This window comes from Nerophis lumbriciformis, linkage group LG06, assembly GCF_033978685.3.
Source record: "Nerophis lumbriciformis linkage group LG06, RoL_Nlum_v2.1, whole genome shotgun sequence".
In the NCBI taxonomy this organism is placed as follows: Eukaryota; Metazoa; Chordata; class Actinopteri; order Syngnathiformes; family Syngnathidae; genus Nerophis; species Nerophis lumbriciformis.
Window position 1 is genome coordinate 36566717 of NC_084553.2, and position 72089 is coordinate 36638805.

The 72089-nt window shown below is 39.2% G+C and overlaps 2 protein-coding genes across 2 annotated transcripts in view; both read right to left on the reverse strand.

Moving 5' to 3' along the window:
- Nucleotides 1-1685: 1685 nt before the first annotated feature.
- On the reverse strand, nt 1686-56186 carry LOC133608741 (ribosomal protein S6 kinase alpha-2-like). The gene is made up of 22 exons (XM_061964237.2): nt 55937-56186; nt 44766-44882; nt 40910-40991; nt 35495-35575; nt 34762-34841; nt 34489-34595; nt 29599-29636; nt 29362-29504; nt 28480-28550; nt 26413-26501; nt 25554-25618; nt 24027-24129; nt 22158-22300; nt 21954-22076; nt 12391-12480; nt 12118-12276; nt 11857-12018; nt 9582-9658; nt 7935-8052; nt 5550-5606; nt 5353-5433; nt 1686-5176 (listed from the first exon to the last, which is right to left on the reverse strand). Exons 1-22 carry the CDS (start codon nt 56039-56041, stop codon nt 5027-5029), a joined length of 2241 nt encoding a protein of 746 aa, XP_061820221.1. The 5' UTR covers nt 56042-56186; the 3' UTR covers nt 1686-5026.
- An 11782-nt stretch (nt 56187-67968) lies between these two features.
- rnaset2 (ribonuclease T2) overlaps nt 67969-72089 on the reverse strand; it is a 14270-nt gene continuing 10149 nt past the window's right edge. The window contains exons 9-10 of the mRNA XM_061964241.1: nt 70772-70846; nt 67969-70690 (exon numbers count right to left, since the gene is read on the reverse strand). Of these exons, the coding sequence (XP_061820225.1) occupies nt 70514-70690; nt 70772-70846 (252 nt within the window). The 3' untranslated portion in view covers nt 67969-70513. The remainder of the gene's footprint in view (nt 70691-70771; nt 70847-72089) is intronic.

A 72089-nucleotide genomic window follows, 5' to 3' on the forward strand; every position in this document is an offset into this window, starting at 1 on the left:
TTAAGATAACTTAACTTTTGGGTTAATTTCTTTGGAGGGTCGTATGGGACAACATTATATAAATGATTAAATGATTACAAAGGGTTAGGGTTAAGTTAAGGATTAATTATATAAAGATTATATAAATAAATAAATATTTTAATATACAGGATTAATTATTTAAATAAGGGATTCTCAAAATGTGGTACGTGTACCACTAGTGGTACACAGGCTCCATCCAGTGGTACGCCGAAGAATCACTTAATTGAAGTATAGTGTTTTGCTTTCCTATATTCAAACACAGTGTTACTGTTCAAACTGTGTGTAACGTCACAACGGCCCAACATATTAAATATAATTGTTAAATAAAACCTTTACCTTGTTTTTAACGAATACTTAGGCCTACAACGCTATTGTATTTTAATGTTGCTTCATTATGGTGATACTTGGATAACCAAGTGTTTTCTGAGGTGGTACTTAATCAAAAAAGTTTAAGAACCACTGACTTAAATCATTAAATATGTAATTAAATCATGAACTAATTAAATCAATAATGAATTATATTGTGAGCTAATCTATTGCATCATGAAATAAAAAAGTGCAGTATATAATAGATAATGCATGAAATAATGAAATAATTCCTTGATTAAATGCTTAAATGATTTCATGTAATTTACATTAAATAAATTAATGACACATTTAATAGCACATGTATGTATATAATTCCAAATATAATGAATTAACAGCACATTCAAGTAATTATTTGAAGATGTTTTTATTTATCCTGTTTGGCCCTCCATATAGAGCATCATGCACAGGGGTCCGCATTGGGTTAAAAAAATTTGGCCGGGGGCCAGGTTGTATATATATATATATATAAATATATATGTATATATATATATATATATATATATATATATATATATATATATATATATATATATATATATATGTATATATATATATATATATATATATATATATATATATATATATATATATATATATATATATATATATATATATATATACACATTGTCTTTATAATCCGTTTTGTCATTTAACATCAATTAACATTGATGTTCATCAACATTTAACATTGTCACGTTATCGATGGGAAAATTAATTTTTAGACAATGTGATTTGCCTGAGCGGCAAGGAGACACCAAGAGTAACAAGCGGTAGAAAATGGATTAGAAAGGAAAGATTCAAAAAATAAAAATAAAAAATAAAAAATAAAATTAAAATAAAAATAAAAATACAAAAATTTAACTTGGGACTTCCTGTGAGCCGGATTTTGGATGCTGGGGGGCCAGAGTTTGGGTACCCCTGATCATGCATGTCAATGAGAAGAAAAAAAAACAGCCGACATACAGTCACAAATGTTTTATGACAACTATTATTATTATTTCAATGGAGCAATTTACCGTTAGAATATTTTGCAGGAAGTAAAAGACCTTGATCGTGTGAGAGTTCAACACATTGTTTTTTTTACATGTTTCAGCATCATTTCTATTACCGTATTTTCCGGACTATAAGTCGCAGTTTTTTTCATAGTTTATGAAAGTTGCATAATGTTTTTTTCCTTCTTTATTATGCATTTTCGGCAGGTGCGACTTATACTCCGGTGCGACTTATACTCCGAAAAATACGGCACATATATTGTAAACTCTTACAAACAGGAAAAAACACATACTGTAAATAACTCTGTTTCCAATGTTGTCCTTTATTTGTAAAACTTTGGCATATGAACCAACCATGTCAATGATTAGCCAGGTATAGACAGTATATACATCCATAAATTGATGCATGACACAGTGTCCCATCATATGTACAGTCTGCACGCACAATATTTACAGTGAATGCTTTCTCGTAGCTGTACATAATTCACAATCTAACCTCGTTCAGGTGATTTGGCGCCATATTATGTACACTAAATTAATAAATATTCACAGCTTTACCTCAAGCATGAGTTTCACTGACATAACAGGAAATGTGCAGTGCAAATTGACTCATCCAGGTTGGTCACTTTGTGATGGCAACATTAAGTTTGATTCGTATGAACAATCCAATGAAGTAGCCAGCAAGTGTCTGATGTAGCTATTGTTTGTGTACAGCTTTGCTCTGTCACTACTTTTGACTAAAAATGATTGTTGTTCTACTGATACATTGCACAGCAATAAGGTGCTACTTGGGTCTTACCTCGTATTATATGTGGTTGCATATTGTTCACAATCAGTTCTGCAAGAAAATATAGTTAACATACAGTATACACATGTCTGACACAAATTGTCAAAGGTTTTGGCTTTCAAAAGCTACAAGCAAACAGAAGCAGAGATGGAAGCTACAGTAAGTGACTTGACTACACACAAGATTTGATGTGGTTTGCACACAAAGAGCCATGCTGTGTACCCTACTTGTAAGCCACATAACAACTTTTACATGTCGCACAGTGTGAAGCAACATGCTTCAATGTAAATAACTGCAGTGCTAACTTGTCTAATATGGGTGACTGATACCTTTGTAAGAGTCTTACTGCATGGAGGACAACTACTAATACACACTATCAGATGATTTAGCATGTAAGATAAAGTTGACATTTTTACATTTACAACATGCAAGTCTTGCTACAATTCAAAAGACCGATGAGATGAAACACATTGTGATTGACACTGTTGTAGAGATAAGGGCCATTCCACTGAATCAATTGCCATTTGTGTTCCCATGCAGGAAATAAAATGTATAAATATACAATCAAATGCACAGTCCTGGCGCCTAAATGATTTTTTGTGATGTTATTTGAAAAATATTTTTTGGGTTAAGTGACTATAATGCGCTTAATGGCAACATTCTATCCAGTAAATATCATGTGGCTTTTCAGTGGTACCTCAACTTGGGAGTGTTTTGAGATAAGAGCCGTCTCTCGGCTGCTTTAACCTCTAAAGGCCTTAGTGGCCACATGCGTGGACAACACCTTTTAGCTCCTATTTCCAAAATTGTGTACACTACTAAATTGGCCCTTATGTGGACACTTAAACTGTCATCTGGTGGTGTCAGAAGAGTATAACATACAATGGAATTTGGAAAAAAAAGTGAAAAAATAAGAATTAGCATGTCACGAAACATGAACTACACATTTGTTACTTATGGACTAAGTACATCATATAAAAAGATGATTTTTAGTTTTTTATTCTAATTAGGGTCCAATAAGCCCAAATAGCAAAGATAAATAAAAAAAAGCATGTTAACAAACAGCTTGGGCCTTAAGAGGTTAAGTTGCAAGCAACAATTTGAGTTCCAAGCATCTCCGCCATCGGCAAATGTCACACTGAACCCCGTAATAGCTGAACCCAAACATCTGGTCTTACTTGCCAACATTAACTTATAGCTAGAAAAGGACATAGCTTTGTTTTTCTAAACATTGGAAGGACGGTGCTGAGAAAAAGTGGATGTATTAAAGAAACAAATCATCAACAACATGGTGAAGCCGTTTGAGCGTTCAAGGGGGTTCAAATAATTTCTGAACGGCAAAATGTATCCATGAAAATATTGAAAAGCTGCTGATTATTGATGGAAAAAAAGCTCCACTCCACTCTCCAAAGTAAATGATGTAGATTATTATTACATTACTTCATAAAATTACTTTTTATCATACAACAATTCTTATCTAGAAGTTTCTTTTTCTTTGTTGTTTTTTTTAACATTTTACTAATGGCGCTAAAAGCACTATTTAAATTGATTTCAATTAATTTGAACAGGCAAGAGCTCTGTCACAGAACCAATTAAGCTCATGGGTTGAGATACCACTGTACTTCATGTGTTTGATAATTATATGCTATAAACACACCGCTCAAATGAGCCATCTTCAGTTTAGGAGTCGTGTTCAAAATCGGTGTGGCGCGGTGGAGGAGTGGCCGTGCGCAACCCGATGGTCCCTGGTTCAATCCCCACCTAGTACCAACCTCGTCATGTCCGTTGTGTCCTGAGCAAGACACTTCACCCTTGCTCCTGATGGGTGCTGGTTAGCGCCTTGCATGGCAGCTCCCTCCATCAGTGTGTGAATGGGTAAATGTGGAAGTAGTGTCAAAGCGCTTTGAGTACCTTGAAGGTAGAAAAGTGCTATACAAGTACAACCCATTTATCATTTATTTATCATAAAAATGAAATAAAGTTGCCTCAGATGGGCCATTTTGAGGAGTTCAATATGTTTATCAGACTTAGTGTTGCACACTGTAAAACACTTTTTTTTGTAAATTCACAGTAAATGACTCACTCATAATTACATTACTTACTTTTTACAGTCATTTGTCATAAGGTTACAGTACATTTTGATTGACTGTGAAGTAATACTGTTAAATGCTCTGAAATTCTGATCATTTTTTTGCGTGCAAGCAAATGGCACCGATTCGGTGGTAAGATGGGGAGGGTCCATATATATTAGAAAATAAACATGTGTTTAAGTGTGTAAATAACATTTAAGTTGACTATATATATATATTTTTTTTTTACTTATTTCGGCTACCAGATGAATACTTTGTGACGAAGAACATACTGTATTGTGTATTAATGAGTCATATATGACCAAACAATGGTAACATCGTCACAACTGTAAATTCTAACAGAGGTTACCAAAGGTACCTCGAACATGTGCATTTGTATACATTTTTTTCCAATTCAACCATGACTTTAATATTTTGGAAGTAGTTGCTACACTCACCGGATACTTTATTATTTATGAGATCCTGCATCACATGTCTAATATTGTCCCCTCTTGTCCCCTGTAGCTAAGACTAGTTCTAGTTGTGATGTATTGCAATTCAATGTGCACACCACCCTTGAATAATTGTGTTATTATTGTTCAATGAAGACATTTTTAGACAGTGTCAATCCAATGTCAGATGGTACAGTGTCCCTAACAAAGAGTCCTGTGAGTGAACCAGTGGATCTGACAAAGGCCACTGAAATTATTAATAGGAACCAGGATCCCTAATTCCAGAGGCAAGTGTGAAAAATCATTGCAATTATTAACAGTGTTAGTTTCCTTTATCTACCCCTTTTCTTTTAGGTCTGATTCGATGACAACACCACCAACTTTCTTCATTTCTCGACGCTGGGCGAGTACTGAGGACTGCACAGGCTCCAGGACTGGTGCTGGAGCACAGCGCCTTAAAGCGGAATAGGTGGCGGCCAGCGACCCCTAGTGGAAAACACAGGGTATTACATAAACTGTCCTGACGACTAAATAGTTGGCAAACACCACCGCCTACTGGACACAATGAGAAAAACAAGTAGACATAGATGTGGCATGATACATGGTACTACATTACAAAAAAAAAAAATGGGGGGGATTTTGATCACAACTGTTGGTCTGACCTTGACAGTGAGCAGATCTTGTCTGGCGAGGACTTTGTCAGAGAGCTGGTCTCTCTCTACAATCCAGGGATGGCGAAGGATCTTAAACAAACACAACACTGATCATGTATTGCTTTATAAGTTACAGGTGTACCTAATGAAGTATACACTAAACAAATATATAAGGATGATATTTAGGATCCTAGAATTCCTAATACCTGTGGAGCAGTCAGACGCTGGTGAGGGTCCACATGGAGCATCTTAGTCACTATGTCCTGGTAAACATATGGGAGATGATGTTATTGGTGTGGTCATGACCTCTACCCAGGTCATGTCTTGTTTTGCCTTAGTTTGTAGTTTTCCTGAGTTTAAGATTTATTTCTGTATCAGTGGTTACCTCTGGTTGCTCGGGGCGCTGATTGAACACTCCGGCATCTGTTTGTTGAATGGGACTCACACCTGTGCTCAATCGCAATCATGCCCCTATTTAGACTCGTCTCGCCGTCCAGTCGGTGTGTGGGTTAAACGGTCGCTTCACGCGACATTTTATGTTCGAGCACGGCGTTGGTTTTTCGTGTTCCCAGGATACAGAAGAACAAGAGGAAGCACAGTGAAGGTAAGAGAGTATTTCATGTCCAAATGTACACAATCCAAAATAGAGTGAAGCAGGGAAGTGGCCTTGTGGTTAGAGTGTCTGCCCTGAGACTGGGAGGTCGTGAGTTCAAACCCCGGCCGGGTCATACCAAAGACTACAAAAAATGGGACCCATTGCATCCCTGCTTGGCACTCAGCATCAAGGGTTGGAATTGGGGGTTAAATCAACAAATGATTCCCGAGCGTGGCGAACGCTGCTGCTCACTGCTCCCCTCATCACCAAGAGGGTGAAAATGGGGATGGGTCAAATGCAGAGGACACATTTCACCACACCTCGTTTGTGTGTGACAATCATTGGAACTTTAACTTTAATTTTAACAAGCCCAAGCAAAGTAACAGGAAACAGTAGATGCTAACCAAAACGTGAAATGTCAAGTGAAGCAAACATTCAAATCGCGCCAACTGGACGGCGAGACGAGTCTAAATAGGGGCCTGATTGCGATTGGGCACAAGTGCGTGTCCAAATTAACAAATAGAGGCCGGAATGTACAATCAGCGCTCCGAGCAACCAGTGGTAACCACGGAAAGGAAGGCTGATACAGAAATACATCTTAAAGGCCTACTGAAATGCGATTTTCTTATTTAAACGGGAATAGCAGGTCTATTCTATGTGTCATAGTGGATCATTTCGCGATATTGCCATATTTTTGCTGAAAGGATTTAGTAGAGAACATCGACGATAAAGTTCGCAACTTTTGGTCGCTGATAAAAAAGCCTTGCCTGTACCGGAAGTAGCAGACGAGTAGCGTGACATCACAGGTTGTGGAGCTCCTCACATCTGCACATTGTTTACAATCATGGCCACCAGCAGCGACAGCGATTCTGACCGAGAAAGCGACAATTTCCTCATTAATTTGAGCGAGGATGAAAGATTCGTGGATGAGGAAAGTGAGAGTGAAGGACTAGAGGGCAGTGGGAGCGATTCAGGTAGGGAAGATGCTGTGAGAGGCGGGTGGGACCTGATATTCAGCTGGGAATGACTAAAACAGTAAATAAACAAAAGACATATATATACTCTATTAGCCACAACACAACCAGGCTTATATTTAATATGCCACAAATTAATTCCGCATAACAAACACCTCCCCCCTCCCGTCCATATAACCCGCCAATACAACTCAAACACCTGCACAACACACTCAATCCCACAGCCAAAAGTACATATATTTCCCCAAAGTCCCCAAAGTTACGTACGTGACATGCACATAGCAGCACGCACGTACGGGCAAGTGATCAAATGTTTGGAAGCCGCAGCTGCATGTGTATTCACGGTACCGCGTCTGCGCATCCAACTCAAAGTCCTCCTGGTAAGAGTCTCTGTTGTCCCAGTTCTCCACAGGCCAATGGTAAAGCTTGACTGTCATTTTCCGGGAATGTAAACAATGAAACACCGGCTGTGTTATCCGGCACAACAGTCAAGGGGTGCATTCTACGGCGGGGGTGCGTTATCCAGCACAACACCTGCCGCAATACACTGCTTCCCACCTACAGCTTTCTTCTTTGCTGTCTCCGATGTTCATTGAACAAATTGCAAAATATTCACCAACACAGATGTCCAGAATACTGTGGAATTTTGCGATGAAAACAGACGACCTAATAGCTGGCCACCATGCTGTCCCAAAATGTCCTCTACAATCCGTGACGTCACGCGCAGGCGTCATCATACCGAGACGTTTTCAGTAGGATATTTCGTGCGAAATTTAAAATTGCACTTTAGTAAGCTAACCCGGCCGTATTGGCATGTGTTGCAATGTTAAGATTTCATCATTGATATATAAACTATCAGACTGTGTGGTCGGTAGTAGTGGGTTTCAGTAGGCCTTTAAACACAGGAAAATCACATATTAAGGCAAAACAAGACATGACCTGCAGGACACGTCATGACAGGTGACAGATTACAATAAGCAACTATAAGACATATGGTACACTCTGTGTACAGCATATCTAACCTTGGCAGCGTCTGACACCAGATCCCAATTACCGCCACTGATGATGAATTTCCCGCAGCCAATTTGAGCCAAGATTTCCTCTGCTGAGTCATCAGCACTGCTGGCAAATGGACTGAAACTTAAGGTAAATAGAAGAAGAAAATGGTTGAAGGCAGAGACACATTCACAACAATTGTCCACATATTTACAGTGCTAGCACAGTTTAGTTGCACCTTGTATTTAAAGGGAGGAAGGGCAACCCAGAACATGTAAGACTGCACTGTAAGCACGTAAGGCAGTTGAATAAACAAAGTTGTGTGAGCACTAGAAATGGGTACCTTTCACATTTGAATAAAAAAATGGTACTCCATGGTACCAATTTTAGATACTCTTTGTGTGTGTTCAAATGTGTCAATTGTTTGAAGAAACCTCTTTAAAATTCAACCCTAAGCTGTGCTGTCCAGTTATCTTTTTTTCTTTCACTTCGGTGTCTCATTTGCAAGCACTGTACTGTTTTCAAAGAGACTTTGCATGCAGTTGTAATTCCATTATATGGGAGTGGTGTATAAACTACAGCATGTTTCCTTAGCCAGGAAATAGTATTTGTGTGTGTCTTATCTTTTGTTGAGGTCTACAAAGGGTTTATACTGCAAGTATTATACTCATTACACGCCAGCTGTTTTAATGGTAACGTGCATCTTAAGCGTAGTTTTCCATCCATCCATCCATTTTCTACCGCTTGTCCCTTTCGGGGTCCCGGGGGTGGGGGGGTCGCTGGAGCCTATCTCAGCTGCATTCGGGCGGAAGTAGAGGGCTAACACAGATAGACAGACAACATTCACACTCACATTCACACACTAGGGCCAATTTAGTGTTGCCAATCAACCTATCACCACGTGCATGTCTTTGGAGGTGGGAGGAAGCCGGAGTACCCAGAGGGAACCCACGCAGTCACGGGGAGAACATGCAAACTCCACACAGAAAGATCCCGAGCCCGGGATTGAACTCAGGACCTTCGTATTGTGAGACGCACTAACCCCTCTTCCCTTAAGCGTAGTTTTTTATTACCAAATTTGGAGGTGTTGGAAATTCCATGTAAAATCGCTAATGATAATTGGTAGCATGCCTATAGCTAAACCCCAAAACAATTTGCATTGAGCTGGCGCATTTTAAAAAGTGGAGCCTTACTGTACTTTTGAGCGCCTTTTTCTTACTTGAAAATTGTAATATTACATAAAGGCAGTCTGGCTTAGTCCGCTCTGAGTGCTTGACTGCTTGTTTCCTGGGCAAGTGCGTGAGCCGGTGCCAAGGCTGCAGCCTGACGTGACGCCATGTGCAACAAAGGTATCGAAATATGGCTCTTTTTGTTTTTACGTGAATCGGTAGCCAGTAGTAACGAAGGAATTCATCCCTACTGAGCACCATAGTCCGAGCGTTGTTCATCATTTGCAGCACTTTGATAAAGAAGGTGAGAAACACTAAGTCAAAAAAGTTTCTAAAGGAATATTCGTACAATAGTTTTACAAACCATTTCGAACGGATGCATTACAAAAACCAAGGTAGCACTGTAATTTCAAACATGCAGAGGAACCTCGTGATAAAAATGCATTATTGTCAATGTAAACAATCTGCAAGGTGTACAGTTCTGTCATTGATTGTTAATCTAACCCAGCTATCATGGTGTAAAGCAGGATCCCCAGGCTCCAGATGTCACATGCAGCGTCATAACCTTGCTTCTTTAGAACCTGCACACACATAAACACACAAATGGTAAATATTTATATAGCACTTTACTATACCCAAAGTGTTTTACATTATACAGACACTTATCAATAGAAAAGCTTTTGCTTTGAATGGGGGAACTAAAATGTTTTTGTGTGTGTTCTCACCTGATTAGACATTAGGCTACTTTGAGTATAACTTTTACAGCGTAAAAAGCAACTAGATGATTTTTCTTCAGCGTGTTCCCAGGTAACCATACAAATGTTTTCTTTTGAGTATAGCTTTTGCCACAAACTGAACAACTGAATGGTTTTCATCTCGTTTCATTTTGTGTCGAGTCAAACCTAATCTGTTAGAAAGGCTTTTACTACAAACTCAGCAACTAAATGGTCTTTCTCTAGTGTGTTCTCATGTGTTGAGTCAAATTGTCCTTATGAGCAAAGCTTTCTCATGTGTACAGGCAATGCTCTCTTTTGAGAAAAACATTTACCACAAACAGAACAATGACAATTTTTTTCTCCTCTTTGTGTTATGTGTTTAGTCAAAGTGCTATTTTAAAAAAAAGCTTTTACTGCAAACTGAACTATTCAATAGTTTTTTTTCCCTGTACAGGTTCGCATGTGTACTGTCAAATAGCACTGTTGTGTAAAGCTTTTACCACAAAAGTAATTCACTAATATATTTAAGAACTAAATATTTAGTTCTAGGCAGCTGTGATATACAGCAGGGGTCCCCAACCTTTTTTCTACCAGGGACCGGTTTTCTACCAGGGACCGGTTTGTATGCATTATTTTCACGGACCGGATTTCTACGTGTGGCAGATAAAAACAGCAAAAAAATGAGCCTTAGTTAAGTCGGAGAAAATGCGGTAGTTTATAAATTAACTAGATGAGGCAATTCCTGAAGGAATTGCATGTGAATGCTCCAATGCTGACAGAATGAAGTATGAATGTAAGAATCGTTTGAATGTTGGAATGTTTTGAATGTTGAAGCATTTGAATTTCCAGGAAAAACGGAATTTGGTTTGGAACCTGGGAAAAACTTAGTTTGAATGTCCAGGATGAGTGGAATATGTTGAAGGTGGAATGGTTTGAATAGGTTGAAAAATGTTGGAATTGTGAAAAATGTATAATTCATTTGGAATGGGGAAAATGTCCCAAAAAACTGAGAATTCTTGGAAATCCGGGAATTTTTTTACAGTTTTTGAAAGGGAGCACACAATTCTTGAACAGGCTGAATATTTTGAAGTTGGAACGGTTTGAGTGGGAGTTGTGGAGCTTTGAAAAATGTCCCATTCTTTTCAATGGGAACTTCATGGAAATTTGGGGATTTCGGCAAAAGAGAGAATTTTGGGGAAAATGAAAAAAATAATTTAATGTTCTTCATGAGTTGAAATGGTTGGTGTTGGAATTTTTCAAATCGGTCGAGAAATGTTGAAATAGTAACATTTTTAATTGAGAAATGGTATTAAAGAATTCCTGGAATTTCAGGAAAACTGGGAATTTTTCCAGTTCGAAAAACAACTTAGTTTTTTTTCCTGATTAAGAGAAATGTTTTGACGGTAGAACGGTCGAAATGGGTTAAAAATGTGGAAGGAGTACTGGCCAGAATAAAGGGTCAAAAAAGGGTTTGAAAAAACTAGAATTCTGGGCATTCCTGGAATTTTTTTTTAACTTGAAAAAATGATAGTTTCAATGTCCAGAATGAGTGGAGTATGTTGAAGGTAGAATGGTTTGAATCAGTTGAAATATGTGGAAATGGTGGAAGTTTTAAAAATGGCCAATTCATTTTGAATGGGAAAAATGTCCCGGAAAACCTGGAATTCTGGGAAATCTGGGAATTTGGGGAATTTGTCAAGGAAAAGCCCGCAATTGGAATGGTTTGAATCGGATGAAAAAAGTGGAAGGTAGCGCGCGCCAGAATCTGGAGAAGAAAAAGAAGAAGTTGAATAAAACATTTATGAATTTTGGTGTAGAAAACCATATTAATTGTGTGAATACTTTGGAGCATTCACACAATTAATGTTGCTGTGCGGCCCCGTAGCAAATGCGTCACGGACCGGTACCGGTCCGCGGACCGGTGGTTGGGGACCACTGATATACAGTACAGTACTGGGTAAATGTCTTACACCCACAAAGCTAGTGGTGGCCAAATATGGTTGTTTAATATGGCGCCCAACTAAATATATTTACGATACTAAATTAGGCGGCCCGAATCTTACCTCTGGTGCCATGAATGTTGCTGTGTAACATGGAGTCATCAGTAAGCCATTTTCCGCCCTCAGCTGTTTGGCAAAACCAAAATCATATATCCTGAGGCATTCTGAGAGACCTCTGTCATCAGAGTAGCGAATGTTGCTTGGTTTCAGGTCCCGATGCACAACCTAAAAAAAGATTTACACAACTCCTTACTTTATATGGCAATTGCATCATATTTCATCCGCAGTCCAATGAAAACAATGCACTTGTTGGCTCACACTCACCCCTTGGGAGTGTAAATATTCCACAGTCTTGGCGAGTGTGCAAATGATGTCTGATGCATCTTTCTCTATGAAATTTGTCACTGTCAATACTCGGTCCAGCAGCTCGCCTCCTCTCAATAAATCCTGAACCAGGTAAACACAATGGCCGTCGTCAAACACCTGCAGACGGGAGGACAAGCACACATACACAGATAAGTAAATAAACAAATGCAGAAGTTATGTGTGTCAATTTGTGTTCTATCGATACAGAATGTCTCAGTGTGTTTAACTCACATCCTTTAGTGTGATGATATTAGGATGCTGCCCATATCTTAACAGGATCTCAATCTCTTCAGCTGGATCTTTCCTTGCTTTGTCAATGATCTGCATGAATTGGAAACACACAAACACACCCAATGGCGACTTCTAGAGATGCACTGTCAATACAGAACATGTGAACGGTAATGCGTTGCTTGTACAAAGATGACAATTGACAGTTGTGAGCATGCGCAGCATAATACCAAAAGATCGGCTAATATTTTGGTAACCTTGAAAATTTTACAGTATTGGAACTCACAACAACATATATAGTTAAATAAATATCTCTTCCTGCAGGCCCATACCATAATTTACATCGCTTTAATTAAAGTAAGTATTTGGATTGCTTCTGGATCATCTGGTATTGTGCCAAAGAGTGATCATCTGCCAAAAATGCATTGACTCTAGATCAGTGATTCTCAAACTGCAGTAAATGTAGCACTAGTCAAGAGTTGTGTATAGGGAGAGTATGGCCAACTTGGTTTTAGGCGATCTCCTCAATGATTGGTCATAAGACACTCAGGTGACTACAGGGTACCATGACTGCTACAACTTTGGGCTGATCCAATGTGTCTGCGGCGCTTCCTCGTTAGTTTTTCGACATGTAAAAATACCATGATGTGCAGCATGGGGTTGCTCCAACAACGTTCACAACAACCCGAAAAGAAAACAAGTATGGAAAGTTAAAGTTCGCCATCAATAGTAGAGAGTCACCAACTACAATGTCTTGTGCCAGGTAAACACACGACACAACCTCTGCGTTTTGTCCAGGAGAGAACACACAGAAGCTAATCCATATAACAACAGAAGATATTAAATTCAAGAGATGGTTTGACAAAAACAGACTGTCTTTGAATCTCTGTAAAACTAAAATAATACAAATTAGTAACAGTAGAAGAGAAAGTCAAACAAAAATATACAAAGTAGACAATAAAAATAGTAAAATAAACTACATTTTGGGTGTAAAAATAGATGATAATGGATCAATAAAGTTTGTCTAAATCTAAAAGCAAACGCAAAGCACAGTGATTACAAACAATACATTGGAGGCAGCCACCACAGATGACATACTTTACTCAAAAGTCACAATTTATTCGTGATTGTTGGTCCAAATCTATCGAGATTTTGGCAAAATGAGGGAAATAAGTTATTTTTTCGGTTGGTCTGTATATTTTTTTTTACGTTTATTGAGCCGTCTGGTTCGTGTTCGAGTGCCTTCTTGTCACAAAACACGCAGCAGAGTGCATCAAATACGGCCGCAAAATAATACTTTGACGGAAAAAAAAACACGTTTTATTGTAAGTATGTTTAGAACTATATTTACTTATTATTTTGGTGATTTGTCAGAACGACAACAATTGCATGCGACCGGGCACCTCTGGTTTCGTTGGCCATACTGTCTTTATCCACGACTCTGACACTAAAGGTACGCGAGCTACATCTTGAAGTACGATGAAGAATCAATTAATTAAAGTACAGTGTTTTATTTTCTTCTATTCAAACAAAGTGTTAGTGTTCAAACTGTGTAATGTTACAGTGGGCAAAAAACATTAAATATACTTGTTACTTGTTTGTAATGAATACTTAGGCCAACTACGCTACGGTATTTCAATGTTGCCCTTATTGTGGTACTTGGAGAGCCAAGTGTTTTCTGAGGTGGTACTTGGTAAAAAAATGTTTTGAAGGTCACTGCTGTAGCTCAAGGGCCTCAAGCTCAGGGCCCACAGGCCCATATTTTGCGGCCCCAAACTTGACTTCATAGTTTAGTGTGACATCGGCCCATGCACTTTGGACAGCTAATAATTATATTATAGCAATCATGAATCCCACTAGAAATAACAATAATGGTGCATACACAAATTTTAAAGCCCACATTAGACAACACAAAAAGCAATTTTGTGTAAACAACAACAATGTCAAAAATATAAAATGTTTACATTCAATTGTACATTTATAATAACTTGAAAGGGAACTGCACTTGTTTTTTCATCTCGCCTATCATTCACAATATGTATAAGGAACAATGTATTTTTTTAATAAAATAAAAAATAAAAGTAAATACAAGTCAGCTTACAATAGAGTCAATGGAAAAGCCTCTATTTTGCCCATAAAACCAATAAATGAACATCCAAAAAGCACCAACAATACTCCATTTACATTTTGTGACCTGAATATTAACAAGTATTGGCGATATTGTTAAGGACCTATTTTTAGCGGTGCATTGATCAGAGAGAGGTAACTAGCTTATGCAGTTGTATTGAAACCATCAGTTGGTGAGCTAATGCATCGCCTCTTAGCTGGTGAAAGTTAATTGTAGATTATAAATCATGCCTCTCACCTTGATAGTAGAAGCTTATAGCCATAAACTAAGAAGTTAGTCAACTTTGACATTCAACTTAGTGCCCGGAATTGTCGACAAAGACCTGTAAAGCGATCGTTTGCCATATTTTTTTTTACCTTTAACCTTTCGCACGGACTATGAATTATTCTTGATCTACACAGGAAGATATGAACATCCCATCAGTTGTCATCCCAGTGACAGCAGACATTATACAGTAGGTGATTGTTACATTATATGCGTTGTCTCATGAAGTCTGCTTGAGAAGTAATCCGTGTTGTTGAAGGAAAAAGCGAACGTTGCGATACGTCTATGAAACGAATGTGCCGCCGATGCTTAAAATAATCAAAATATGTAAATATGACATGTTATTATTAATATGTTTGTTACTACGTGACATATACAGCATGTATATAAAACAATTTTGGTAAAACGGATATGAATGTTTGAGAGCACTTTATAGACAGAATACAGTGACTCCCATTGGTTCCATTCTTATCTGACTTTTATTTACGTTTATTTACAATTTTGAATGCATACAAAGAGAAAAAATATGTGTGTTTGCTACTACATAAGGATTGTGAATGATGGGCAAAATTTAAAAAAAAAAATGCAGTTCCCCTTTAAGGCCTGCTATAGCTCAGGGTCTCTCATATGAGCAAGTTTTAATGTTGTAAATGTGATGTTTTATGTATTTGTTTACTGTTTTTAATGTAACCTTGCTGCTGCCCTCTTGGCCAGGTCTCCCTTGGAAGAGAGATCTTTGATCTCAATGGGATTTTACCTGGTTAAATAAAGGCTAATAATAATAATAATAGTATAGCTGTAGTCACACGGTTAAAATGTGATTCCAGAGTGAATACTTTTTGTGGCCAAGCTTACTCAGACTCTACCAGCAGCGTGCCCCTATGAAATTGAGTTTAAGACCACTGTCCTAGATCAAGTTTGTTTTTAGGTTGTAAATGCACTGTGAGTTTTGGATCAATCATATTATAGCGCTATAAGTAATTTTAACTTGTTTGGAAATAATGTACATCTTATGTCTTGATTACAATATGGTGCCTGCCAATAGGTGATTTAAAGTAAAAACCTAATGCTGATGTTTTAACTGCTTTTTGTTTTTGGTTTAAAAAAAGACTAATTTGGTTTTGAAAGTCACATATGTGCATATACTGTATGTATGTATGTATATGTATGTATATGTATGTTTTTATGTGTGTATATATATATATATATATATATATATATATTAGGGCTGCGAATCTTTGGGTGTCCCACGATTCGATTCAATATCGATTCTTGGGGTCACGATTCGATTATAAATCCTTTTTTTTTTTCGATTCAACGCGATTCTCGATTCGAAAACGATATTTTCCCGATTCAAAATGATTCTGTATTCATTCAATACATAGGATTTCAGCAGGATCTACCTCAGTCTGTTGACATGCAAGCAGAGTATTAGATTTTTGTAAAAAGCTTTTATAATTGTAAAGGACAATGTTTTATCAACTGATTGCAATAATGTAAATTTGTTTTAACTATTAAATGAACCAAAAATATGAATTATTTTATTCTTGTGAAAATATTGGACACAGTGTGTTGTCAAGCTTATGAGATGGGATGCAAGTGTAAGCCACTGTGACACTATTGTTCTTTTTTTATAAATGTCTAATGATAATGTCAATGAGGGATTTTTAATCACTGCTATGTTGAAATTGTAACTAATATTGATACTGTTGTTGATAATATTCATTTTTGTTTTACTACTTTTGTGTGACGACCGGGGCGCATTGTGATGCGGGGTTCGTTCTCTCAGGAATGCAGACGGGCGTCAGACACAGCGTGCAGGTAAGAAGGTATTTATTTAATAAATAAGTTATACTGGAACAAAGAAAAGGGTGCTCATAGCACATAAGGCAAAAACTAAAAGAGCTAGCATGGGAGCTAGAAGGTAAAAAAGGAGTTTAGCATGGAAGCTAACAGGTACAGAGCCAGAACAAAGTCGTCAACTGTTGCATGAAAACAAACTACGAAGCAAGAACGAATGACAGGGAGGACAAGCTTAAATAATAATGTCAGTGATGGCAAACAGGTGCGTGTCGGGAACAAACGCGGCAGGTGAAAATAATAAGCAGCCATGGCAACAAACTCAGGTGTACAAAACAGGTACTCAAGGAGTCCAAAACTAACCAAAAACACAAGTATCTTGAAAACGTAAACAGAAAATATGATCCGGGCAGCGGATCATAACAGTACCCCCCCCTTAAGGGACAGATTCCAGATGTCCCCTAGAAAAACTAAAACCCCCCCAACTATAACAGAGTTCAAGAGTCAAGGGAGGGTGGAGGGAGGATTTGGCGGAGGGTCGCCAGGTCACATGTTCCCGAATCCACCGGGGACGAGTCAGGTGGCGGCGGCGAATGGAACGCTGCTGCCGGAGGCGAGGCGGGCGACCACGGAAAGGCCACATTTGTGGCTGCCGAGAAGGTGGGCGTGAGTGGCGCCAGAAGTTCAGCAGCCGGAGAGTTCTGCGACTACGTCTCGGGTGTCGCTGCTGTTTGCGCCACTGGCGTCCATACTCTAACCTCCGAGAGCGCCGCTTGCGCCGCCAGACCACCCGAGGTCGCTGAGACGACGAGGAGAGAGCAGACGTCACCGTGGAAGCAGGAGGAAGCGTCGTCGTCGCCGTGGAAACAGGAGGAAGCGTCGTCGTCGCCGTGGAAACAGGAAGCGTCGTCGTCGCCGTGGAAACAGGAAGCGTCGTCGTCGCCGTGGAAACATGAAGCGTCGTCGCCGTGGAAACATGAAGCGTCGTCGTCGCTGTGGAAACGGGAAGCGTCGTCGCCGTGGAAACGGGAAGCGTCGTCGCCGTGGAAACAGGAGGCGTCGTCGCCGTGGAAACAGAAGGCGTCGTCGCCGTGGAAACAGAAGGCGTCGTCGCCGTGGAAACAGAAGGCGTCGTCGCCGTGGAAACAGAAGGCGTCGTCGCCGTGGAAACAGAAGGCGTCGTCTCTGTCGGCGTGGGCGGAGCCAGAGGCGGAGCAGGCGGCTCGTCTGTCGGCGTGGGCGGAGCCAGAGGCGGAGCAGGCGGCTCGTCTGTCGGCGTGGGCGGAGCCAGAGGCGGAACAGGCGGCTCGTCTGCCGGCGTGGGCGGAGCCAGAGGCGGAGCAGGCGGCTCGTCTGTCGGCGTGGGCGGAGCCAGAGGCGGACCAGGCAACGGAGTATCTGCGGGTGGTGGATGTCTCAGCTGGACTGCTGGGTTGGCCGTAGGGGGAATCATCACCTGCAGCGCGGAGAGAATACTTCCCAGCTGTCTCTCCAAAGCGTCAAGGCGGGCGTCTTGGCGTTCCACCATGGCGTTGACGCAAGCCCCAAGAACGCCAAACTGTTCCTCCTGTTGTCCAAGTTGTTTGGCCTCTTGGTGCAATGCCCTTTTTACTTGGTCGGTCACTGCGGGGTCTCATGTGCATTGCAGCGATGGAGGAGGAGGTGGAGAGGATGGCGTTTGCAGGACCACCAGGGTTGATGGTGGCGTCAGAGTGGCAGGCGTCTGGGCTGTCGTTGTCGTTGCCGTGGAAACAGGTGCTGGTGCGGAAACCAGACTTGGAGTCGGTGCTGGTGTGGAAACCAGACTTGGATTCGGTGCTGGTGCGAGAACCAGCCTTGGAGCAGGTGCTGGGCGTGACTTTGGCGGAGGTGGCCTGGCCGGGGGTTGCGGCTTAGCATGCCGAAGGTTTGGTGGCGGAGGCCGGCATGGAGGTTTGGGCTTGGCTGGGCGCAGCTGTGCCCGCCCACTAGCAAAGCACCCAGTACTAGCCCCCCCCTCAAGAAGCGGATCCCAGACGCGTCTTGAGCAGTCTGGAACAGTCTTTAGGGGTGGGAGGGAGGAGGTGAGGAGGTGGGTAGGCTCCTCCCCTTTTGATTGTCCAAATTGTCTATTCTGCTCTTCAATAGTGGACTGTAGGAACGACCAAGAGGGAGAAAACAGAGGAGTGGGCGGAGCTTGAGCCATAGGGGGTGGGGCTTGAAAACTAGAATGTGACTGGTACTGACTAGACTTATAATTAAAAAAAATGTCCTGATAGTATTTAATTGTTGAATTAAAGTCATTTGGAGGCGGCTGACAGAAAGAGTTGACTGAATTTAAAAAAATGTCTTCGTCTATGACGTCATCACCAGTGGACGGGATGACGTCATCCGCGCGGGTCTCCAGCTGACTGACAGCCCAATCAGTGAACTGTTTGGCAAAGTGAGTGATGGGATTACCAAACATCGGCGGAGGGGAATCCTGGGCTGCTTGGCTGTGTTCCGGAGGGAAGAATTGCGGGGGTGGCGCGTCTCTGTCGCGAGCTGAAGCCGTTTTGTGCGACTTCCGCCTTCGCTGACGCGTGCGAGCGGGCTGAGAGCGGACCTCCCCGGGCCAGATGGAGTCGATCGGGACCAGAACACCTCCAGGTCCCCATATCATCTCCTCATCTGGAGAACAGCGGAGCGTCTCTGCTTCCATCGCTCGGAGGACCATCCACGCACCTTCATCTACCTCCGTCAAGCCCGTCACGAGAGAACTTTTTCTTGCTTGCTTCGTACTGTGACGACCGGGGCGCATTGTGATGCGGGGTTCGTTCTCTCAGGAATGCAGACGGGCGTCAGACACAGCGTGCAGGTAAGAAGGTATTTATTTAATAAATAAGTTATACTGGAACAAAGAAAAGGGTGCTCATAGCACATAAGGCAAAAACTAAAAGAGCTAGCATGGGAGCTAGAAGGTAAAAAAGGAGTTTAGCATGGAAGCTAACAGGTACAGAGCCAGAACAAAGTCGTCAACTGTTGCATGAAAACAAACTACGAAGCAAGAACGAATGACAGGGAGGACAGGCTTAAATAATAATGTCAGTGATGGCAAACAGGTGCGTGTCGGGAACAAACGCGGCAGGTGAAAATAATAAGCAGCCATGGCAACAAACTCAGGTGTACAAAACAGGTACTCAAGGAGTCCAAAACTAACCAAAAACACAAGTATCTTGAAAACGTAAACAGAAAATATGATCCGGGCAGCGGATCATAACACTTTTGGTTTGTTCTGTGTCGTGTTTGTGTCTCCTCTCAATTGCTCTGTTTATTGAAGTTCTGAGTGTTGTTGGGTCGGGTTAGGTTTTGGAATTGGATTGCATTGTTATAGTATTGCTGTGTATTGTTTTGTTGGATTGATTAATTAAAAAAAAAAAAATACAAAATCGATAAAAAAAAAAAAGAGAATCAATTCTGAATCGCACAACTTGAGAATTGCGATTCGAATTCGAATCAATTTTTCCCACACCACTAATATATATATGTGTGTGTATATGTATATATATATATATATATATATATATATATATATATATATATATATATATATATATATGTGTGTATATATATATATATATATATATATATATATATATATATACATATATATATATATATATATATATATATATATATATATATATATATATATATGTGTGTGTATATGTATATATATATATATATATGTGTGTGTATATATATATATATATATATATATATATATATATATATATATATATATATATATATATATATATATATATATATATACATATGTGTGTATAATATGTTTGTATATGTATATAATATATATGTATATATATGCATGTATATATATGTACAGGGCAAACGTTTGGACACACCTTCTCATTTCAATGTGTTTTCTTTATTTTAATGACTATTTACATTGTAGATTGTCATTGAAGGCATCAAAACTAAGACACCTGTGACACCATGAAAATAGTAAATCGATTAAAAACGGAAGTCTTTTATGAAACGTGGTCGTGCATTGGAGTAACGTGTGAATTATAAAACATAAGTCTCATAAATAGAAAACAAATAAATATAGTAATGATATAATTTTTGATACTACTGTAAACCCTATCTGTGCCTCAGTTTAAAACTTATTTCACAGATTATTACTTGTGACAACAAGATCACACTCAAACTGGTCTGGTTCTGCTGAGCAGTTGTTTACATGCCAGTTGACATGAAACGATATGTTTTTCTTTGTTGGAACATATCTGTATTCCTCTCTGCTACCATCACGTGCCACTGAGTCCAATTGGTTCAGATTTTGGAAATATGTTTCTAGTAACAAAAACAACATTCCACAATAAAACTGAAGCCATAACAATTGGAATCAACAGTACAGGCATTGTTCTTTTAACTTTTTTTTATGTATTTTATTTATTATACGTTTAAAAAAAAAATGAAAGCACTGTTGAAATCAAGAAGTCATAATATTGAGACGCTGGAGTCGAACTGCTGTGATGTGAATATGAGTTTGCTCACTCTATAAAACTTCTAGTGTACGGTCTAAAAACAATAGTTTTAACCTTACACCATAACCTGACAAACACATGTAGACATATGGGAAAAGAAGGGGTACGTGGTAATGTTCTACATTTACTCCATTACATTTACCTAAACTACTAAAATTGTATTTGTCCGAGTAGTTTTAATGCAACAATCTTTTTACTTTTAATTGAGTAATTTTGTGAAGAAGAAACATACTTGTACTATTAAATTAAGTTTCATTCTGATCGCTAAATGTATTCATTTATTTTATTAATGTACTCTATTGATTACTGCTTGCAAAGACGTATTATTTGGCTCGTCAGAAAGACTTCTTCCTACTGTCACATGACTCTGTTTCACCAATCAAATCAAATACTGCAGCTTGTTTGATAATGTTGTCTAATACGGTACGGTAACATAACATTGTTATTTTAAGTTCAGTCAGCCATTTGTATGCTTGACAATGCTTAATTTAGGCCAAAACTATGCAAAACGTGCTTCAATGTGTATATTTCGGACTAATAATAAGCGACTGAAACACGAAACCGCGAGGCACGGGGATATGATTTAAAAAAAATATATATATACAAGCTGCAAAATTCGAAGTGCGAAGTCACGACTGTACTTTCAATTGATTTTGCCATCTTTATAAATTTAATTTCTTTATTTTTTATCAGCAGTTCTCATAAAAAAAGGTTTGGACACCTCATTCTAAAGTAACCGTACTCTTACTTAAGTACAATTTTGGGCCAATCTACCCAAATCTGGGCAAAATAAAATCGTAATGTACACTGAATGTACATGGAATGTATGTAGGAGGCTACTCCAGTACCTTCACTGAACATTCCACTGCAGTCACTCTGTGAAGACATCTCCTGTAGACTGAGTTGGCCGGCCGTCCAACTTCCTCCTTCAGGTCGTAAACATCACTGAAGGCCACATCGCCACGGAGATGCTGCAGAGACATCATCATCATCAATCAAACAATGGCCGCAAGAGTTAGAACGCGGCGTGATTGCTTCAATTCATTGTGTACCTGCGCTATGGGGATTATGGTGTTCCCCTCCTGGTGAGAAGGCAGGACGGTCTTGCTATGCTCCTGATTTTGATTTGTGGCGACAAAACTGAAACCGCGGAACAACTGGTGTGTGTTTGCACTGGGTGGGAGGCCAGGAGAGTCTGGGTTGGTGAAGATGCACACAAACACATGCACAGTTAATTTAGCAGACACTCATGTTTTTAATAGAGCTGTACAGCAGTAGGGATTCGAATGGCTCCATTCCTGGGTGGATCTCGCATGAGAGGAAGAGGTGGTTTAATAATTTTGCAATGCAGTCTGCTGATGGAAAGCACCACTCTACATAGCAATATTGACATAGTAAATATTGAAAGGGTAAAAGAAAACACATATTTGGGTGTAATAATAGAGGATAAAATTGATTGGAAATCTCATGTAAAAAATATACAACATAAAGTAGCAAGAAACACGTCAATAATGAATAAAGCTAAACATGTTCCAGACCAAAAATCACTTCATATTCTTTACTGCTCGCTAGTGTTACCATATCTGAATTATTGTGCAGAAATATGGGGAAACAACTATAAATGTGAGCTTCATTCACTAACGGTGTTACAAAAAAGATAAATCAGAATAATACATAATGTTGGATATAGAGAACATATATAAACCCTTTATTTATTAAATCACAATTATTGAAATTCAACAATTTGGTGCATTTGCAAACAACTAAAATTATGTGTAAAGCAAATTATAACTTGTTACCCAATAATGTACAACAATTCTTCTCAACAAAAGAGGAGAAATATAACCTTAGAAGAAAATCTCATTTAAAAAACATTTGTATGCTCGTACAACACTTAAAACCTTTAGCATATCTGTATGTGGAATTAAATTATGGAACGGATTAACCAAATAAATCAAACAAAGCACCAATATGATTCAGTTTAAGAGACTGTTCACACTACAAGTGTTCACACTACAAGTGTTCACAAAGTACACAGAACAAGAATTATGATGAACATCTTGAACCCTTTTTTTTTCTCCTTTATTTTTATTGAGACAAAGATTATTCATGTATTCATATTTGTTTGCTTACTATGGTATATTATTTATCTATTATTCATTTGTTCACTGTTCTGTTACAGAGAACAAGGAAATTGGATACAATTGCTATGGTATGAAAAGGGGTAGGATTAAATAAGCTCTGCTTCTTTCTACTCCTTTTCGGATGTGCTGTAATGAAACAACTGGAATTGTGTGATGCATTTCATTGTATCTTATGCATGTTCCAAATAAACTGTAACTGAACTGAACTGAACTGAACAACTGGCAATTTGGTCAAAGTTGTAAAAATGCCACAAACACATTTTAAGATATTCAACACTCTACTGCCAACTGGCGGCTAAAGTGGATAGTGCACCTCACAATTCGTCACGTTTCATGTGTCAGATAAACAGTGACGATTGGGGCCATATGGATCCCCTTCCTACTGTATCAGTACACAATGTGACTTGACATCTGCAGTAGAGCCATACTGTCCATAAATGTAACGTATGTGTGCAATATTATAATATATTTATTTTTTGTATTACTGTGTAATTTGCCTTTTAATTGTTTTATGTCTTATTTATAGCATTTCCAACCTTTCAAAACTTTCAAACTAAATTCTAAGCCTGGTTTATTTCCCTTGTAGTGTTTTCATCTACCTGTTTTTACTGTGGCTTGGAAATACAATGTAACTTTGTTCTGCTGCACATCTCTGATGTAAATATTTGGATGACAAATAAATAAATCTCGATATGAATCTGAAAACTTATTATTTATGTATATTGTGTGTGTGTGTGTGTGTGTGTGTGTGTGTGTGTGTGTGTGTGTTTTGGCTACCTGTGGGTGTTCTAGAGGTGAACTCCGGGTCAAAGTGAAAAGTATCCTCAGGTCTTCCAACTGTTGGTTTGAATGGCGGCCGACTTTCCTTCCTATACAGCTTCTAAGGAAAACAATAGCCTTTCTTAGAATTTTTTTTGAAAATGTAAATATATTAACCAGCAATTTAAAAATTCCATCTATTTTTAACATTAGATGAGACAAATGCAACGCAATGTCAAAAGGCAACTGTTGTGTTCCATTCCGTAGAACATCTTTTGCCCAGACTGCCTTTAAAATAAAAGGCAGTCTATGGAACTCTTTACCTGACACTTTGAAAAGTATACCTGCACTTGTCACTTTCAAAAAACAAACACAATTGTGGCTAGTTGAGCAACAATCGTGTTCCCATGTTTAGTTTTTACAAATGTTAACTAATTGTTTTTTATCTAGTTTGCACTTTGTCTGTATTATTACTATTATTATTATTATCGACTCCTACTTACCTCATTCTTTTTATTTTCCTATTTTAATGATGTTAGATCTAGGTTGTTGTTGTTGTTGTTGGGGACAAGTGTTGTAAATTAGCTTTGGCTACAAACACTATGATGCTTACATTGGATGACTGTTTCAGATATCCATGTTTCTGTATCTGTCCCTATTTCAAATAAACCAGAAAGAAAGAACTGTAATACTTAACTTTGCCTTTGGGAGTCGCTACTGTAACGTGTTATAGTAATAATAGCACCGTGTCTTACTATGCCAGCAATTATCTCTGACTGTTAAAAGTGTACAGGAGAATATGAAAGTGCAGAGATGGTGCAATAACATCAGAACATTTTATTAATGAGGACCATGCTCAAAATTAGCTTGTCACACACCAAGCCAGCACAATAACTTCCTTTGAAAAGGAATTTCCACAATAATACAAACAATAATACAATTACAAACAATAGTTTAATTTTAAACAGTTTCTATTTTACTCACAATATTGTACTGTTTTACACAAAAGGCCTGCTCAGTGGCCTAGTGGTTAGAGTGTCCACCCTGAGATCGGTATAGGTCGTGAGTTCAAACCCCAGCCGAGTCATACCAAAGACTATACAAATGGGACCCAATACCTCCCTGCTTGGCACGCATCAAGGGTTGGAATTGGGGGGTTAAATCACCAAAATTAATCCACCGCTGCTGCTCACTGCTCCCCTCACTTCCCAGGGGGTGGAAGAAGGGGATGGGTCAAATGTAGGGTAATTTCACCACACCTAATGTGTGTGTGACTATCAGTGGTACTTTATAAGCAAACCTTCTGCATATAAGGTTATTAAAGATAAGATAATTAGTATTTCAATATGAAACATGTGGAAAAGGGAGTAAAGGATTTTGTCCAAAACTTAATTATTCAATATTGCAACCTTGTTTTAAAACCATTTCTAATAAATTGCTCATCTGATTCTAATTCTTTAATTTCACATGTTTTGATAGGCTGCTTCAGAAAACGGATTAAACAAACTAAATGTTTAATAAAATGTAATAAAATTACATACTCACCTTCCAGTTGATTGATGCAAAGAAGCAGTGACTTTTTATTTCTTCTACTCCATCTGGTCCTGCACCTGTGAATCATACATCGATTAGCAAATGCCCATACTACTATATTGAATATTTATTTACAGTCATCCCTCGTTTATCACTGTTAATTGGTTGCGGACATTGCCGCAATAAATGAATTTCCGTGAAAAAGGAATCATTAACTATGAAGCAAATATTATAGCTAGTGTTGAAAAAGAAAACTGTTAACGACCTTCTAAATAGTTAATTCAACATTCGGAGAGTCCTCTAGACATGAAATAACAGCCGTCAGTCACGTTCAGTCTTTTAATCCAATATAGTAATGCTGTCTGATGTTGAGCCAATCAGCGGCCACCATACTGAACAGCGATACTGATTGGTTCGATCTCATATAGTATCCAATACAGCACAACTGTGGTGTTGTATTTTTCTTTTTAATTATTATTTTATTTAGTCCATATTATGCTTGGAATATAAAAAGCTTGATTAGGGACCAGCATGTTTTAAAATGTGCTTTAAAGAAATTAAATAAAAAAATAAATAAAAAAATTAAATCTGCAATGTGGTGAAGCCGCAATATTTAAAGCACAATGTAGTGAAGCCAGACTGTACAGTAATTACTAAACCAAGAAGATTCCATTCCATTCCAAAATGCATCTCCCCCATTGGTACAGCCATCATGTTTTGCTGACTGCAGAATTGCTGAATCATCTGCAGCTTTTATACCTGACACTTAACCTAAACTTGTTTATCCAAAATGATGCAAGTGGGAACTGTATAGTCATTCTGAATGTACTTTAAAGACTCAGTACTTCAAGGATTTTAATGTGCACAATACCGAGACGGTTAGCAGGGTTCCTCTTGAAGAGTGCTCTTAATAGACTCTGCACCTCTGGACTGAGGAATTGTGGCATTCCCAATTTGGCCCTGCAAAGCCATGACAAGAAACATTATTTTTTACTTATGCATGTTTAGTTTGCATTTATAAATAACATGATCACTGTAGGGCCTGATCTACTAAGATCCAAATAACAAGTGTTGAACAACGTGTGCAAGCTATAAAATTGTGTGTACATTAGTGGGCGTAATTGCTAACAAGTGCAAACATGGTCATATTTAAATCAGGATTTTGTGTGTACTATACTGGCTGTCACTATGGAGACACTCATTTCCCTTCACATTCATGCTGTTTCGTGCTGTTTTACAATGTTGTTGGACCTGTAGCACACATCTATAATCTGTGCCACCCTTTTGGAAATATAGAATTGCAATCTAAACAACAGAAACCTGTTTTTTGCATGCCGAAGGTATGCTCTGGGAGACCAAACAAATAACTGTGATAGTGCATTGGAATGATCCACAGGCAATAAAATGCATGTTGCAAGAAATTGTTTCGTATATCTCCTATGTACTGTATATAAAAAAACACCATCAAACATAATTCAGGTTTTCATCTGTGTCTAAATTAACTCAGTCTTTTATCAGCTCACAAATGGTAAATGGTAAATGGGTCGTACTTGTATGGCGCTTTTCTACCTTTTTAAGGAACTCAGAGCGCTTTGACACTATTTTCCACATTCACCCATTCGCGCACACACATTCACACATTCACACACTGATGGCGGGAGCTGCCATGCACGGCGCTAACCAGTCCCATCAGGAGCAAGGGTGAAATGTCTTGCTCAAGGACACAACGGACGTGACTAGGATGGTAGAAGGTGGGGATTGAACCAGTAACCCTCAGATTGCTGGCACAGCCACTCTCCCAACTTCGCCACGCCGTCCCCACAAATAATATGTCTTAAATTTGTATTTATTACATAAATATGTATATTGTTGACATGATAGCAAGAGTCTCTCCTCCTTCTGACTGTGACTGCGGTAAATCCATTTGTGTGTAACTGTGCCAGTTCGCAAACACATTAAAGACATGCAAAATATAGACACAAACAGCGACAGAAGGACAGGAGCATTGATGAATCACATTGCGAGCGCTAAATAGATACATTTTAAATAGAGTACTTTATTGATTCCTTCAGGAGAGTTCCCTCAGGAAAATTATGATTTATGTAATAATCATTTGTATTTAATAAACGATTACGTTTGCATTTTCTCCGATTACTGTGATAATCAGCATATATTTTGTATATATCGTAAATTCCATAATTCTATAAGGCAGTTCTTTTTTCCTTTGCTTAGAATCCTGCGGCTTATAAAACAGTGCAACTAATTTATGGATTTTTTTTTTCACGAATGGCCATAATGTTTTGTGTTCAACAAATAGTTTCCATTAAACATAAGCAGAGACACTGTAATTGTTTGTGCTATGGCGCCATCTTTTAGGACGAGTTCGCTCACCGCAGGTGCTGCAGGGTGAATGTCTACATTATTTTCATCAGTTTAGTGCTTTGAACCGAAAGTAAAAGTGCCGTTCCGTCTTCTAGTCGACCATAGCATTTCTACTTGTATGGAGTCTTCATTCATCACTCCAAGTAACGTTTGTAGGTTTTACTAAAACTACTCATACTTCATAAACCGTCCCATGAGTGACTAGTTAATGACCTATGTTTTGTTTGATCTATCGTTTAATCGTTGATATGTATCTGGTGTGGCTAATAAATAGAAAACAATTGTTTTCTTGTAAAATTTAGAGGGTGCGGTTTATATATCGGTGTGGCCTATAGTCTGAAAAAAAACGGTACATGAAGACGGACACGCTAAACAGATTGCTCAGTAAGGAGACACAATCCTATGTGCAACGAGCTTCGAAGATCAGCTTTGCGTGCACGATCAAGTTCGTACGTGTTTTTAATACACACCTACTTTTAGTAGTTCAGGCCCTAAATGAGTAATTATATTTCCAGAAAAATGTCAACAAATGTCAGCAGTGTTGAAAGGATCTTACTTTAGAATAAGAGCCATTGTTTCCTTGCGATCTTTTCCTTGAAACGGTAAGGATCCCGTCAGCATCTCAAACTGCAAAACAGACACACGAGTGATTGTATGAACATCTTGCACTTGGTAAATGCTCATTTATGTCATTTTAAATGACTAATATAGCTTTAGTCTACAAACCCCGTTTCCATATGAGTTGGGAAATTGTGTTAGATGTAAATATAAACGGAATACAATGATTTGCAAATCCTTTTTAACCCATATTCAGTTGAATATGGGTTGAAAATGATTTGCAAATCATTGTATTCCGTATTCTAACACAATTTCCCAACTCATATGGAAACGGGGTTTGTACATTAGGGACCTTAATGTTGTTGACTGTTCAGTGCTCATTCAGTTGCTTACCGCCTTTAGAATTACCCATTTGGAAAACTTTACAAGAAGATGTATTACATGCTTAAATAGGCTCTCGGTTTAGAAATTTGAGTAGATGGCATAGGTTTGCTTCCTGGCCTGTGCACTAACACCCAACCAAATAGTAGCTCTCCAATGTCGGTGCTAAGCCCGGATAAAAGGGAGGGTTGTGTCGGGAAGGTCATCCGGCATTAAAACTAAACTAAATCATGTAAGCGACTCAACCCCTAACGGGAAACGTCGAAAGACAAGCGGTATTCTTGACATTAGCCTTGATGATGACACACTTTCACGAGTGCTGTGATGTTGCTGCCATCTGTCAGTGAATGTTAACCTTCTTTCCAAAATGAGTCACCTAAGTAGGCCACTAACACAAGCAGATGCATGACAGGACATAATCCGGCAAATATGACAATTATGCATTTTTTTCCTCACACAAACAAGGAACATTAGGTTTTAAAGTGAAAACAAATCTTACCATCAGCACTCCGAAAGACCACCAGTCTGCACTTTGCGTATGACCCCTCCTGTTGACCACCTCTGGAGCCATGTACTCTATCGTTCCACAGAATGAATATGCTCTCTTATCGTGGTCAATGGCTTCTTTACTTAAACCAAAGTCTGGGCAAAGACAGATGAGAGAAAGGGACCCCCGGTTAGAAAGTGGATGAGAAACATACTTAAAAGTTAGGGTGGGACAATTGGCCATACTTACCAGTGATCTTAATATGTCCTTCTTCATCTAAAAGAATGCTATTGAGAAACATGACAATAGATTCATTAATTACAAACATAGCTAAGTTATGGCACTAATAAATAATATCTCTGCCAAGGAAAGAACTAAATCAACCAAAAATTTGAAGGATTTTTATCAATGGTAATTGACGGCATGCTAGGGATGACCATAATAATTATGTGGAATTAACTCTTAAAAAGGGGAACTCTCTCGTCTTTCTCTTTTCTGTGTATTCTAAATCGTAAAATAAAAAAAAACTTATAGCAAGAGGTGGCTAACAATGCAGGTAATGAAGATACAATCTATTGTGCCTATAAAGCCCTCTAAAATCATCCAAAAAAACCCAACAATGTTTTATAAACATGCAGTAAGTATATATGTAATGTGGTAACATGCACATCCATGATAACATGTAATATTTATGTATTTTGGACTTTTAAAGGGGAACATTATCACCAGACCTATGTAAGCATCAATATATACCTTGATGTTGCAGAACAAAGACCATATATTTTTTTAACCGATTTCCGAACTCTAAATGGGTGGATTTTGGCGAATTAAACGCCTTTCTATTATTCGCTCTCGGAGCGATGACGTCACAACGTGACGTCACATCGGGAAGCAATCCGCCATTTTCTCAAACACATTACAAACACCGAGTCAAATCAGCTCTGTTATTTTCCGTTTTTTCAACTGTTTTCCGTACCTTGGAGACATCATGCCTCGTCGGTGTGTTGTCGGAGGGTGTAACAACACGAACAGGGACGGATTCAAGTTGCACCAGTGGCCCAAAGATGCGAAAGTGGCAAGAAATTGGACGTTTGTTCCGCAAACTTTACCGACGAAAGCTATGCTACGACAGAGATGGCAAGAATGTGTGGATATCCTGCGACACTCAAAGCAGATGCATTTCCAACTGGACTGGACAGATCAGCTTTCAGGAAAAGAGAGAGGATGAGGGTATGTCTACAGAATATATTAATTGATGAAAACTGGGCTGTCTGCACTCTCAAAGTGCATGTTGTTGCCAAATGTATTTCATATGCTGTAAACCTAGTTCATAGTTGTTAGTTTCCTTTAATGCCAAACAAACACAAACCAATCGTTGGTTAGAAGGCGATCGCCGAATTCGTCCTCGCTTTCTCCCGTGTCGCTGACTGTCGTGTTGTTTTTGTCGGTTTCGCTTGCATACGGTTCAAACCGATATGGCTCAATAGCTTCAGTTTCTTCTTCAATTTCGTTTTCGCTACCTGCCTCCACACTACAACCATCCGTTTCAATACATGCGTAATCTGTTGAATCGCTTAAGCCGCTGAAATCCGAGTCTGAATCCGAGCTAATGTCGCTATACCTTGCTGTTCTATGCGCCATGTTTGTTTGTATTGGCATCACTGTGTGACGTCACAGGAAAATGGACGGGTGTATATAACGATGGTTAAAATCAGGCACTTTGAAGCTTTTTTTAGGGATATTGCGTGATGGGTAAAATTTTGAAAAAAACTGCGGAAAATAAAATAAGCCACTGGGAACTGATTTTTAATGGTTTTAACCATTCTGAAATTGTAATAATGTTCCTCTTTAAGCATCACCATTACTTCTTTCCTGGGCACCTTGTTTTCACAAAGAGCATTGCAACGATTGCCATTTCCGTCAACACCACAACTACTACTCATCATGGCAAACTTTGCGAGAACTAACAATGACTACTTTGGGATAAAAAATTATGATCAGAGCCTTATATTTTTGAGCCTTAATATATGGAGAATGAACTACACGTTTTAGAAACTAGGGGCTAAACAGATCCAGCTCTAGTGAACTACTAAGCATCATGTGGCAGTGTTGCTAAGTGCTAAACAAGAAATACAAAATGCAAACATGATAAAACACACACTTCCAAGTCCGCTCTCACTGGGATACCAACCGATGGGATGTGTTTATTTTTCAGCACATGCCTTGTGCTCCCAATTCAGGTGATTAATCCTGCATTAACCTCATTCCTCAGATAAAAAAGGGGAGCAAAAGAGCATCTTGCCATGTTTTCCTAGCGTTGTCTTCAGGTCTAAGTTGAATGTCAAAGTTGACAAACTTCTCGGTTTATGGCCACAAACTTGTACTATACAAATGTTAGGCATTTAAGTTTTACCACTTTAAAGGCAATTCAACCGCAGCAGCAGCTGCTCAGTAGCAAGCTTACCTCTATGTAAGCAAAGTGCTTATCAACCAGCTGCATGGACAGACAATTTCAATTGACATCCTAAATTAAAATGTGTATATCTAGAAATTAAAAGGAAATTTATTTTAGAAATAAGTATTTTATTCTGAAAACAAGAATTATTGCAATTCTTAAACTAAGCATCCTTGAGATGTTGCATAATCTTTAAACACGATTTTCTATGGGGGCGGGCAACCATACTGTCTTATTTAAATAGTTATTTTCTAAAAATTTTTTAATCTAGAATAAAAATAAATAAATAATGTATTTATGCTAAAATTAAGATTAGTAAATGACTAAAAATAAGTAAATAGCTCTTAAAACTAAGGACATTTCTAGAAATACAATTTAAAATCTTGGCAGGTGGCAAATAATTTGCAGTGTAGTTCTTCGGCGTTTGGTTTTACAATAACAACGAATTTTCGGTTTATATGCAGGTCACCACATGTATATGGAGCATTGTTGGCGCTTTTTGGATATTCTTTAGAGGGCGTTGCAGTCGGAATAGATGAATCCTTTGACCTGCTTTGTTAGATGCCTCTTGCTAGGATTTTTTTTACGATATAGAATACACACAAAAGAGAAACACATGTGAGTCCTTGTCTCACATAAGGATTGTGAATGATGGACAGCATGATGAAACAAAGTCCAATTTCCATTTAAATAATCACATTTTTAAAGCAATTGAGGCAATATGACATGCACTATTAGGCTGCAACCAGGAGGAGGCACTTTTGAGTCAGTCACACATCACCATTGTTTATGCCAATGAGAATCTCCCAAATAAAGCTTAAATCATACAAACCCCGTTTCCATATGAGTTGGGAAATTGTGTTAGATGTAAATATAAACGGAATACAATGATTTGCAAATCCTTTTCAACCCATATTCAATTGAATGCACTACAAAGACAAGATATTTGATGTTCAAACTCAAACTTTTTTTTTTTTTTGCAAATAATAATTAACTTAGAATTTCATGGCTGCAACACGTGCCAAAGTAGTTGGGAAAGGGCATGTTCACCACTGTGTTACATGGCCTTTCCTTTTAACAACACTCAGTAAACATTTGGGAACTGAGGAGACACATTTTTTAAGCTTCTCAGGTGGAATTCTTTCCCATTCTTGCTTGATGTGCAGCTTAAGTTGTTCAACAGTCCGGGGGTCTCCGTTGTGGTATTTTAGGCTTCATAATGCGCCACACATTTTCAATGGGAGACAGGTCTGGACTACAGGCAGGCCAGACTAGTACCCGCACTCTTTTACTATGAAGCCACGTTGATGTAACACGTGGCTTGGCATGGTCTTGCTGAAATAAGCAGGGGCGTCCATGGTAACGTTGCTTGGATGGCAACATATGTTGCTCCAAAACCTGTATGTACCTTTCAGCATCAAAGGCGCCTTCACAGATGTGTAAGTTACCCATGTCTTGGGCACTAATACACGCCCATACCATCACACATGCTGCCTTTTACACTTTGCGCCTATAACAATCCGGAAGGTTATTTTCCTCTTTGGTTCGGAGGACACAACGTCCATAGTTTCCAAAAACAATTTGAAATGTGGACTCGTCAGACCACAGAACACTTTTCCACTTTGTATCAGTCCATCTTAGATGAGCTCAGGCCCAGCGAAGCCGACGGCGTTTCTGGGTGTTGTAAATAAACGGTTTTCGCCTTGCATAGGAGAGTTTTAACTTGCACTTACAGATGTAGCGACCAACTGAAGTGTTCCTGAGCCCATGTGGTGATATCCTTTACACACTGATGTTGCTTGTTGATGCAGTACAGCCTGAGGGATCGAAGGTCACGGGCTTAGCTGCTTACGTGCAGTGATTTCTCCAGATTCTCTGAACCCTTTGATGACATTACGGACCGTAGATGGTGAAATCCCTAAAATCCTTGCAATAGCTGGTTGAGAAAGGTTTTTCTTAAACTGTTCAACAATTTGCTCACGCATTTGTTGATAAAGTGGTGACCCTCGCCCCATCCTTGTTTGTGAATGACTTGAATTTCATGGAATCTACTTTTATACCCAATCATGGCACCCACCTGTTCCCAATTTGCCTGTTCACCTGTGGGATGTTCCAAATAAGTGTTTGATGAGCATTCCTCAACTTTATCAGTATGTATTACCACCTTTCCCAACTTCTTTGTCACGTGTTGCTGGCATCAAATTCTAAAGTTAATGATTAGTTAAAAAAAAAAAAAAAGTTTATCAGTTTGAACATCAAATATGTTGTCTTTGTAGCATATTCAATTGAATATGGGTTGAAAATGATTTGCAAATCATTGTATTCCGTTTATATTTACATCTAACACAATTTCCCAACTCATATGGAAACAGGGTTTGTAAGAATTCAAACTACACTTTCTGGTGCTACTTGGACACTTGACTAAGAAAGAGTAAAACGTCTATTCTTCCTCTATTGCCTGTCAGGTAAATCATCAGGCTAGTTTGCACACATCTCTGCTGGCAGACTGACAATTTGAAAGGGCGTTACCGCCTCCATATTTCACATATTCAAGCTCTGGTCAATGCTCCACCCCACGACTGAATTCTCAGTTGTGGATTTAGCATTATTGCTGACATGACTGCCAAACAAAGCTGGCAAAAACAAAACCTTCTTGCCCTAAGAAGAACCAAGTGATTTCGTACTTTTCAGGTTTGAGGTCCCTGTAGATGATTCCCAAACTGTGCAAATGGTCCAAGGCCAGTGCCAACTCTGCAAGATAAAATTTGACGTCTTCTTCCGTGAACATTACCTGGAGGAAATACATGAAGACATATCAAGACATGTCCAATGGCTACTGAGAGAAACTATATGCTAGTCTTGTGGATGTCAGACAAAGTTATAAGTTTAGACCTGCAGACCTTGAAATGCACTACAAAGCCTTGTCATTGTTTAAAGCTGACATACACTAAACTTACCTCTTTTGACAGACGAGTGAAGAGGTCTCCCCCTCGGAGGAAGTCTAGGATTAGATAGAGCTTCCCTTCTGTCTGGAAGGCTACACACACACACACACACACACACACACACACACACACACACACACACACACACACACACACACACACACACACACACACACACACACCAGATATGACACATTAGGGCTTAATAGCTGCATAAGGGCTTTAGTTGAATCATTTTTTTCAGCATGTATTTAGAGTTGAAAAGGTGAAAAGTGAACACGTTCCACCTCGGTGTGGCACGAGGGTTTAAGGAAAGTGGTATTATTGCAGACAATAACAGCTTCTTATATCTAAATACAGTAGGGATGGGATTCATATGGTCCCATTCCTGAGAGGATCTCACGTGAGAGGAAGGGGAGCCGAGGGGGGTTAATCACTGTGCAATGCAGTCTGCTGAAAATGATGAAAAGCGCCACTCTCCATAGCAACTGACGCTGTAGTCAAAGTTGGAGTTGCCGAAAAACACATTTTGAGTTATTCAACTCTCAAACGCCCATCGGACTGCCAAAGTGGATAGTGCATCGCCCCCAATTTGTCACATTTCACGGCAAACCTTGACAAATGGAGCCATATGAATCCCTTTCGTACTGTACACGAAAGCGGTCATATAATATTTTTTTTTTCTACATTCAAAACACTTCCCTTTGTGGTCTATGTAACATGTAAAGGTGGTTCTTTGACTTACCATAGTGTAGTTTGACTATGAAAGGGTGGTTGACCTCTGCCAAAATGTCTCTCTCCATCTTGGATCGCACACGATCCCTGACTGAGAAAAAGGTGCGGAATCAGTTTAATCACCGTTATTTTTAATATCAAAGTGGCAAGCCTGTAAATCTTGTCAATTACAGCAGTGTTCCCCGACCTTTTTGTAGCTGTGGACCGGTCAACGCTTGGGTTTAAAAAAAAAATAATAATAATAAAGAAATACAATCATGTGTGCTTACGGACTGTATCCCTGCAGACTGTATTGATCTATATTGATATATAATGTATATATTGTGTTTTTTATGTTGATTTAATAAAAAATAAATAAATTAAAAATATATATTATTTATTTATTTATTTTTTATTTCTTGTGCGGCCCGCGGACCGGTACCGGGCTGCGGCCCAGTGGTTGGGGACCACTGAATTACAGGATGGAATAGCATTAACTTGATAAAAACATAACTAGGATTAGGCCTATCCTGTGCTGTGCAGTAGTAAATATAATACAATCCCAATGGGATCGCAGCATCAGTCTCCATGACAAGACAAGACCACTTATATTACAAGGAGTGCAGGTGAAGAGGATTAAGGATCGTGCAAAGACACAGTCGGCACATGACGACTCAGGCTCTCTCGTTCACAATAACAGTGCACCCTCATTGACACTAATCCCATTCAATACCAGTTTATCTGAATAAAAAGTACAAACTAACCACTTTTGCACAAATCCCCTCAAATGTAGGGCATGCTGAGTTCAGATGAGCATACTTTATTGAACGCTGTTGTTTGCCATGCATTCTTATCTTTGTATGTACAAAAGGTTAATTGGCCATTAAAAGTATAAATTTTTAAAGTTTTGTTTTTGTTACCCATTCAAATCAATGGTTGAATGAGCCAATAATGCAGTTATTGGCGAAGTAACTCACTTCCACTATACATCTATACATTTAATTTGTTACATTTACTAAAATAACTTTTTGGATAAATAGGTACTTGAAGTTTTATAGCAACATAGTTTTTACTTTTATCTAAGTATTTTTGTAAAGAAGAAACACCACTTTTTCTTTGTTGCATTGACTTTCAGTCCAATTGCTACGTTTATTTATAGCATCATTATATTTATATATAATCTATTGATCACTGCTTGCGAAGACACATTCGCTTAAATCACTTCTTTCTTTTAGGTATCAGCAGAGTGGAAAAACAAGTTGCCTCCATATTGAAGCTATTATCATATTGATTTGATTTATGACACCAAAAGATTTCCAAAGTTTGCGGATAAACAGATGATCAAAATACTATAAATGTCAGAGACATTCCCAAGGCATTTTGAGAGTTAATAAGCAAGCCATCAACAACAATGCTAATCAAGCAGACTTTATGAGAGCCAACAACGATTACTTTTGGAAATATTCTGATCCAGGACTAGTGTTGTCCCGATACCAGTATTTTGGTACCGGTACCAGTACCAAAATTATTTCGATACCCTTCGGTTCTTTTCGATACTTTTTTAAATAAAGGGCACCACAAAATAATTGCATTATTGAGTTTATTTTAACAAAAAATCTTAGGGTACATTAAACATGTGTTTCTTATTGCAAGTCTGTCCTTAAATAAAATAGTGAACATACGAGACAACTTGTCTTTTAGTAGTAAGTAAACAAACAAAGGCTCCTAATTGGTCTGCAGATGTATGCAGTAACAAATTGTGTCATTTCTCATTCTATTATTTTGTCAAAATAATTAAGGACAAGTGGTAGAAAATGAATTATTAATCTACTTGTTCATTTACTGCTAATATCTGTTACTTTCTCTTTTAACATGTTATATCTACACTTCTTGTACCCCGCCTTCCGCCCGATTGTAGCTGAGATAGGCTCCAGCGCCCCCTGCCACCCCAAAAGGGAATAAGCGGTAGAAAAATGGATGGATGGATGGATCTACACTTCTGTTAAAACGTAATAACCATTGAATCTTCTGTTGTTTGAATGCTTTACATCAGTTGTGGATGATACCACAAATTTAGGTATCAATCCGATACCAAGTCGTTACAGGATCATACATTGGTCATATTCAAAGTCCTCATGTGTCCAGGGACATATTTCTTGAGTTTATAAACATAATATAAACCGGTACTTTTCAGAGGCGGTATAGTACCGAATATGATTCATTAGTATCGCGGTACTATACTAATACCGGTATACCGTACAATCCAATCCAGGACCTTATATTTTTGAGCTCGAAACACAAAGAGGATGAGCAATAAGTACAAGAAGCCAAGTGCTAAACTGATGTAGTTTCATTGTGACACAGTAGCTTTAGCTTAGAGGTGACAGAGCTTTCGCCGTTGCTGCTCCCAAGCTCTGGAACGACCTACCTCTGAGTGTTAGACAAGCCTCCTCTCTTCCTGTTTTTAAATCTCTCTTAAAAACATACTTTTATTTCATGGCTTTTAACACTGAGTGACATCCATCCTGCAATGGCGCCCCATAATACACCTGCTGTGAACCTGTTTTTATGTTTTTATTTATTCTATTTTATTTATTTATTTTTTATCGTGTTCTGTTTGTGTTGTGTTGTGTTTGCTCGGTACTCGTTTTATCTTTTAACCTGCCCATTGTACAGCACTTTGGCTACCCCTGTGGTAAATTTTAAATGTGCTTTTTAAATAAAGTTGATTTTATTTGATTTGACTTTAGCAGCATTGCTAGGTGCTAAACATACAAACTAACAATAACAAACCAGAATTAAACAAACACTTACTGTAATATTTTCACTATCGCCGGGATGCCGACCGACGGGACGCTCACATAATTCCGTTTAGATGAAGAATCAATCACAATCCTCACAAAGGGTTAAAAAACATTTCCTGAAGGAAGCGTCTTTCGGGGTATATTTTGCCAGTCTGTCCATGGCCACATTTGTTTACTACCAGGTGAGAAATGCATGAATTAAGAAGAATGTACTTTTAGCAAGTTGGAGACAAAGCAGAAGCAGCCGTCGGCTCAGTGTGTTAACAATAGCAGTGTAAGCTAGCATCAGCTCACTGCTATCAATGCACCGATAAAATAGTGCGTCTGCGTGGGCACTTATAATAACAATATCACTCATATTTGGTCAATTTCAGGTCATGACATGTAAATGGAGTATTGTTGGCACTTTCTGGATGTTTTAGAGGGTATGATGAACTAAACAGAGGACCCTCCATCTGTTGACTCAATTATTAGCTATTTATTTACGATTTCAAAAGCATAAAAAAGCCGAGCATATGTGTTCTTGTCCTACATAAGGATTGTGAATAATAAACACCACGTCTCTTTCCAATGTTTGTGTATTTCCAGTATGACTGATTTGATAACATTGTCAGAGTGCAGAAGCGTTACTACCGTGATGTCAATCTCCGAAAATTGCCGAAGGTATTCGGAGCGAAACATTCAAAATGGCTGACTGAATTTGTGGCATTTTGTGATGTTTGGGTTGTATTTTCACAGACTTTGTGGATTGTAAATACAATTGGATATGGTTTAATGGCTACAATGAAACACAATTAAGCAAATAAAATCAACTTGATTTTCCACTCCACTGGTGCTTTAAAACATATTCCCCTGTCACAGGACTCTGTTTCAACAATCTGTCGTAAACACGAGTGACATTTGACCCCATTTCACCAATCAAACGGAGCCTGGCAGTCGCATGACCGCACTCAACTTATACACATTGTAAAAAGTGACATAATGTCAGACGAGGCAATGTCAATGTTTACCTAAAAAAAATGGATCACCAATATAACTTGTGTCAATAGACGTTAACATTTCAGCCTGCAAGAATTCCACGTTCATCTATAGAAAAATGTTGCGGTAAGTTGTTTTAACGTTTTAGCTGTGTGGAGTTTGTAAGTTCTCCCTGTGACTTCATAGGTACTGCGGCTTCCTCCCACCTCCAAAGACATGCACCTGGGGATAGGTTGATTGGCAACACTAAATTGGCCCTAGTGTGTGAATGTGAGTGTGAATATTGTCTATCTGTGTTGGCCCTGTGATGAGGTGGTAACTTGTCCAGGGTGTACCCTGCCTTCCGCCCGACCGAATGCAGCTGAGATAGACTCCAGCACCCCCTCGGCCCCAGAGAGGGACAAGCGGTAGAAAATGGATGAATGGCCAACGCTATGCTAACATTAGCCCTGTTACAACATCATAATGACTGTAAAATCTGCACTCTTTTGTTTTACCGTACATGCTGTAGGAGTGTCTTTCTCTCTCTCACACACACACGCACACAAACACAAACAAACACACGCGCCAACTACAGTGCAAGTAATATCAAAAAATAGCTACTAAATATATTGGAAGTTACTCACCAATTACTCAGTACTGGAGTAGCTTTTTCAACAAATACTTAGTTACACCACTCAAGTGATTGTTCGGATGACTATTTTTTACTTTTACATGAGTCATATTACTCTAAAGCAGTGGTTCTCAAATGGGGGTATGTGCACCCCTGGGGGTACTTGAAGGTATGCCAAGGGGTACGTGAGATTTTTTTTAAATGTCTGTAAAAAAGACGTGTGAAAACAAATGCAACAATGCAATATTCAGTGTTGACAGCCTGATTTTTTGTGGACATGTTCCATAAATATTGATGTTAAAGATTTCTTTTTTTTGTGAAGAAATGTTTAGAATTAAGTTCATGAATCCAGATGGATCTCTATTACAATCCCCAAAAAGTTTACTTTAAGTTGATGATTACTTCTATGTGTAGAAATATTTATTTATAATTGAATCACTTGTTTATTTTTCAACAAGTTTTTAGTTATTTTTATATCTTTATTTCCAAATAGTTCAAGAAAGACCACAACAAATGAGCAATATTTTGCACTGTTATACAATTTAATAAATCAGAAACTGATGACATAGTGCTATATTTTACTTCTTTATCTCTTTTTTTCAACCAAAAATGCTTTGTTAAGATTAGGGGGTACTTGAATTAAAAAAATGTTCACAGTGGGTACATCACTGAAAAAAGGTTGAGAACCACTGCTCTAAAGTAACCGTATAAGTACAATTTTTGGTTACTCTACCCATGGCTGCCTTAAATGCAAGGGCTTACCTGGGCTGTATCCCGGGACCCACACCCAATCAAGGCCCCCGATTTTAACGACGGAATGCAATGATTGCTGTTCATAGATGTCAATCACAGACAGCTCTGCTTCATGTTGCGATTCCGTACTCTCTCTCGGCTGCGTTGTTTTTTCCTATTGCTCCGGGTTTCACAGTGTGAAAGGCCAGTGTCCTGACTACTGAGCTAAAAACACAGGAAATCCCCCAGATATAGCTTTGCTTTTTCTTTCAGTATTGAGCTCCCTTGTCCGTAGTTCATTACAAAGTTACTAAATTACCTTTGAGGGTTGCTTTCTTCAGGACTTTCATTGCATACAGTTGTCCTCTGTCCACGCCTCTGATCTTTCTTACCAGAAACACCTGCAACATGATTGAGGTCATTCATCAGTGTCGTAATCATGCTTTTAAGACACTTATATAAGATAGGGCTTCAACAGTCAGCAATGATTTTTTTCGATTGGCCGACCAATCAAACAATTATTTATAGAGGTTAATTTGTGTCTTTATTACAGAAGTTTTTTACTGGTTAAGACACTCAGAATGTATATGAAAATAAAGAATGTGGGATTTACAATTAACTTTGATCAATAAAACACTGAATATTGGGAACATATGAACATTGCTCCTCTTTTTGATCGACATCTTTTCCAATAGAGCAAAATGTAACTAAGATACAACAAACTTGCTGAAACATACATGCAAAGGCTAGAAATCACCCACATCACCGATATAATATCTGTTTCCTGTAAAACTTTGTTGTAAAAATCTGCTTCCATGTGTCGTGCTGGCTGCTGTGTAAACAAACCCCGCCCACTCTGCAGTGCCTTTTGCAGCTGCTCTGACTGATTACCGTAATAACCTGTAAGTCCCTCAAGAGCGCATATATTTAAACAATTGGAATCATTTCTATAGTTCAAGATTTACGGTTATTTGAAAACGTACTGCACATCATATTGGCGGCTACAGTTTCGATGTTAAAAGTTTAAAAAAATATATGTGCAGGTCACCAAAGTATCCATAGCCTGTAGAAATGTGCATATGTGAAGAATAAAGTTGGCGTGAGGCACCGCGTATTTCTACGTTCACTTCACTCTTGATACATCTCAATGTTGGGAGACTATGTCTCCTGGCTGGCCTGGGAACACCCCGGGATCCCTCGAGAGGAGCTGGACGAAGTACCTTGGAAGAAGGAATTCTGGGCTTCTCTGCTTAGACTGTTGCCCCCGTGACCCGACCTCAGATAAGCGGAAAAAGATTGATGTTTTTTTTAATTGGCCGTTTATGCATAAACTTACAGTTTAGGCACATAAGAGTTCTTGTGTAGAGTTTTCTTCGAGTCAACAGAATAGCAAAAAGCGCATTAAAGTAAAAAAATACAACAATACAAAATGTTCACTTTTATATATAAAACCACTATACATATAGGTGGTATAGATGCAGTTTTAAATAAAAATACTAAAAAAATGTCAAGTGTTTACCCAGGTACAAACAAATTGTAAATATGACTTTCAATGCAAAAAGTATTTTTTATCAGTTCTTAGGGTTATTTTGCTGTATTTATTTACAGAAAGGAATACAGGTGTAAACATGAATATTGCTGGTGGCTTAGCAATACAAATGTAATCAAGCGACAAGTCGACAATAACAAATCTTTGTCGATTAATTTTTAAAATACATGTTTTCAATTGTGTCGACCATTGCAGCCCTACTTACCAATACTGATCGTTTACACGGACGATATGTACAGAAGTATTCTTAAATTTACCTGAGTGAGACAATACATATCCTACAACATAATAACTAAGATTTACGTGAACAAGATAAGACAGCATTGTGTGGTGTCAAGCAAGATAAAGTTGTGTGATTTAGCCACAAAAATACAGTTGAACCTCAAAACTCAAACACCCCGAAAGTCCAAACATTTGGGAAACTACCAATTTTCTCTTTTGGACACTGGAAGGGAAACCACTACACTGCTTAATTGTCACTGTCCATTTTATAGTGGAAGATTAATTCACATGTTTAAGAATATCATCTTTATTCTGGATTATAGTTGTGGCCTTTGATCAGCTTGGTTATCTAATGTCACTTCATTTTTAACTGTAACATTATTTTTCTTGTACACGCTGCAACCAGAAGAGTCTGCCTAACGCGTAAGTAAATTTAGAAAGTGAACTAAAAAGAAATATAAGTGTCATTAAGTGTCAAGTGCTTACAAAAATGACCGCAATAAATGAATTTTTCTAAACTAGGAATTATTAATTATAACTGAAATATTTTAACAGTGTAATGGTTTACTACCTCCTAAATACGTTTTTCAAGAAATTGAGAGCCCTCTAGACATGAAATAAAACATTTTAGTCATATTTACCCTCCTTTAAAAAAGTAGAAAAGAGCTATACAAGTGTAATCCACTTACCATTTACTTTAATCCAATTTAGTAATGCTGCCTGAATCGGAGCCAATCAGTGGCCACGATACTGAACAGCAAGCTCTGATTGGTTTGGTCACCTATAGTGGCCACTACTACTGTGGTCTTTCTATTTTTGGTTTATTCAGCCATTGTTATGCTTGAAAATGCTTAATTGAGTTCCCCAAAAATTGTAGAATATGCTTTAAAAAAAATTGCCGACTTTGTTAAGCCGAAGTATTCGAAGTGACCGTACTCCGCTTATGTATTCTTCCGCCGTACGCACCTGACTACTTCTCTTTTTCTTTTTGCACAGTATTAACAATTTATGAGTGTGCCTTAATAACCACGAAGAACGAGTACCACCTGTGTCTATTGTGGTTTTAACTCTTCAAACACCTAAATGAGTAAAACTTCAACTACCGTCAGCTTTTTTTTTGTTTTTGTGAGGCCAGAGGAAAAGGAAAGGTGGCCACAGAACCGCAAACATATTACCATTGTGATGTTAGTGTGGGGCATGGGGGGTTATCCACCTATGTCCTGGCTCCCAGTACAAGATGGTTAAAGTGACAATGAGGTGACATCAATAATAATAGAGAAGAACGTAATATCCTCGCCTATACTAATTGGGGTGGCGTGGCTCAGATGACAGAGCGGCCATCCGAGTCACTCCCCCTTTGTCTTTGGGCAAGACGCTTTACCCACCTTGCTCCATGTGCCACCCAAACTGGTGTAAATATAGCCTAAATGTAGATAATGAGTTTCTCTTAAATGTGCTATATAAATATAATTCACTTGACTAATTCAAACAGAGTTGTATCTCGAAGCTATCTGACATTCCAGTGGTGAAATATAGTTTCATCATGATGGCACAGAAATGCTGCTCATCCAGTAGCTACCAGCCTCTATGAAATTGCAACCTATTGCATCGTCAGTCATGCGAGTGGAAAAGCCTGCAGGTGGGAGTGAGCATCTGGCCTGCTGTCATGCATTATAATTCTTGTTGTTGCTAGTCTTTGTATTCCTACATGGATTTTTAAACAATGATTAGCAGTGTAAACACAACTTTCTGCATTTTTCGCTGTTCCCCAGTTTAGGGCTGGGCGACCAGACATCAACTGCCGACTGGTGGTGCTAAATGGAGCTCTGGGCTTAGTAGCCAGTTTTTTCTCTGGGAAAGGTTGGTCTGGGCCCTTGCAATGGCAAGGAACTGAAGATCGATGACTATCGACCTTGGTCCAGGGATGTCAAGATGTGACCGACACGACAAACAGGACTGTTCAAAGTGCCAATACTAACAGAGCAAGTAGTTTTGTTGGACCAGTCACGGTACACACGCCTATGCCTGGATGCTTGGGGGCAGTGGGACGTGTGGGGGGCGCCTTGCACAGGACATTTAGACATGTGCGGCCTGGGTTTGGGTTTGGGTTCATATGTGAAGGCAGAGTTATGCTCACGTTCCATCCTGACGGTTCACCTCGAGATCCAGTTGTGTAAAAACTTTTAAGTGGTGTATACTGAACACAAGGATTGAACAAAATTATATATATATTGCTCTGAGAATTGTTGTCATTGAGAAGGGGTGGGATTTAATAAGCTTTGCTTCTTCCTATTCTTTTGCGGACATGTTGAAATGAAAACTGTCAACCTTAGTTTGTACGCAATTGTAATCTGGTATGCATGTCTGAAATAAAATGAACTGAACTGAAATTAACTGAACTTACCTTTCCGTAGGATCCCTGTCCGAGCACCTTAAGCAGCTGGAACTGAGAGGGGTCTGCTTTCTCAAAACCCGCCTTGACATGGTTGCTGATGTCAATCTCCTTCAGTATGCTTTCATCCTGGGGAAGAACATAATTGTTAAAATACACGGTGTGGCCTTTACAGGATATCACAATGGAAGCAAGAGTTTTAGGTGTCACAGAGTTCTTGTTCTTGTTTCTGGTACGCTTGGGTGACATGGTAATGCACGGATCCTTTCCCCAAGAAGCAGACGGAACACTGGAGGCAGCGTGCAGGTAGGAAAATGATTTATTTCCCGTAAATCAGTCAAGAATACAAATATACAGGAAAGTGTGCCGATAGCACGGGAAGCTATAGCAAAGCTATGGAAAGGCTTAAAGGCTTAGCATCGAAAACACAAACAAGAAGCAAGGATCCATCCATCTATCCATCCATTTTCTACCGGTTATTCCCTTCGGGGTCGCGGGGGGCGCTGGAGCCTATCTCAGCTACAATCGGACGGAAGGTACACCTTGGACAAGTCGCCACCTCATCGCAGGGCCAACACAGATAGCATTAAACGTAAATGTTGCATGAAGCAAACAAAACAGCCAGACCGAGTGTGGCGAAAGACAGGAATAGGTAGCTCTCTGATTAGTGCCCGGGAGCAGGTGAGCATCCCGAACTCTAATCAGAGGCAGGTGAAAATATACAGCACCCATGGCAACTAAGAAACACAAACCCAGGGGTGCTGAAACAGAACTAAGGGAGTCTTAAACTAAAACAAAACATGATCATCACAAACGCCCCCTTAAGGACAAATTCTAGTTGTCCCCAGAAAAAACAAACAAGAACAAATTCAAAAGTCACGGGATGGCAGAGGGAGGACTTGGTGGTGGGTCGCCAAGCCAAGTGTCCCCGAATTTACCAGGGGAGAGTCAGGTGGCAGGTGAGGCGGGCGACCAATGGAACGCCGAAGAGTCCTACGCCTAAGTCCTGGGCGTCGCTGCTGTTGGCGCAAAGGGCCTCCATTAATTGGCCACTGAGGGAGCCGCTTGCGTCCGGGCAACGGATCATCACAGTTTCATCCCAATGGTCAGGCTTCTACAGTTTAATCGCACCAAACACTTTCAACCACGTCTTTGTGTACCTTGTTGTGTTTACAGAAAATACATGATTCCCATAAAGTCGGTTGCCTTGAATTGTTCAAACTCATTTTAGCTAAGGGGCCACATTTAGGAAAATATATTCCTACGTAGCCGAACTGATAACATCATGGCATAATAACTTAAAAATAAAACTACAACAATCTTCGATTGTTTCTTTTGTTTTACTTTGGCCCAAAATAGAACAAGCATATTCTGAACATTAAAAGTTAAAGTTAAAGTACCAATGATTGTCACACACACACACACTAGGTGTGGCGAAATTATTCTCTGCATTTGACCCATCACCCTTGGTCACCCCCTGGGAGGTGAGGGGAGCAGTGGGCAGCAGCGGTGGCTGCGCCCGGGAATCATTTTTGGTGATTTAACCCCCAATTCCAACCCTTGATGCTGAGTGCCAAGCAGGGAGGTAATGGGTCCCATTTTTATAGTCTTTGGTATGACTCGGCCGGGGTTTGAACTCACAACCTACCGATCTCAGGGCGGACACTCTAACCACTAGGCCACTGAGACATGTACATATAACAAATAATCCTCCTGACAAAACACTTCAATTTAGTTGAAATTCCTGAGGAAAAATTTGGTGCAGTTTCAAAAACAACACAAAGATAACAAGGAACTTACACTTGGTCTCAGTGTATCTACAAAACCAATACATTGTAAGTCACAGTCTATCTGGAATGGAACACATTACAAAATAAATAATAAATAACTATTTTAGGTATCAAAGGTCGGATTTTTCATTTCCACCTATTAATCCTGTGCTAACTCAACAAACCATACAAACTGAGGTCGAAACTATTCAAGAGGATTGAGTTACAACCTGCATTGGAGGCATCTCTGTGTATCGATACAAAAATAAAAGTTGTGCAATGCATGAACAATTTCAACAAACCAAACTTATGAATTTAGGAAATCACACACTTTAAATTTCCTCAGAAGACAATCATTTTCACAGAACTTTAACAAGGTGCAGTGTGGTGTTAACAATTGTTTATTTTACTCCTGAAAATGTCAGGATGTTATTCAAGTGCTTGTGCGTGAGCCTTGAGCGTAGCTTTGTTCTATTGATGCTCATGCTCACAAATACCACACATATGTGGTTTCCCATTCACTTCCGTAAATAAAGAGGATGATAATTTTTCTTGGAACACTCTGCGTCCACTTTTCTCTTTTTTTGACAGAGACATTTTGTGGAAATGAGAGTGACAAAGCATGATGTGTTCGAAGCATAAGACGTAAAACAGAAGGTTTTATGTTTCATTTGGGTCCACGGGGAGGAGCCGCAGCCCGGCTTTACTGTGTACCTCTTTCTTGGCCCCGGTATAAACCATTTGCTTGCCAAACATAATTACTATTGCAACATCCAGTGGACACATTGAGAACAGCAGTTTCTTTCATTTAAAAATGTAGCTCATTTTTATACTTTGCAAATTCAGTTTGCGGGCTGGATTAAACCTGATCCGGCCTGTGGGTCGCATGTTTGACATCCCTGGTTTAGATTAATAATTAAGATACAGGGACAACTCGGGTGTCTTGCCCAGTAGGGGAGGGAAAACATATTATTTTTACCTTAATTTTGATTTTACAACATTGAATAATGTAAATAACCTTTTTGGTTGTATCAGTCTGCTCTGCAAAGGGCTTACTGTGCTAGAATTTTTGTGTGGTCTCAAACTGAGCCAGCTCTCACTGAGTCCCTGTAAGTGTATTGTAAGTCTGCTCTTGGATGGTCGTACTGAACATCTATCTTGTTGTATTGTTTTAAGTACAATGACAATAATGCGATTGTGAAGTGAAGTGAATTGTATTTATATAGCGCTTTTCTCCAGTGACTCAAAGCGCTTTTACAGAGTGAAACCCAATATCTAAGTTACATTTAAACCAGTGTGGGTGGCACTGGGAGCAGGTGGGTAAAGTGTTTTGCCCAAGGACACAACGGCAGTGACTAGGATGGCGGAAGCGGGGATCGAACCTGCAACCCTCAAGTTGCTGGCACGGCCACTCTACCAACCGAGCTATACCGCAAGTATATTATACAGGTATATTCTATTCTATTTTTCTTCAAAACTATGACAATCCACCAATGCAATGTGTTGTGTTTCTCTGAAGCTGTCTTTTAAAACTGACTACCGAAGGGAATATCTAAAACATTTTGTTTTGAGGGCGACATGTTGATGATTTTCTTGAATCTCATTCACTTCTCATTCATTGTACATCCAAAATGAATGTGTATTTTTTTTTGGAGGGGGGACTTGATTTGCGAATGTTGAGACGAAGTTCATCACTGTGCGGACATCACAAAATGCGTTTGTGGTCTTCAGGGACATTTAGTCAACTCAAATTAATTCCAACACAGATTTACGCAGTGCTTCTCAAAAAAAGTGTTTTGAATTGAGGTGTCAAAGGACTTTCAGTATTATTGTTTTTATTTATGCCTGAACAATGCACAGTAGGTGGCAGCAGTGCGCATACTAATCAAAGGCATTCTGTCTATACAGTGGGAAAGGGATTTATAAGGCCCTATTCGGTTTAACTGACACATGAAACATGACATATTTGGGACCTGTGCTATTCACTTTAGCTGCCAGATGGCAGTTTTGAATATCCTAAAATGTGTTTTGTGGCAATTCCAACTTTGACTGCAGCGTCAGTTGCTACGTGGAGTGGTGCTTTCCATCATTTTCAGCAGACTGCATTGCAAAAGCATTAAACCCCCATCTACCTCTCAAGTGAGATCCACCCAGGAATGGGGCCATATGAATCCCTTCCCTACTGTACAGTATATGTCACAGAATAATATAAAAAACTTAAAGAGGATCGGTGATGATTCTAATCTACATTTAACACACTTTGTTGCGGTCTAGATCAGTGGTCTCCAACCACTGGTCCGGGGACCGGTACCTGTCCGTGAGGTATTTTCTACCGGGCCGCAGAGAAACATCAAATAATTTATAAAGGACTGCATTTTCTCCTACTTAACTTTGTTTATAGATGTACAATAAAACTCCTCATAGGAAGTTATGTTTGTTATAACTTTGTGACAATGCACATTAACCAACAAATACATGTGACAGATTGTAGCCAATGGCTGATTTCCATCTGCATCTCATTGCAAAGAAACACTAATTCAGCATTATAGTCAGTTGTATTTTTCATGCACTTATTTTTGCTGTATTTATCTGGGACACGTGGCAATCCGCTCCCTGAAAATAATGCCTACATTAAACCGGTCCGTGGTGCAAAAAAGTTTGGGGACCACTGGTCTAGATAAAATTTATTGGCTATGCTTTGGTGTAAATTTTGCGTAAATTTGCGTTTGTGGATGCGTAAGATATATATCTTGTTGTGACTATTGGCAAGGCTGGCGCTGTGGTGCTGACAGTGTTATGAGGGCTGCTGTTGCCATGTTAAGTTTAGCAATAAAAAGAGCATCAGACAATATCAGTGCCAGGCATTTGTTGCAGGCGGCCTCATCTGCATTTATTTTAGCACCCAAATGAAGCACCAATCGCTTCTTCTTTTTTCGGCAGCGGTGCCAATATTATACTGTCTTTCAGTGCCCATCACTTTGCAAGAAAAAAAAAGCTTCATTTACCAGCATCTATTTAATTGCATGTCACACGTTTCCTTAAACCAAGTACGGTAGTAATGTTGCAATGGTGCCGTCTTCCAGCAGCAGTTTAGCAGCTAATCTGGCCTATTTTGACTGAACAGTCTTGTGTAAAATGTTGTGATCAAATAAACACAATAATATTTTTCTTTTGTAGACATCAGAGCAGTCAGGGTAGCATGAGAATAATAGAATGAATATAATAGAATAGAATAGAATGCCTTTTATTGTCACTATACGCAGGTACAATGAGATTAAAAGCAACTCCAGTATCAGTGCGACAGTCTACAAATATGCAAAACATAGGAAGGAAAGAAAAATAAAAAATTGTGCAAAAGGAGGTAAGGTGCACAGTCCAGTCCTGAGAACGAATGTTCTGAATGTGTTGTTTAAATATTATATGATATGCATATATACAGAGGCATTCAGACTGTGGGTGGAAAGTAAAAATTGCTCACAGAGAGATGCTAAACTATAAAATCAGTGCCTTTGAGAGTTCACCGTGGTTAAGAATAACACTCGAGCCTGCAGAAAGCAGCCAACAGTCTTGGTACAGAGAGGAGGGCCATGCAGGCAGCAAGCAAGTACTAGGATTAGAGATGTCCAATAATATCGGCCTGCCGATAATATCGGCCTGCTTTAAAATGTAATATCGGAAATTATCGGTATCGTTTTTTTTATTTTCGGTATCGTTTTTTTTTTGTTTTTTGTTTTTTATTAAATCAACATAAAAAACACAAGATACACTTACAATTAGTGCACCAACCCAAAAATCCTTCCTCCCCCATTTATACTCAGTCACACTCATTCACACAAAAGGGTTGTTTCTTTCTGTTATTAATATTCTGGTTCCTACATTATATATCAATATATATCAATACAGTCTGCAGGGGATACAGTCCGTAAGCACACATGATTGTGCGTGCTGCTGGTCCACTAACTAATAGTACTAACCTTTAACAGTTAATTTTACTCATTTTCATGAATTACTAGTTTCTATGTAACTGTTTTTATATTGTTTTACATTCTTTTTTATTCAAGAAAATGTTTTTAATTTATTTATCTTATTTTATTAATTCTTTAAAAAATTACTTTATCTTCACCATGCCTGGTTGTCCAAATTAGGCATAATAATGTGTTAATTCCACGACTGCATATATCAGTATCGGTTGATATCGGTATCGGTTGATATCGGAATATCGGATATCGGCAAAAAGCCATTATCGGACATCCCTAACTAGCCTGCCTAAATAAGTACTTCCGACAATGTGTGACGTCCCAAATGGCCATAAAACACAGAGGCATCCAAAACTGTGTGCAAGCTCATGTCCAGATGCTTGAACATTTTTATGTTTAGCACAAGTATCCAAAATTCTGACAATATTTACAAGTCAAAACGGAGGAAATTTATCATAGGTTACCCTTAACTTGGAAAAAAAAAATGTTTTATTAATCCATGTTGATAATCTGGCCATTTTATGTACAATTCTGCTGCCAGCAACTCTTGCAGTGGTTTTTACACACAAATACAATATTTTAAATCACTGGGGTGTGCCAAAAAAAAATTGAGAATCACCGTGCTAATGCAATTTTTCTGTTATTGTTATGGCTATCTTTCATACCAACTTTGGGAATTACAACTACTAAACATATCTGTATTTATTTTTTGTCTTGCAAGTTAAGTTCATCACCATTCACCACACACACAATTAAACGATCTGTGATGCTCGATGCAACACTCGTTCTGTTATTGAGCAGTAAAATGGCACTGAACAAAACTTGAATTGCACTGGCTGCATGATTGCATTCATTCCCGATCAGCCTGACAAACACATGTGAGCTCTGTGGAAGCTAATCTGCCACTTTTACCTCGCCTTGCAGGAACTCGCTCCATTCATGTATCACATGACACACGCTGAGCGGCAGCCTGACAAGTAAACAAACGAGATGAAATACATGCGTCATCATTCGCATTTGTATCCCATTACAGGAAAAGTGCTTTTCTTCTATTTATACACCCTAAAACACAGTGAGCCACAAACAGCATGGTGCCACTCTGTCCTGCACTGAGCTATAAATAGACGCCCCGTGCTACGGCATCCACTGAATCAATCTGTCTGCATTCATTTATCTATCAAGTCGCCTGCCTGCTTGTTTGCTCCTCTTGTCTGATTGAATTTCCGTGAGGTCTGCCTCTCTTTCTCTTAGGCAAAACAGTCACAGCCCTCCGCTGAGGTGCCCTGGACCCTGGACAAACAACTACGACATCTGTAACACTGCAGCAACAGCAGCAGTGACCTCACGCCTCCTTCCACAACAAACCAAATGACAGAAAATGCTGCAGTATCCACCGGCATGCTTTAAAATCCAACCAAATGTAATTTATTTAAGACTTTACTAACTCGAAACATATAGTTAAAACACAATTTAATGATGCACAGGCCAAAAGTACAGAACTATTTTGGCCATAGTTAACATGTCATTTAAATAAATAGTCAGCAAAACGTAAACACTAAAGGATGATGACATTTTGCATCGGTGGTACATGGGTTAGTGCATGTGCCTCACAATACGAAGGTCCTGGGTTTGATCCTGGGCTCGAAATCTTTCTTTGTGGAGTTTGCATGTTCTCCCCGGTTCCCTCCCACCTCCAAATACATGCACCTGCGGATAGGTTGATAGGCAACACTAAATTGGCCCTAGTGTGTGAATGTGAGTGTGAATGTTGTCTGTCTATCTGTTGGCCCTGTGATGAGGTGGCGACTTGTCCAGGGTGTACCCCGCCTTCCGCCCTAATGCAGCTGGAATAGGCTCCAGCGACCCCAATAGGGACAAGTGGTAGAAAATGGGTGGATGGATGGAAATTCTGCAGTATATGAAACACACACCCCTGCTTGGTATCATTTGTTGACAATATAGAGATGTGGTTTTCGTGAACGAGTCAAGTCTTTTGAATGGCTCTTTTAAGAGAACGATGAAAAACGATCCGCATTTGCGAGCCATTTTATATTTAAAACAAATGCCTATTGGCAGGCATGTGCGCCCCACCCGACTCAACTGGAAAATGAGTTAAAGTCAAAGCAAGCAAAGTTGCTTTTGAATTCAGTTTTTCTGGTTTACTTGTACAAACAGCAGGTATGAGCAATAACATTTTGCATTTTCATTTTTATCTTTTAAAAAAGTATTTTTCTAAAAAGTCTCTGTCGGTTTTCCTTTTAACTTGTATGAATGTTGCTACATCCATCCATCCATTTTCTACCGCTTATTCCCTTCGGGGTCGCGGGGGGCGCTGGAGCCTATCGCAGCTACAATCGGGCAGAAGGTGGGGTACACCCTGGAAATGTCGCCACCTCATCACAGGGCCAACACAGATAGACAGACAACATTCACAATACTTTTTATTAGTAATGTAAAAAAAAAAAATTTTATCAGATAAATCACACTTTTAAATTTGGATTAATCATGATTAACCTCAGATTATTACTCACTTTCACTTACATAGTTTACATTAACATAAAAAATCACATCAATTGGTATTGTCAGAATGTCATACAGGAACATTTTTAAAATGTGTTACTTGAATGCACTACTTTTATTTACTCAAAACGTGGTAACAGTTTAATGTAAAGTCCCGTCAGGGTTTATTTTGCAGTGAATTTTAGTGGCCGGATTCTCCTCACTCATCTTCGCATTGACGTATGCATTGATCTGATCACTGACCGTATAAACATCCGCGGTTAAGGTAACGCAGCATGTCCAGTCAAAATATGTTGTGTGATTAATTTGCTTTAATGAAATATGTTTTCACTTAAGTCGTTATTTTTGACAGCCCTCTAATTCTTTTCTCAAATTTGAATTTTCTCTTGCTTGTCTCTTCTCCACTCTAGCACTTTGAGATTCCAGAAATATATACATTTTTTTATTATTATTTTCTCCTATTTTTTTAAATTTATTTTTGTTTTATTTATATTCTTTGTATTTGTCCGAAAAGTGTTTTAGATGAGGAAAATTAAAATACTGATCTAAATGTCAATGAACGAGGGATGGGATATTTGCACCATTTTATTAAAACATAAGCCAAATTCAATTAGTATCAATATTGAAGAATAATATAGAGTAAAAAAGAAAATAAATAATAAAATAACCTGCTCAGTGGCCTTGTGGTTAGGGTGTCCGCCCTGAGATCGGTAGGTCGTGAGTTCATACCAAAGACTAAACAAATGGGACCCATTACCTCCCTGCATGGCACTCAGCATCAAGGGTTGGAATTGGGGGTTAAATCACCAAATGATTCCCGAGCCAGGCCACCGCTGCTGCTCACTGCTCCCCTCACCTCCCAGGGGGTGGAACAAGAGGATGGGCCAAATGCAGAGGGTAATTTCACCACACCTAGTGTGTGTGTCACGGCGCGGGCTCGAACCCGCCTTTCATCGGCAGCTAGTGCTGCCAGCACCTCTGTTGGCAGCACGGACTAATCAAGAGGAGCAGCATAAAGACCAGCGGACCCATTAAGCCGACGCCGAAACATAGTTTCTCTTTGCAGTAAGCAATCCTGTCTCTGGCTTCCCCTTCCGTATATTTGCGCTCTCCCTGTCACTTCTTTGTCCCATGTCTCATGTCCTGTGTGTTCTCCACAGTGTCCTTCCTGTTCCCCGTGATCGACTTGTGCATCTCGACTTCCCTCTGGATTCTGGACAGCCTCCCTCGATCCTCGACCCCTGCTTTGACACGGATCTTGTTGCTTCTCTCCAGCCCCCGACCACTTGCCTGCCCACGGACTACCTCTTTGCCTCGCCCCTCTGGACTGACGAAGGATTCATCCAACACGCACTTACAACAACCCCTGATAACATTTACATTATTGCTTTGTAGATGTTGGGAACATGGTTTGTTGTGATCATTTTTCATCATTTATTTTTATTCCTTTCATGAAAATGCATATATACAAGCCATATACAGTTGACACTTTCATTGTTTTTTTGTTTATTATACATTTCCATGATCAGAAAGGAGCAGATGGAAGAATACTATTCTTATATTTATCTGCCCTCTTTTTAACACAAATTATTTTAGATAGATATTTTAGATCACAATATGCGGGAGGCAGCGTGTAGGTAAAAAGGTATCTAACACTTAAACTAATAATAAACAAAAGGCGAGTGCCGCTAAGAAAAGGCATTGAAGCAAAACAAAACTAAAACTGAACTGGCTGCAAAGTAAACAAAAACAGAATGCTGGACGACAGCAAAGACTTACAGCGTGTGGAGCAGACGGCGTCCACAAAGTACATCCGTACATGACATGACAATCAACAATGTCCCCACAAAGAAGGATTGCGTCCGCACAACTTAAATAGTCTTGATTGCGAAAACAAAGCAGGTGCGGGGAATAGCATTCAAGGAAGACATGAAACTGCTACAGGATAATACCAACAAAAGAAGAAAAGCCACCAAATAAGGAGCGCAAGACAAGAACTAAAACACTACACACAGGAAAACACCAAAAAACTCCAAATAAGTTACGGCGTGATGTGACAGGTCGTGACAGTACACCTACTTTGAGACAAGAGCTATAGTGATGCATGGTTGGTTATGGTTTGAATTTATATCCAACTATTATGAGAACGACTTTTTATTGTCAATATCGGCAACTGAGGTTCATTTTTTAATGTTTTCTGCTGGTGGTGTGCCTCAGAATTTTTTCAATGAAAAAATGTGCCTTGGCTCAGAAAAGGTTGAAAAAAACACTGCTTTAACGTAACTTTTGTTAACTATAATTCCCAGAGGAGAAAGTATGGTGGGATATGCAAGTTTGAATGATTCTGATCTGAATCGTATCTTGTAACTGCTACCGGTGATTGTTTCCTTGATTAAAACAATAAAAAAAATAGTAAGTACTTATACAAATAAAAAAACAAAATATAATTAACAATGAACAAGTCTTTTGAATGGCACTTTGAACTGAACGGTCCTCTGGCTCCTTTCATGTTTATAGTCAATGAAATGTGTTTAATCAAATTAAACAAATAAATAAACAAAAACAAATTAATGTACACAATAACAAAAAAAATAACAAAATAATACAATTTTCTTTAAATCCTCGAATGATTACAAAGTTTAAAGTCCTATGAGAGTATGGAGAGGAGAAACTAAACAAGTGAATTCAATAAACCTTACACAATTGAAATCATCCATCCATCCATTTTCTACTGCTTGTCCCTTTTGGGGTCGGAGGGTGTGTTGGAGCCTATCTCAGCTGCAATGTTTTCATTATCATAATGCAAGGCACTGCATGACATGATATGATATAGTGCAACAAATATTAATGAATGAGTGAATGTGCACATTAAATATTATGGGATGCATTTCACAGAGGTCCATCAACCTTGACCCACCTCAAGCTGGCAGAATCCCGTCGTGTTCTTGTTCCTAGCGGCCTTGTTCTTCAGGTAGATGGAGAACCATCTTCGCACTGTGAATTTTCGCGTGCTGGTATCCATGGCAACGATCAGTCCTGCGCATCTATCCCGTTCGTGAAGGACATCTCGTGGAGGTAAAAGCGCGCGGACGAGCGGATAACGTGTTCGCCTCTTTAATTGCACCGCGGCTCCTCCACGCGTCCCGCGTGGACGCGCTCGGCGTGACGTTTTAATTTGGCCATCGTTTAACTCCTCGGCTCGTTTCCTCTCCGCAGAGCTGCAAATCCCAGTATTGTCTCGCGTGTGCGTGTGCGTGTGCGCGTGCGCGTGCGTGTGTGTGTGCTGCAGGAAGAAGAGGTGGCCAGTTTAAATCTGGTGTGCTGAATCAGGCAAAGGGTGCTGACTGCACACAGTGTGTGTGTGTGTGTGTGTGTGTGTGTGTGTGTGTGTGTGTGTGTGTGTGTGTGTGTGTGTGTGTGTGCGTGTGTGTGTGTGTGTGTCTGTGTGTGCGTGTGTGTGTGCGTGTGTGTGTGTGTGTGTGTGTGTGTGTGTGTGTGTGTGTGTGTGTGTGTGTGCGTGTTGGCCAAAATTAATTTAAAAAATAAAATAAATATGTATGTAGAGACATACTGTAATAACGTGAAGTAAATAATGCAAATTAAAAATCAATTACAAACAAAAAAAATTGAAAAAAAAACAACAACAAAAAACTAAAAGATTACCTTTTTTGTATTTGCATAGTATGTATATATTATTAATGTTGTAAATACTAGTCTTTATATATCTAGAAAGGGTGGTCATAAAGAGGTAGGCATTTTTCAGAGGTCTCAAGAAGGTATCTACAAGAATGTGTGTGCGTGTGCGTGTGTGTGTGTGTGTGTGTGTGTGTGTGTGTGTGTGTGTGTGTGTGTGTGTGTGTGTGTGTGTGTTCTTGTATTTAACCTTCTTGAGACGTCAACAAGGAAAAGTAGCTTCCATATGAGGACCGGTGAACAAGTTAGGACATAAATCATGGTCCCAATACGGAAAAACCATTGAATCTGATAGAGAATGTTTCATTGGCACCCCTGGTGGTGAAATCTATCAACATTAGGGTGGTCCCAAAAAGGAGGGATTTTTTTAAATCGACTGTGTGTCGGTTTTAAAAGTGCTCCCCCTCTGGTCAACATATGAAATAACAAGTGTGTGTAAAAAATGGAAATGCACCCCCTTTGACCAAAATTTATTAAAATAAACAAAATAGATATGTATATAGAGACATACTGTAACAACTTGAAGTAAATTATGAAGATTAAAAACCAATTACAAAACAAGAAAAATCGAGAAACTCCCCCCCCAAAAAAACAACTAAAAGCTTACCTTTTTTATATTTGCATAGTATGTACTGTATATATTATTAATGTTGTAAATACAAATCTTTATATATCTAGAAAAGGTGGTCCTAAAGAGGTAGGCATTTTTTGGAGGTCTCAAGAAGGCAAATACAAGAATGTGTGTGTATGTGTGTTCTTGTATTTCTAAAACAACTAAAAGCTTACCTTTTTTATATGTGCATAGTATGCATATATTATTAATGTTGTAAATAATAGTCTTTATATATCTTGTATTTACAACCTAAAGATGTAGGCATTTTTCGTAGGTCTCAAGAAGGTAACAAATACAAGAATATGTGTGTGTGTGTGTGTGTGTGTGTGTGTGTGTGTGTGTGTGTGTGTGTGTGTTCATCCCCTGCCTCTTCTTCCTCACCCTCCCTCTTCTTCCCACCAGCAGCATGCAGCAACAGCTGGCGAGGTCACGTGGTGTCACCTTGTCTCCCTCCCCACCACCCCGCATACATTTCTATTTTAACCTCACACTGACGGAGGGATAAATTAAGTGCATTAAAAACATGACATTTTAATCAAAATGTGAAAAGGGCCAGAGAGCAGTGCGTGGGAAATAATGTGACAGGAGCCGTGACATAACGTCAATCAATTGTTCTAATCAATCATATTGAGTCATGCAGGGTATGAGTGTGCGTATGCATGTGCAGGGATCTGTCACATCAGCAGCTTTGCATAGCTGCAGTGTTACATAACCCTTGGGTGGGGGAGTCATGTGGTGATGGCAAAGGGGGTAAATCAGGACTGCGACACTACACCTGGGTCAAGTATCCAGGGAATTGTTAGTTGTGATTTTGTTTAATGCCTGTAGGGTGACCTCATGGGGATTTTGAAAGGCAACAATAACTTGGAGCATTCACACATATGCTTTTCTACACTAAAATGCATCTATTTATTCAACTTCTTCATCTTCTTCTTCTTCTCCAGATTTTGGCATCGCTCCACCTTCCACATTTTTCATCCGATTCAAATCGTTCCAACTTCAAACTTTTAGGGAATCGCGGGCTTTCCCCTGACAAATTCCCCAAATTCCCAGATTTCCCAAAATGTTTGGTTTTCATGTAGCTTTGCTACTTTTAGACCCATGTAGCGAGTTAGCTTACATTTTGATTGATTGATTGACTGAAACTTTCATCAGTAGATTGCACAGTACAGTACATTTTCCATACAATTGACCACTAAATGGTAACACCCAAATACGTTTTTCAACTTGTTTAAGTTATGTTAAAGGCCTACTGAAATGCGATTTTCTTATTTAAACGGGGATAGCAGGTCCATTCTATGTGTCATACTTGATCATTTTGCGATATTGCCATATTTTTGCTGAAAGGATTTAGTAGAGAACATCGACGATAAAGTTCGCAACTTTTGGTCGCTGATAAAAAAGCCTTGCCTGTACCGGAAGTAGCAGGCGAGTAGCGTGACGTCACAGGTTGTGGAGTTCCTCACATCTGCACATTGTTTACAATCATGGCCACCAGCAGCGAGAGCGATTCGGACCGAGAAAGCGACGATTTCCCCATTAATTTTAGCGAGGATGAAAGATTTAGGGACGGCATGGCGCAGTGGTAGAAGGGCCGTGCGCGACCCGAGGGTCCCTGGTTCGATACCCACCTAGTACCAACCTCGTCATGTCCGTTGTGTCCTGAGCAAGACACTTCACCCTTGCTCCTGATGGGTGCTGGTTAGCGCTTTGCATGGCAGCTCCCTCCATCAGTGTGTGAATGTGTGTGTGAATGGGTAAATGTGGAAGTAGTGTCAAAGCGCTTTGAGTACCTTGAAGGTAGAAAAGCGCTATACAAGTACAACCCATGTATCATTTATTTATCATTTATTTGTGGATGAGGAATGTGAGAGTGAAGGACTAGAGGGCAGTGGGTGCAATTCAGATAGGGAAGATGCTGTGAGAGGTGGGTGGGACCTGATATTCAGCTGGGAATGACTAAAACAGTAAATAAACAAAAGACATATATATATACTCTATTAGCCACAACACAACCAGGCTTATATTTCATATGCCACAAATTAATCCCGCATAACAAACACCTCCCCCCTCCCGTCCATATAACCCGCCAATACAACTCAAACACCTCCACAGCCCAAAGTACCGTTCACCTCCACAAAGTTCATACAGCACATATATTTCCCCAAAGTCCCCAAAGTTACGTACGTGAGACTTTTTGAGACTTTTATTAGTAGATTGCACAGTGAAGTACATATTCCGTACAATTGACCACTAAATGGTAACACCCGAATACGTTTTTCAGCTTGTTTAAGTCGGAGTCCACTTAAATTGATTCATGATACAGATATATACTATCATATATACTATCATCATAATACAGTCATCACACAAGATAATCATCAGGGTGTATACATTGAATTATTTACGTGACATGCACATAGCGGCACGCACGTACGGGCAAGCGATCAAATGTTTGGAAGCCGCAGCTGCATGCGTACTCACGGTACCGTGTCTGCGTATCCAACTCAAAGTCCTCCTGGTAAGAGTCTCTGTTGTCCCAGTTCTCCACAGGCCAATGGTAAAGATTGACTGTCATCTTTCGGGAATGTAAACAATGAAACACCGGCCGTGTTTGTGTTGCTGAAGTCGGCCGCAATACACCGCTTCCCTCCTACAGCTTTCTTCTTTGCTGTCTCCATTGTTCATTGAACAAATTGCAAAAGATTCACCAACATAGATGTCTAGAATATTGTGGAATTTTGCGATGAAACAGACGACTTAATAGCTGGCCACCATGCTGTCTCAAAATGTCCGCTACAATCCGCGACGTCACGCGCTGACGTCATCATACCGAGACGTTTTCAGCAGGATATGTCGTGCAAAATTTAAAATTGCACTTTAGTAAACTAACCCGGCCGTATTGGCATGTGTTGCAATGTTAAGATTTCATCATTGATGTATAAACTATCAGACTGCGTGCTCGGTAGTAGTGGGTTTCAGTAGGCCTTTAATCAATTTGTGGTACACATACAGTATATACTATCATCATAATACAGTTATCACACAAGTTAATCATCAGAGTATATACATTTAATTATTTACATTATTTACAATCTGGGGGGTGGAATGTGGAGGGGGTTGGGGCGGGGGGGTTAGGTTCGGTTGATATCAGCACTTCAGTCCTCAACAATTGCATCATCTGAGAAATGGACACTGAAACAGTGTAGGTCTGACTTGGTAGGATATGTACAGCGAACAGTGAACATAGTGAGCTCAGAAAGCAGAAAAACAAGTATATACATTTGATTATTTACATTTGATTATTTACAGTCCGGTGAGGTGGGACGTGGAGGGGTAGGGTGTGAGTCAAGGGTTGAAGTTGCCTGGAGGTGTTGTTTTAGTGTGGTTTTGAAGGAGGATAGAGATGCACTTTCTTTTACACCTGTTGGGAGTGCATTCCATATTGATTTGGCATAGAAGGAGAATGAGTTAAGACCTTTGTTCAAAGCTACAAGCTAAAAAAAAAAGAACAAATGGACTGTGAATCCAGGGCAAAGAAAATACGGAAGAAATACAATCACCTGGATTAATGAGAACATATACGGAGAAAATCCATGCTGATTTGTTGGTGTTCGTATGATGAGTCACAATTGGCTAAGGTTAGGGCAAAACATTACAGATTGGCCAATCAGAGGCAAAATAAGGCGGGTCATCAAAACAGGAAGCAAAATCGTAACAGACACACACTCTTGTCACATGACGACGAGGGAGTCGGAGACAGAGGGATGCTTCAAGCTGACGACTCAAAAAATAAAAAATATTCTTGAAAATGGCGGAGGGATTCTCTTCCGCGGATTAGATTTTGCCTTTAGGATAGGATAGGACTTTACTGTCATTGCACAAGTACATTTGTACAACAAAACTATGTTTTCAGCACAAACCCATTCAAGATTAGACAAACACACAGTGTACAGGGTTACAGAACAGGAACGCTGATGGGTCGCCAAAGGCGCCCCGTAAAAGATAAGAAAAAGGTAAAACGCTGGGGAAGAAGATGAGTAAAAAAATACAAACGTTTGTACAAACTAGACTGGGCTCCTAAAGGGACCTAGTCTGGAGTGGGAAAAAACCTCCATGCAATGCTCACATAAACACGTTACATTTAATCACGACAACTCGCAACAGAGGGCCGGGGAGTTGGGGCCCTGGAGGGCGACTGCTGCTATGAAGCGCTGCCAGCTGACCATCACCCTGAGGGGAAACAAGCCGTGGTAAAGGCGTGGGGTGGGGGAGGCTGATCTGCATGCAAGCAAAAGTTCGACTCCAGGTGTCGATGAGGAGGGAGGGAGGTCAAAAGCGTCCATCATTGCGGTGTCCTCGGGGGTGTTTTCAGATATGTTTTTAGTGATGAAGACGACATCCAGGAAACCTAAATGACAGATAGTTAATAGTAAAGGACCCTTATTGGGTCCATTTGTACACACTCAGTTACATTAACATTGATATTATACATGTGGGCCCATAGATATAAATACAATTAAATGTAGCTTTGATGTAGCAAGCTACTTTTGCAGTGTAGCTTGCTACATTTAATCGAGAATAAGTTGTAGCTTAGCTTATTACATTTTTCCAAGTAGCTTACCCACCACAAAATGGCGGCGCTGCGAGGCACAATGGGCAAATGAAACGTTGGTACACCGGAACAAGGTTTGTACAACAAAGCATATTTTTAATCTGTCTGTGATTCGTATGTCAAAACGTTCGCACAATGAGGTGACCGTAAATTGATGTTCCACTTCAGTCAACATTCTGTCGTTGGCAACACCTCACAGTGAACGTGTCCAAATTGAGTTTAAAGCAGTGGTTTCTTAAACTTTTTTTTTTTTTTTTTACCAAGTAACACTTAGAAAACACATGGCTCTCCAAGTACCACCATGATGACCAACATTACAATACAGTAGCATAGTATGCCTAAGTGTTCATTAAAAGCAAGGCAAGGTTTTATTTAATGAGTATATTTAATATTTTTTGGCGACTGTAACATAACACACAGTTTGAACAGTAACACTTTGTTTGAATATAGGAAAATAAAACACCGTACTTTAATCAAGTGATTATTTGTTGTACCACTAGATGGAGCCCGTGTACCACTAATAGTACACGTACCATAGTTTGAGAATAACTGGTCTAAAGTATCTATATTTCGTGTGAGCACCATTGTTATCTGCACTTCATGTTTCCTCTTTGTGAACCGCAGATCCCCTGTACCGGCAGCACTCATGCATCCCCGCACCATGAAGCGAAACCCATCATTCTTGACTGTAGGCAAGAGACACTTTCCTTGGATGCTAGCCATTTAGACAATAATGGCTGTGTGTTGAGTCATTCTCAGTGGACAGTAAATCTATATTGCTATATGAGCTGTACACTGACTAGACTTTAGTTGCATCCAAGTTTCATTTCCGTGTTGTCCCTTGAGCAGATTTACTGTAGTATAATAATACGTGGGTGCTAAAATGTGAGAGGTGTACTCAATTTTGCGAGATACTGTACGAAGGAGGAGGAGATGCAGGATTATGGACCGGGTGTCTTTGTCCAGGTAGGATTAAAGCTATGTAAGGCGATAACGATATTAATATCCATGTACACACTGCCTGCAGACAGACAGGCTGGATAATGGCATCAATGCAATCCTACACTCAGCAACCACAACTTTCCATTTAATTCCTATACTCTCTACCATCTATCAGCTCTGTCATGAAGTTGGCTTTCCTAAAAGGTTTGTGCAAAATTAGAATTGAATTGATGTCTCCCAAAATCCAATTAGAGTTTTGAAATAAGGTTGCGAGCAGGAAGTAGAATGTCCCTTCAAGTTAAAATTAAAGGAAGCATAATTGGAATTATATACTTGATACTTTCAATGTATTTCAAAATCGTGCTTTACATTATATTTCAGACATGCTTGTTTTACATATTTTATAGGAATACATATTATATATAATATTATAGGAATACATATTATATATGATAATATAGGAATACATATAATATATAATATTTAAGTTTCATTGACAATTAAGAATTAAAGCATCTTCTATAAAATAGATTCAAATAACTTTCAAATTATGTAAACTAATGAAACTTTTAAGGACATAATAAGTGGTTATTGTGTTTCATCTGTTCACTTTAAAATGAAAAGGTTATTAACAATTATTCAAAATGTTAGGAATTTGTGTTTAATTTTAGTGTTTATAAACTCTTTCCAATATTTAAGCCAGGGGTGTCAAAAGTACAGGTTTTGTCCGGCCCGCGGGATGAGTTTGCTAAGTATAAAAATGAGCCGACATTTTTGATTGAAAGAAGCAGCTGCTCTAAATGTGTCCGCTAGATGTCACAATAGCAATTCTTTGTATCTTTGTAGATGATGCTACATATGTAAAAAAATAAATAAACCACATGATGTTAGTGCACCAGTCGAGGAAAATGATCAAACTACATAAATAACATACTGTAATTTGATTTTGATATTATTTTGTTATCATAATAGACTGAAAATTAACACCAATGAGTTAACTGATGAACATTATCACATAATTTATTCAGAAAGTATAAATAACGACAAATAAAGATATAATACTATTAACCACAACGTATATGTGTAAAAAAAACAACAACAACATTATGATTTGTACAATCTCAGAATGTGCTTGTTCTATCTTTAAACAAAGAAAACAATCTGAAGTTGTCTTTATTATTAAGTTATCGTGCCGTGATTTTACCAGTCCGGCCCACTTGGGAGTAGATTTTTCTCCATGTGGCCCCCCGATCTAAAATGAGTTTGACACCCTTGATTTAAGCCAAAACCTTTGGTAATTGTGACAACGTCTAATGGTTACGTGACGAGGGCTACACAGTTAATTGATTTAAAATGTTAATCAAATTGGTTAATGACTATGCTAGAAAAAACAAAAAAAAGGGGAAATTTTTTCTCTAAAAGTCTCACGCCTCCAAGCAACCGTAAGCTCCTCCTTCCTGTGAGAGCACTCTCCACAGACATGCGGTGCTCCCAACACACATCAGTGTTTCCCATTTTGCATTTATCTGTGGCTACAAATGAAAATTTTCCCCTTCACAAATTGCGGATTTGGCCACTCGTAAACAAATTACAGTCGTATCTCTGCTTCACAACACACCTCATACCCAAGGGCGCTGCTAGGGATTTTGAGCCCCATGAAAATAATCTTCACAGGGCCCCCAACCCAGTGTCATTATTTTTTCTGTATTATAATTTCATCATCATTAGGGGCCTCTCTGGGGCCCCCTCCATCATGGGCCCCTAGAATCCGTCTCCTTTACCCCCCCTTTTCGGCTCCTCTGCTCATACCACCTGCCTGGCCGGAGAATAAAGTCTGGTGTATACTTTTGCGTCACGTAACTTGGGTAAACGACGCCGTCTTGACCCGCCTCCTGCATAACTTCCCGCAAGCCTTGTGTGGACCTCCAGAAAAATCCTAGGTTTGCGTTGTTGGCGACGAAGACCACAGGCCTGCGATTGGTCAGCTTTTGAAGAGGAGGGTCCCCGACAACAGGAAAGCAGACTTTGTGCTTGAAAGGCACTGTGCAAAAGTGTTTAAAAATTTGCATGAAAACGGATATCGTGCACTTTCTATCTCGGTGTGCTCTGAAAATAATTAGACTACTGAATGTGTCATTTTTCAACTTATTGCCGTTGTTGTACAAGAACAACTTTGCTATCTTCAACTGGTTTTAAATGCAGAGAAAACAAAGTGTATGTTCTTTACCACATCAAAAACTGTAAGATCAGCACTGTGTGAGAACATTTGAACAAGAAATGGGCAACAAATTATGTTAGTATCTGCTTTTAAATATTTAGGATTTTTAATTGATGACCACTTGAGTTTTAAGGAGCACATTCAGCATGTTGTAAAAAAAACCTGAAACTTTTACTGGGATTTTATTACAGAAACACGTCTTGCTTTTCTTTTACTGTGAAACAGAAATTGGTGGAAACAACCTTTTTACCTGTTATTGACTATGGAGATGTGTTGTACATGAATGCTACTGCTGGTTGTCTCCACAAGCTGGATAGTGTGTACCACGGGGCACTGAGATTCATCACCAACTGCGCTCCCCTTACTCACCATTGCGTAATATACTCAATGGTTAACTGGACATCTTTATGTGCTCGACGCCTCAATCATTGGTATGTTTTCATCTACAAAACCATTCTGGGTATCACTCCATCTTATCTGTCTTGTCTTTTAACAAAAAAACAAGGAAGTCACAATCTTCGTTCAATGAATGTTCTGCAATTTGTCGTCCCCAAAGTAAGAACTGAACTGGGCAAGAAAGCATTTAGGTTTTCAGCACCGATGGCTTGGAATAACCTACAATCGAATATTAAACTTCAAACCCTTGTTACATTAAATGAGTTTAAAGCTTCTGTGAAAAGACTGCAGTCTACCTTGTCTGTATGCACATGTGTCATGTGAGCAAGTTTTAATGTTGTAAATGTGATGTTTTATGTGTTGTTTACTGTTTTTAATGTAACCATGCTGCTGCCGTCTTGGCCAAGTTTCCCTTGAAAAAGAGATCTTTGATCTCAATGGGATTTTTTTACCTGGTTAGATAAAGGCTAAATTAAAAAAAAAAAAAAAAAAATGTTGTTGCCTCCAGAAGAAGTCACAAAGTATGCGCTCTTTTTTAACCTTTATTGCCAAACATCATTAACACATGACCATACACATTAACACCAGCAGGTCGTTACAATAGTTACCTAACAGTTTTGTTTATTTTCAATTACAAACCCTGTTTCCATATGAGTTGGGAAATTGTGTCAGATGTAAATATAAACGGAATACAATGATTTGCAAATCCTTTTCAACCCATATTCAATTGAATGCACTACAAAGACAAGATATTTGATGTTCAAACTCGTAAACTTTTTTTTTTTTTTTTTGCAAATAATAATTAACTTAGAATTTCATGGCTGCAACATGTGCCAAAGTAGTTGGGAAAGGGCATATTCACCACTGTGTTACATCACCTTTTCTTTTAACAACACTCAATAAACGATTGGGAACTGAGGAAACTAATTGTTGAAGCTTTGAAAGTGGAATTATTTCCCATTCTTGTTTTATGTAGAGCTTCAGTCGTTCAACAGTCCGGGGTTTCCGCTGTCATATTTTACGCTTCATAATGCGCCACACATTTTCGATGGGAGACAGGTCTGGATTGCAGGCGGGGCCAGGAAAGTACCCGCACTCTTTTTTTACGAAGCCACGCTGTTGTAACACGTGTTGAATGTGGCTTGGCATTGTCTTGCTGAAATAAGCAAGGGCGTCCATGAAAAAGACGGCGCTTAGATGGCAGCATAGGTTGTTCCAAAACCTGTATGTACCTTTCAGCATGAATGGTGCCTTCACAGATGTGTAAGTTACCCATGCCTTGGGCACTAATGCACCCCCATACCATCACAGATGCTGGCTTTTGAACTTTGCGTCGATAACAGTCTGGATGGTTCGCTTCCCCTTTGGTCCGGATGACACGATGTCGAATATCTCCAAAAACAATTTTAAATGTGGACTCGTCAGACCACAGAACACTTTTCCACTTTGCATGAGTCCATCATAGATGATCTCGGGCCCAGAGAAGCCGGCGGCGTTTCTGGATGTTGTTGATAAATGGCTTTCGCTTTGCTTGGTAGAGCTTTAACTTGCACTTACAGATGTAGCGATAAACTGTATTTAGTGACAGTGGTTTTCTGAAGTGTTCCTGAGCCCATGTGGTGATATCCTTTAGAGATTGATGTTTTTGATACAGTGCCGTCTGAGGGATCGAAGGTCATGGTCATTCAATGTTGGTTTATGGCCATGCCGCTTACACTTCGCCTTTACGGTGTAAACGCGAAGTGTAAGCGCCTTTTTGGTGAAATAGACAAACCAGTGGGGTTCAAAGTGTTTTTTAATGGAACACTGCTTGGCCCTGTGATGCCTTCCGCCCGAGTGTAGCTGGGATAGGCTCCAGCACCACCCGCGACCCCAAAAGTGACAAGTGGTAGACAATGGATGGATGCTTTTATTATGGATCCAATGCATATTGTAGAAATAAAATACATTTTTTTAAATTATAAAAAATGGAAAAATAGAGAAAGGAGCAGGAAGTATTGAGAAAAAGGTGAAATATAGATGTAAAAAAATAAAATGTGTCTTTAAATGTATGTTTATTTGGCCTTTTATGAGCTTATTTCGTTACAAATGCCATGATAACATCAACAACCCCGCTCCCCTCTATTATCTTTAAAAAAATATATACATTGAAATAGTAATTGAAAATTGTTTTTTCAGGGAAAACAATTGGAATTCTCTAAATCACAAGGAATTCATAATAATTCCAATTCAACATCCCATGGGACGGTTCTACAGTACGCTTCTACATGCCCCTGGAAATGGCAATCACAGTAACAAAACACATTTTTAGATTCTCAATCCATATTGGACCGTATTATCGTTTTATGATGTGTTGGGTCTCATTGTGTTGTGCAGGTGAACTTGATGAAAGGGCCAGTGAATGTAGATCCAGTGAAACCATATTGACTGTAAATGCATGCCGAACCCTAAAATAATGACAAAAGCATACACTGAGTGTAAAATATTTTAATGTCATTTAGCAAAGGCAATACATTCCAAAGCCCATCATATCCAATTACACAGCACTCAAACAACACCAGTAGACTTATTAAGTACACGTTGTGAAATTTATAACAAGATCAAATTTACAGTACAGTTGATCGGTAAACAAAGAGGCATTGGTTCCGAAGAGTGTAGAATTAGTGTGCAACTGTAAACACTAGTGGTTTTTTGTTTGTAAGCAGGATAAGAAGAAGCTGGATTCTAGGTGTGAAAAGGGGGTCTTTGTCGGCTATGATAAGTATAGTCCAGCATATAACGTGTATTATCCTGACACCGGAAAAGTCCTAAAACATAGGCTGGTAAAATTCATTATTAGTGCAGATAGCCAGACTCAGACATATTTTTAAGTTCTGATATGGGGAGCGATATTGAGAATTATGAAGATGCACGACCAAAGGTAGTCAAGCAGGGTCAGGGACAGCATAATGAGAGTAAAGGGTCTAGTGTTGAGGAGACTGCAGAGGCAAAGCCGCCCCAGACAGGTAGTACTCAGAGAGAACAGGGAGAAAGGAGGTATCCTATAAGAGAGAAAAGGCTCCAGAATACTTAAAAGAGTACCAGTGTAAAGCAGAGTGTAATATTGACGAAAGTGAGAATGTAGATTATTTCTACAGAGTGGCATATGATGTACCTAAAACATTTACAGAGGCTATGGACTCTAAGAAGTCAAAAATGTGGGTTGACGCAATGAAAGAGGAGATGAACTCTTTGACAGAGAATGAGACTTTCACTCTGACCCCACTGCCAAGAGGCAAACAAGCAGTGGGAGGTCGCTGGGTATATGCAGTGAAAGAGAGCCCAGATGGATTAGAGACTTGTAAAGCAAGATATGTCGCAAAGGGTTATGGTCAAGTGGAAGGGATTGACTATAAAGAGACCTTTTCACTGACAGCCAACATGACGCCTGTCCGAGCATTGATGCAGGTGGCTGTACAGGAGGACCTTACCCTACACCAAATGGATGTAGAGACTGCTTACCTACATGCTCTAATGGACTCTGAGGTATATATGGAACAACCGGATAGTTTTGAGGTCAAGTCAAAAACAGGAGAACACTTAGTATGTAAACTCAATAAGTCAGTGTATGGTTTAAAACAGCCCGGGCGTAACTGGAACATGTTACTGCATGATCACCTTACAGAGAATGCTTTTGTACAAAATGATGCTGATCATTGTGTCTACAGCAGAGAAAGTGATTCTGTTAGTATGGGTGGATGACCTAATCATAGCGGCGAGTAGCAACACCTTACTAGTGATGTAAAAGAAATGTTGAAGAGAATGTTTAAGATGAAATATATGGGTCCACTTAAACACTTCCTGTGTATTGATTTCAGACAGAGGAAGGAGAGATCAAAATGACTCAAAAGAAAGACAGAGAAGATGTTAGCAAAATTTGGAATGTCAGAATGCAAGTCGAGATCAACCCCATGCGAGCAAAAGTTAAACTTTGACAATAAGGGTGAAGTTATCGATTCAACTGGATATAGAGAACTCGTAGGTAGTTTCATCTACATTATGACATGTACTAGGCCTGACTTGAGCTGGGTTGTTAGTAAACTATCACAACACCTAGCAGAATCAAAGCAGCAGCACCTACTGAGGTACTTAAAGAGTACTATAGATCAAGAACTACACTTCCAGAAATGTGAGGAAAGCCTTCAGCTTGAGGGATATAGTGATGCTGATTGGGCAGTTGATAAAAATGATAGGAGGAGCACAACTGGATACTGTTTCAGCTTGACTGAGAATGATCCAGTTATATCATCGAAGAGCAGGAAACAGCCAACTGTGGCACTCTCCACCTGTGAAGCCCAGTTTATGGCACTAGCAGCCACTACTCAAGAGAGTATGTACCTTGTGCAACTACTTAAAGGAATAGATAGTAGTCACCAGCATCGACCAGTCAAGATATATGAGGACAACCAGGGGGCAATAGCTTTATCTAAGAACCCAGTGTGCAGACAGAGGAGCAAACACGTAGGTATAAAGTACCACTTTATACAGTCTGCACACTGAAGGGAACATTGCTATAGAATACTGCCCTACTGCAAACATGGTAGCTGATGTTTTTACCAAGCCAGTGACAAAGGCTAAATTTGAGAAGTTCAAGGGGTATTTGTTTGGAGAGTGATGTGAACTGGCAGATGTAAATGTGTTTGAAGTGTTAACAGTGCCAGTATGCCAAAATGTTTTATTTTGGAGTTTTTTGGTTTTTGTTTACCATCATAGAGGACTAAAAAAATGTCTTTGAGTGGGAGTGTTAAGCGCATTTAATAATATAAATAGCAAAGCCATATTGAATATCTTACGCAGTGATGTCATGTGCCTGCGTGCACTGAAATGGTATTGTGAGCATGCGCAGAATAAACGGTGCATTAAGTTCCTGGTTCAAAGAAATAATGGCGGTTTGTTTATTTCCTCCCGTGAATACAAAGTGCTAGCTAACCACACTGGTGACTGTTATAACGTTAGACTGCTGCAGAAATGAGTAACGCTACAGTGTGTTTCGAAGAGGTGGGTAGTAAACTGGGATGTCCTGTTCACAGACACTGAAAATAGATGCTTTGGAAAAACGCTGGTCTTCAAGTGGGAGCTGTTTTTCACAATCCACGAGCGAGAAGTCAGAGTTGAAACAAATCTCGATCTGACCCAAAGTCTGAGCATCGGAATTCTGGAGAACACAAATCATTTTCAGTACAATTTTAGAACTCAGTGGGGAATTGAATTTGTTACGGTTTTTAGACAATCGTACCTTTGAAGGGTGCACACACTGGATCTTCGGTTTAACACCGTAGAAGTTCTCTATGACACCTTCAATTTGGGAAAACTACAAAAAGATATTCATAATACATTTTATTTGTGATGCACTTTACATTCCATAGAAATCTCAAAGGGCTAAATGACACATTGTTTAGACCCCACAACATCCATCCCATTTCATTTGATTCTACGATTGCATTAAATAATATGCATGTATCTGAGATGTGAAACGTCAGCATTCAATTTTTATTTTTTCCTTTTTTTGTTTTTTGTGATGCACTTGCTGACAGACTGATGCAAGTCATCCAGATTGTAATTACAGTGGTAGCCTGCTATACGAGTACTCCAGCTTACTAGTTTTTCGGGATACAAGTTGTTGTGCTTTGGGTTGTGTTAAAAAAATTGGGTTACGAGCCTCTCCATCTGCCTTAAACAGTGTTTTCCTTGCTAGATTTAGCTTGTAACTAGAGATGGACATCCCTTTGTTTTCCAATAAGAACAAAGTGAAAGTGAAGGACAGTGTTAAGAAGAAGCTTATTATATTCTTTGAATAAAATACATAAATCATCAAAAACATGATGAAGTCTGTAGCTGAAATGGTAAAGCAGTTCAAGCAAAGCACTGCCAGTCTCCGCCATACTAAAGCAGAATGAGTCGGTAAAGGACGTTGAAATAATGTCTAAACGGCAAACATTTATCCATGAAAATATGGAGAAGCTGCTGGTGGAGTGTTTGAAAGAGAAGCAGCTTGAAGGAGATATCTTAAAAGTTCGCTTTACAAGGCAAATGCCGTGTCACGCCCTGCGTGACAATTTTGTGTCTGGTTTGTTTTTATTTTGTTCTGTGCTTAGTTCCTGTCCAGCAACCTTACTTTGATAGTTCTACTTCCGTTTTGAGTATCAGACAGCCACTTTACTTTGGATCGCAGCGCACCTGTTTCGAATGTGTTGTTATCTTGCCTATTTAGTTGAGCTGGTGTTACTTTCCGTGGTTGGGACATCGTTTACTTTGTGGACGTTTTTCTTGCGAGATGTCTTGTAAGTCTGTTATTCTCCAGCATTCTGATTTTGTTATTTGTGTAGCATGTTAAGGGGGAAATGCACTTTTTAAAAAAACATTTTTTTTTTTACAATCATTTTAGTTTTAAGATTGTAAAGATGATAAAAAAAAAGCTTGCAAGATTTGGCAAATGTGAGTCGCCATTGTAGCCTTCAAAGCCCTATAAAACAATTTTAAAACCCTCCATCAGCATTTTATATAAATGCTGCAAGTATATGTATATATATATATAATATAGTAACAGAAACATT

Coding starts and splice junctions, on each gene's coding strand:
- LOC133608741 (XM_061964237.2), bottom strand. CDS start 56,041: ATGGATACCAGCACGCGAAAATTCACAGTGCGAAGATGGTTCTCCATC. Junction 44,883..55,936: donor CGGGATTCTGCCAGCTTGAG/GTGGGTCAAGGT, acceptor GTTCTTCCCCAG/GATGAAAGCATACTGAAGGA. Junction 40,992..44,765: donor GACAGGGATCCTACGGAAAG/GTAAGTTCAGTT, acceptor ATCATGTTGCAG/GTGTTTCTGGTAAGAAAGAT.